At 44.5% G+C, this 72089-nt stretch overlaps 1 protein-coding gene across 1 annotated transcript; it reads right to left on the bottom strand.

The window, feature by feature from the left end:
- Positions 1–40916: 40916 nt before the first annotated feature.
- On the bottom strand, positions 40917–51606 carry LOC125463283 (C-type lectin Cal-like). Its single transcript, XM_059654788.1, has 6 exons — positions 51510–51606; positions 51348–51430; positions 49447–49598; positions 43067–43207; positions 42875–42983; positions 40917–41138 (listed from the first exon to the last, which is right to left on the bottom strand). Exons 2-6 carry the CDS (start codon positions 51400–51402, stop codon positions 41050–41052), a joined length of 546 nt encoding a protein of 181 aa, XP_059510771.1. The 5' UTR covers positions 51403–51430; positions 51510–51606; the 3' UTR covers positions 40917–41049.
- Positions 51607–72089: the final 20483 nt, after the last annotated feature.

Below are 72089 nucleotides of genomic sequence, written 5' to 3'. Positions count from 1 at the left end.
GGCTGAGACGATGGGTCGACCAGGGCAGGCAGGTTTGTGGATTTTGGGAAGGAGATAGAAACGGGCTGTGCGGGGTTGGGGAACAATGAGGTTGGAGGCTGTGGGTGGGAGGTCCCCTGAGGTGATGAGGTCATGAATGGTGTTGGAGATGATGGTTTGGTGCTCGGGTGTGGGGTCATGATCGAGGAAGCGGTAGGAGGTGGTGTCGGAGAGTTGGCGTCTGGCCTCGGCGATGTAGAGGTCAGTACGCCATACTACCACTGCGCCACCCTTGTCTGCGGGTTTGATGGTGAGGTTGGGGTTGGAGCGGAGGGAGCGGAGGGCTGCCCGTTCTGCGGGGGAGAGGTTGGAGTGGGTGAGAGGGGTGGAGAGGTTGAGGCGGTTAATGTCTCGACGGCAGTTGGAGATGAAGAGGTCGAGGGAGGGTAGGAGGCCTGGGGGTGGTGTCCAGGAGGAGGACTTGTGTTGGAAGCGGGTGAAGGGGTCAGTGGAAGGAGGGTTGGGTTCCCGGTTGAAGAAGTAGGCATGCAGGCGAAGACGGCGGAAAAACTGCTCTATGTCCGACCGTGACTGGTATTCGTTGATGTGTGGTTGTAGGGGGACAAAGGTGAGCCCCTTGCTCAGGACTGACCGTTCGTCCTCAGTCAGTGGGAGGTCTGGGGGGATGGTGAAGATGCGGCAGGGCTCAGTGTGGCTGTCTCCTCTGGGGTTGCAGGCTGTGGAGGTTGTGGGCGGAGCGATGATGTCGTCGGCCGTGGGCGGGGTTCCGTCGGCCGTGGGCGGGGTTCCGTCGGCGTCGGCCGTGGGCGGGGTTCCGTCGGCGTCGGCCGTGGGCGGGGTTCCGTCGGCGTCGGCCGTGGGCGGGGTTCCGTCGGCGTCGGCCGTGGGCGGGGTTCCGTCGGCGGTGGGAGGATCGGGGTGGGCGGCAGCAGCTGAGGTGAGGGTGGTGTGTGGGCTGTAGTACCTGGACGTGGAGGTGGTGACTGCAGCAGCGGTTCCGGAAGTTCTGTGGCCGGCGGAGGCCGATGTGACGTCATCGGTGGGGTCTCCGGCCGTGTCCTCATGGTCAATGGCGGCGGGTGCATGGTGGGGGAGGGGCAGGGACAGAGTCGGGATTTGGGAGGCGCAGGAATCCTCTTGTGGGTGGCAGGGGCCAGTGAGTTGGTTGTACTTACGATTTTTGGTGTCCAGTAAAGCTGAGTGGAACTGGGTGTTCAGTCTGTGGATCCTGCGGAGGATAAAAAACAGCACTGACTGAGGACGAACGGTCAGTCCTGAGCAAGGGGCTCACCTTTGTCCCCCTACAACCACACATCAACGAATACCAGTCACGGTCGGACATAGAGCAGTTTTTCCGCCGTCTTCGCCTGCATGCCTACTTCTTCAACCGGGAACCCAACCCTCCTTCCACTGACCCCTTCACCCGCTTCCAACACAAGTCCTCCTCCTGGACACCACCCCCAGGCCTCCTACCCTCCCTCGACCTCTTCATCTCCAACTGCCGTCGAGACATTAACCGCCTCAACCTCTCCACCCCTCTCACCCACTCCAACCTCTCCCCCGCAGAACGGGCAGCCCTCCGCTCCCTCCGCTCCAACCCCAACCTCACCATCAAACCCGCAGACAAGGGTGGCGCAGTGGTAGTATGGCGTACTGACCTCTACATCGCCGAGGCCAGACGCCAACTCTCCGACACCACCTCCTACCGCCTCCTCGATCATGACCCCACACCCGAGCACCAAACCATCATCTCCAACATCATTCATGACCTCATCACCTCAGGGGACCTCCCACCCACAGCCTCCAACCTCATTGTTCCCCAACCCCGCACGGCCCGTTTCTATCTCCTTCCCAAAATCCACAAACCTGCCTGCCCTGGTCGACCCATCGTCTCAGCCTGCTCCTGCCCCACCGAACTCATCTCCACCTATCTGGACTCCATTTTCTCCCCTTTGGTCCAGGAACTCCCCACCTATGTCCGTGACACCACCCACGCCCTCCACCTCCTCCAGGACTTCCAATTCCCTGGCCCCCAACACCTCATATTCACCATGGACGTCCAGTCCCTGTACACCTGCATTCCGCATGGAGATGGCCTCAAGGCCCTCCGCTTCTTCCTGTCCCGCAGGCCCGACCAGGCCCCCTCCACCGACACTCTCATCCGCCTAGCGGAACTCGTCCTCACACTCAACAACTTCTCTTTTGACTCCTCCCACTTCCTACAGACTAAGGGGGTGGCCATGGGCACCCGCATGGGCCCCAGCTATGCCTGCCTCTTTGTAGGTTACGTGGAACAGTCCATCTTCCGCACCTACACAGGCCCCAAACCCCACCTCTTCCTCCGGTACATTGATGACTGTATCGGCGCCGCCTCTTGCTCCCCAGAGGAGCTCGAACAGTTCATCCACTTCACCAACACCTTCCACCCCAACCTTCAGTTCACCTGGGCCATCTCCAGCACATCCCTCACCTTCCTGGACCTCTCAGTCTCCATCTCAGGCAACCAGCTTGTAACTGATGTCCATTTCAAGCCCACCGACTCCCACAGCTACCTAGAATACACCTCCTCCCACCCACCCTCCTGCAAAAACTCCATCCCCTATTCCCAATTCCTCCGCCTCCGCCGCATCTGCTCCCACGATAAGACATTCCACTCCCGCACATCCCAGATGTCCAAGTTCTTTAAGGACCGCAACTTCCCCCCCACGGTGATTGAGAACGCCCTTGACCGCGTCTCCCGCATTTCCCGCGACACATCCCTCACACCCCGCCCCCGCCACAACCGCCCCAAGAGGATCCCCCTCGTTCTCACACACCACCCTACCAACCTCCGGATACAACGCATTATCCTCCGACACTTCCGCCATTTACAATCCGACCCCACCACCCAAGACATTTTTCCATCCCCACCCCTGTCTGCTTTCCAGAGAGACCACTCTCTCCGTGACTCCCTTGTTCGCTCCACACTGCCCTCCAACCCCACCACACCCGGCACCTTCCCCTGCAACCGCAGGAAATGCTACACTTGTCCCCACACCTCCTCCCTCACCCCCATCCCAGGCCCCAAGATGACATTCCACATTAAGCAGAGGTTCACCTGCACATCTGCCAATGTGGTATACTGCATCCACTGTACCCGGTGCGGCTTTCTCTACATTGGGGAAACCAAGCAGAGGCTTGGGGACCGCTTTGCAGAACACCTCCGCTCAGTTCGCAACAAACAACTGCACCTCCCAGTCGCAAACCATTTCCACTCCCCCTCCCATTCTCTTGATGACATGTCCATCATGGGCCTCCTGCACTGCCACAATGATGCCACCCGAAGGTTGCAGGAACAGCAACTCATATTCCGCCTGGGAACCCTGCAGCCATATGGTATCAATGTGGACTTCACCAGTTTCAAAATCTCCCCTTCCCCCACTGCATCCCTAAACCAGCCCAGTTCATCCCCTCCCCCCACTGCACCACACAACCAGCCCAGCTCTTCCCCCCCACCCACTGCATCCCAAAACCAGTCCAACCTGTCTCTGCCTCCCTAACCGGTTCTTCCTCTCACCCATCCCTTCCTCCCACCCCCAGCCGCACCCCCAGCTACCTACTAACCTCATCCCACCTCCTTGACCTGTCCGTCTTCCCTGGACTGACCTATCCCCTCCCTACCTCCCCACCTACACCCTCTCCACCTATCTTCTTTGCTCTCCATCTTCGGTCCGCCTCCCCCTCTCTCCCTATTTATTCCAGTTCCCTCCCCCCATCCCCCTCTCTGATGAAGGGTCTAGGCCCGAAACGTCAGCTTTTGTGCTCCTGAGATGCTGCTTGGCCTGCTGTGTTCATCCAGCCTCACATTTTATTATCTTGGAATCTCCAGCATCTGCAGTTCCCATTATCTCTGATACTATTTGGATACAAAACTGGCTAGAAGGTAGAAGACAGAGGATGATGTTGGAAGGCTGCCTTTCAGCCTGGAGGCCTGTGACCAGCGGTGTGCCATAAGAATCAGCTGAGTCCACTGTGTTTTGTCACTTATATGGATGTGAGCGTAGGAGGTATGGTTATTAAGTTTGCAGATGGCACCAAAATAGGAGATGTCGTAGACAATGAAGACGGCTATCTCAGAGTACATTGGGATCTTGATCAGAACGGCCAATGGGCCGAGGAGTGGCAGATAGAGTTTAATTCAGATAAATGTGAGGTGCTGCATTTTGGAAAGGCAAATCATGGCAGGACTTATACACCTAATGGTAAGGTCCTGGGGAGTGCTGCTGAACAAAGAGGCCTTGCAGTGCAGATTTTTGGTTCCTTGAAAGTGGAATCATAGGTACATAGGACAGTGATAAAGGCGTTTGGTATGGTTCCCTTTATTGATCAATGCATTGAGTATAGCAGCTAGTAGGTTATGTTGTGGCTGTGCAGGATATTGGTTAGTCCACTTCTACAGTGTTGTGTGGAGTTCTGGACTCCCTACTGTAGGAAGAAATTTGTGAAACTTAAAAGGGTTCAGAAAAGATTTACAAAGATGTTGCCAGGTTTGGATGGCTTGAGCTATATAGAGAAGCTCTATCGGCTGGGGCTATTTTCCCTGCAGCATCGGAGGCTGAGGGCTGACTGTATAGAAGTTTATAAAATCATGAGGAGCATTGATAGGGTAAATAGATAAGATCTTTTCCCGAAGAAGGGGGACTTCAAAACTAGAGGGCATAGGTTCAATGTGAGAGGGGAAAATTTAAAAGGGACTAAGGGGCAACTTTTTCACGCAGAAGCTGGCGCATGTATGGAATAAGCTACCAGAGGAAGTGGTGGAGGCTGGTACAATTACAACATTTAAAATGCATCTAGATGGGTAAATGAATGGGAAGGGTTTAGAGGGAAATGGGCTGAATGCTTGCAGATGGGACTAGATTTATTTAGGATATCTGGTCAGCATGGCCAAGTTAGGCTGAAGAATTTGTTTCCATGCTGTACATCTCTATGATTTCATTTACAGATCTTCAGATATTGGATCAGTCTGTGTCTAAATACTCCAAGAGTTTAACAATGTCCAGCTTTGTCTGACAGCTAGCAAATAACTTTTATGACACCAAATATCAGTCAGTAACCATGTCCAAAAAGGCAGAGTCTAAACATCAGCCTTTGACATCCAATGGAATTCCCATTGCTGAATCTCGCACTGTCAGCATTCCTGGGAATCAGTATTCACCAGAGCCAAAACGGGACTTGCCATAAAAAACACTGTGACTACAATAACAGTTCAGAGGCAGAGAATCCTGCAGAGAGAAACTCACTTCTTTACTCCCAAAGCCTATCCATTATCTGTCAGGCATGAGCCTGGAGTGTGAGATAACAAAGTGTAGACCTGGATGAACGCAGCAGGCCAGACAGCATCAGAGGAGCAGGAAGGCTGATGTTTCGGGCCTAGACCCTTCTTCAGAAAAAGATCTTTCTGAAGAAAGGTCTAGGCCCAAAATGTCAGCCTTCCTGCTCCTCTGATGCTGCTTGGTCCATTGTGTTCATCCAGCTCTATACCTTGTTATCTCAGATTCTCCAGCATTTGCAGCTCCGACTATCTCTGAGCCCGGAGTGTGTTCAGATACTCCCCACGTGTTTACATGTGTATCTCCAACACCATTCAAAAAGCTGATACCATCCAGGACAAAGCAACCCATACGATTGGCACCATATCCACAGACCTTCACTCCATCCACCATTGATGGACAGAATCAGCAGGCCATCCCATCGACAACATGCAGTGCTGAGGTTCATCAAGAATCCTCAGGAGCTTCTTCCAAACACCCAACCAATAAATCTAGAAGGACAAGGCCAGCAGATACAAAGCAACACCACCACCTGCAAGTGGCACTGCAAGCCAGTCACCAATTTACTTTAGAAATGTATAACTGTTCCTTCAGTGTCATGGACACAGTATCTTGGAATGCCCTCCTTAAAAGAATTTTAGATGTAGCTTTTTCTTGGGATTTTTTTTCTACATATGCCTCTGATCACAGTCAAGTCTTACTTGGTCTGCCAAAAAACTCCTCAATGCTTAAAAAGAATAACGTGCTATCCTGGACTCTGCTAAGATAATGTTTGCATATTTTCTCTCTCCAATTGTAAAGCAGCCACAGGATAAACAAACTTCCATGAAGACTACTGGTTACACAAACTGGTTTAACATTATTATTCTAGAAAGACTGACTGAGTTTACCTTCTTCAGAAATACAAACTGACACCCATACGCCACCAGTTTCAAATCAAAACAGAAGAAACATGATATTGATACGCATAAAGCACACACTTCTTAACATACACTGAACTTGGATTGTCACTTGGTTTGATAATGTAAGATATCCCTAAATCCATTAGTGCTGCATCTGTCCTGTTGTATTTTACCATTTGAACAATATTTACCTCATGTATTCTTCCTGCAATATGCATGTCCTCTCATTTCCCACATTATACTCTATCTGCGAAGTTTTGACCCACACACATAACCTGTCTCTATCACTCTGTTGACTCTGTTTCATCCTCACATACTTGTCTCTTTGTGGGAACATTCCTTGCTCCAGTCTTACACGGCTGTCTCCCAAGAACCTTGTCTGGTCTTTCAATGACATCATTGGTGCTTTTTTCTCTTGTTCAGAATTGTAAAAATTGATAAATTTTACTTCCAATTTCCCCGCTCACCTCAACTTCAGTTAATCCAACTTGGACTCCTCTCTTCCTTTGTTCAGCATCGCCGCTTCCATTTGTGGGAAAACATTAGCTAGCCATCATATCCACTGTAAACCCACTGGCACCTTTTAGTTGCACTTTCCAGCCTCATACCCTGCATCCTGTAAGGACTCTATCCCATTCTACCAGTTTCTCCATCTCCGTTGAATCTGTCCTAACGGTGCCAATATTCCACGCAAAGCCTCAGAAAGGCCTGTCTTTTTCCTCAACTGAGGATTCCTTGCTGCCATGGTTAACAGGGCTTTTAGCCATGTCTGACTATCTCACACACCTAGGTTCTGCTTGTAACGATGACCCTGAGTTTCCAGTTGCCTCCCACTTAGCAACCTTTCATGTTCCCACACCAGCATTTCTGTCTCAGGCCTGCTGCAGGGCTCAAAACAAGCTCAAAGAACTGCATTTAATTTTTCACTCAGCGACCCTGAAACCTCTCTGTCATGACAATGAATTCAATAAATCGAGAGCCTAAGTCCGTCCTTCCATGTTTTTACTAGCCTACACTCATGTCGTGTTATGATATGAATTGCCTTGAGCACAGCAAACCCATTCTCACCCACTCTTAGTCAAATTACCACATGATATGGATTGCTTTCAGCACAGCCTACCCATTCTCTCCTACTCTCAGCTGTCATTATCACTTATTTAGCCATGATGTGGAGGTGCCGGTGTTGAGCTGGGGTGGACAAAATCAGACTCACGTGACACTAGGTTATAGTCTCTGATGAAGGTCTAGGCCTGAAACATCAGCTTTTGTGCTCCTGAGATGCTGCTTGGCCTGCTGTGTTCATCCAGCTACACACTTTGTTATCTCGGATTCTCCAGCATCTGCAGTTCCCATTATCTCTGATCACAGGTTATAGTCCAACAGGTTTATTTAAAATCACAAGCTTTTGGATTTCAGATGAAGTCACCAATTCCTCAACAGATCTTAGATTATGTTTAGAATTTTCCCAACAATGCTTGCTTTGGCTTCCGAGATCTCCTTTATTTTAACTCATCAATTTAATCTCACATTCTTTTACTTTCTTCCTCTCTTCCACACAACTTTCAGTTTTCTTCTTCCCATTTTTAATCTCCTCTCTTTAATGTTTTACTATTTTCTAATGCACTTTCTGTATCATTTTCTGCTCTTTCCTTGCCTTTCTTAGCCATCTTTGGCATCTTATTTTTCTGTTTCAAGCTGCTTTAGTTTTTCTTCAAACACAAATTGTTTTAACTTAACTCAAAGTGAATTGGTTCTGATGTCTCAATCCTCATACAGACTGGTCTCTCCTGTTTCTATCAAGTCTAAATGCTGTACTAGTTTTTCAATTATTTCTTCTTAACCCTGGCATGTTTAGCCCAAAACATCAGCTTTCTTGCTCCTATGATACTGCTTGGCCTGCTGTGTTCATCAGCTCTACATCTTGTTACCTCAGGCAATTCCACTCCTCGTGTACTTGCTGGTTCAATCAATTAGACTTTTGTAAGTTCATCACAGACATCTAGTCAAGCTGCAGGAAGGCTGTAGCCACTTCGACTGCCATTAGAATTTCAGTGAATATCCTGGCTTTTATCATAGAATATAGAACATAGAACAGTACAGCACAGTACAGGCCCTTCGGCCCAAGATGTTGTGCCAAACTTTTACCCTAAATCTCATTTACCATCTAACCTTCCACTTCACATCAGTTCCAACAAGAATTCATTCATATTGAATTCAAAACATTAATTCTGTTTCTCTCTCCAGGGAGCTGCCAGACCTGCTAAATTGCTCCAGCACTTTGTGGTTTTATTTCAGAGATCACCAGCAAATACAATACATTTTACCCTAAACCTAAGGTCTATCTTACCTCTACCCCTGCCTTATTCTATCATCCATATGCCTATCTAATAGCTGCTTAAATGCCCCTAATCAGGCCGACTCCACTGTCCTCGCTGGCAATGCATTCCACGCCCCTACCACTCTCTGAGTGAAGAACCTTCCTCTGACGTTTCCCCTATATCCGCCTCCTTCTCTCTTTTAGCATATACTCTAAACTCCACATTCAACCTTAGGGTTATATTTGTTTAAAAATCCCACCTGAAGAGCTCCCACATTTTGTCAATGCTCACTGGGATAGTTTGCAGGTGTCAAACCCCACAGTGCCAGGGTATATGCCAAATGTGAAAATTTGATCTGGCCACCAAATAGCACAATTTACCAAACTGTCTAGTGCAGGATAAAAGAATACATGCAGGTTCTTTCCCGTCAATAAGAAAAAAAGTATTTAATATAATCAAACCTTTTTTAACCAATGGCACGAAGTACACATGAATTGCTAACTTCAAATGTTTTAACTAAAAGAGTACCTTTTGTTTAAAGTTCTTATCCACCCACAAACAGACAGCAGACGAGCACACTGGGTGGGGAAAGAAAAAAAATTTGGTAAAGCACAGTTCCATCTCCCATCCAGATCACAGGCATCAATAAGTTGTTTTCATTCGGCTTTCTTTTGACACGTTCCGAAAATTTGCAAATAAGGCAAGGTTGTGGATCACCAATTCTCAGCCTTTTGCCACCTGCTGGAAGAAGTGTCATTGCACATATAACTCACACAAAGCCGTACAGACAAGGAGGATCACTGATTTATCATTGGATAACTGGAGGTTACAATTGACCCGAGTGTCTCTGGGTTAGAAAAGCATAAGATCAGCACCAATCCCTGATCCTGATGACCATCAGGGCACACTTCCAGCAAAAATGGATGGTGTGAGGCCTTAATGAGCACAGGACTGAAATCTAGAGCCTGCTGTTAAGGTCCAAACGGTCAAAGGATCTGCTGTCAGCAAGCGGAGAAACTGCTTGTGGACACTTAGGGATACATGAGTGTGCCTCATTTAAAAATACATTGCCAGATCCACAGACACAGCATATCCATGGAAGGGGCCTGATGAGGTCCTTTATTGTCCAAATGTCCTGTGCTGGCATCCGTCACCAGTGGTTCTGGGGGATTGTTGTCCAAATAGCAGCCACCTCCTCCCCTGTGGCACTGCCATTCAATAAAGCTGGGATCTACTGATTGGCTGACAGTTCTCAGCAGGCAGACTTTCCGCCCCATGATCTCTGATCCTGGGAAAGACCCCATGTTGACTACATAACTGCCTGAGTAACCCTTAGTGTTAGAAAAATAGGCAGAGTTTCCTGTCTCTCTAGCTATTTGATGTGACCCCGTCACTCTTATTAAATATTGTCTTCCATTACCCCTGTTCCAATCTGGTATGTTCCAATGAGATCACCTTGCTCCCAAGCTCCATAAATCATTGATCCATTTGACCTGATCTCTCATCTTGGAACGAATCACTAATTTAAGGAACTAGTCTAATGAACATTCATTGTTACAAAAAATGTATTGTATTTGCTGGTGATCTCTGAAATAAAACCACAAAGTGCTGGAGCAATTTAGCAGGTCTGGCAGCTCTCTGGAGAGAGAAACAGAATTAATGTTTTGAATTCAATATGAATCAATTCTTGTTGGAACTGATGCGAAGTGGAAGGTTAGATGGTAAATGAGATTAGAAATTAAATATGCCAAAGAACAAAGAGCAAAGAAGTGGCAAAGACTGTAAAGAAGTGAGATAAAGCCAGGGATAATGGGAACTGCAGATGCTGGAGAATCCAAGATAACAAAGTGTGGGGCTGAATTAACACAGCAGGCCAAGCAGCATCTTAGGAGCACAAAAGCTGACGTTTCGGGCCTAGACCCTTCATCAGAAAAGCATGCCCTTTTGATGAAGGGTCTAGGCCTGAAACATCAGTTTATGTGCTCCTAAGAGGCTGCTTGGCCTGCTGTGTTCATCCAGCCCCACGCTTTGTTATCTGAGATAAAGCTAGAGCAGGTTTTAATAGCAGAAGAAGGATAAGTGGGAAGGACCCTTCATTGTCGTGCTGAGTGGAAAGATACCTTGCAATTGATAAAAAATAACTGTCCATCACATTGCAAAGTTCAATTGAATCTGAACTGCCTTAAGTCCATGAACAAAGACTCCTCAATTGGAATTCTCTGAAGGTGAACTTGGAAATCCTCTCTTTGATCAGGCTGCTTTAGGGCTGAGACGTTGATCCTGTTCCTCTTGGACCTTTGATACTTGTGATGCCTTGATATTCACCTGAATTTACAGGCACAAAGGTTTGGATGAAAGTTTTAACCACCAACAAGCAGAGTTAGAGTAGGTTTGGATGAGAATACAGAGTTGGAAATGAGAGGGCTAATAAAGGAGTCATGTGAGGTTAGAAACTCAGCTGAAGATCATAGAGGATGAATTGAGAAATTGCCTCTTTTCCAAAGATTGAATGTTAGAGAATCAGTATGGTAAATCAGCGCAGTGAGTGGTGGTGGTTGGAGAGGTGGGATGAGGTATGGGAGGAACCTAATGTTTCTTCAGATTAATTGAGTGATTGAAGTTTCCATCACAATTACTCATTTGGTTTTGACATCCATATTTGATCTGAAGCAAAGTCCTTCTCAGAATCCTGCTGTAAACTTTCCAGAGTGAACCACGGCAGTTTATTGTGCCAATTTACGCATTTCACATCGTCAACTTGTTACATTTCTGTGTCCCTGACATTGAGCCGTGATTGTCAGGTAGCAATTCTATCAAAATGAAACTGAACTGGACATATGCATATATCAATATGAGTAGTGGTTTGTTGTTACAGCTAAAACTGTTGGTGTGAAAACAACCATTTACAGCAAGATGGAATGCAGGGAGTGTCCACATCTGTATTGGAATAACACTGAATAATGTAAGATTTCAAAAAAATGATTCACTAGTGGAATGTGACATTGCTGTGTGGCCAGCATTTATTGGAAATTGCCCTTGAGAAGATGGCGGTGAGCTGCCTTGACAAACTGCTGCAATCCATGTGCTGTAGCTAGACTCCCTATGCCGTTTGGGAGGGAATTCCAGCAACCAAATGACACTGAAGGAATGGCGATAGGTTTCCTATGTCAGGGTGGTAAATGGCTTGGATTGGCATTTGCATGTGGTGGTGTTCCCACGTATCTGCTGCTCATGTCTGATGAGGTGGAAGTGGTCGTAGGTTTGGAAGGTGCTGACTAAGGATCTTAGGCGTATTCCTGCAGTGCTTCTTGTAGATGGCGCAAATTGCTGTTACTGTGCATCAGTGGAGAAAGAGTGTGAGGCTTTATGGATGTGATGCCAATTAAGCAATTTGCTTTGACCGTGTTGATGTCAAGCTTTCTGAGTGTTATTGGAGCTGCACACATTCAGGCGAGTGGGGAATATTACATCACATTCCCGACTTGTGCCTTGTAAATGATCAACAGGCTTTGTGGAGTTAGGAGGTGACTTACTTGCTGCAGGATTCCTGGCTTCTGAACTGCTCTTGTTGCCACTGTATATATGTAGCTCGCTGAACATTTAACCACAAGCCCAGCCTAGCGTTAGTTGATACTTAAAACTGCTGGAACGTCAGTTTGGTGGATTGAAGCCACTGAAGGCACAATGGGGTTGGTTCCAAGTTCCAAGTGCCTGCGTTCCACTCTTCAGTTAGGTTCAGGTCAACCCTTATTGTATGCAATGACCATTTAATAGGACGCTGTACATTTTTCAAGAAACAGTGTTTCATTATTTGGAAGATCAAAGGAGAAAAGTGATAAACAACAATGGTCTATTTTATTTTTATTTAAAGTTCTACTACCAGAACATTGCACCAGGCTGCCATCTTGCCTCCATACACTCATTGAAACAGAACAACATCAGTGGATGGATGATACTTTGGTGATTGTGATATGGTCAGCCAGGTGGACCTCACAGAACATGGGTTCTCTGACTGGGGCTGTTAACCTGGTCTAATGAGGAAGTCTTGGCTAACAGATATAAGTAGCGGTGTCAGAGATTCTGTTGGCCCAGAGCTGGCTCTGAGAAAGCCAGATTAGTGTCAAGTACTGTGCTCGTGTAAATAAAGGTTAACTTGTTGACAGGATGCCAACCTTGGTGAAGGTAATTCAATGATAACGAGAGAATAAAATATGGAACTGAAGAAATTCACTTGCAACAGTCCTCTTTGAGTTGGGGCAAACTTTTCTGGCATCATACCTTTATTTGGGAAGCTTGACTCGTTTGATCCTGCTGTTAAAGACTTGGTGGAAAAAAGGCTTTATCTTTTTCCTGGCAAATGATATTGGGACAGACAGAAAGCAATGAGTAATTCTCCTGGCAGCATGTGGAGCTGCAGTTTTTTCAGTTATTGGGATCGTAACTTTCCCTGAATCACTAGGTTATAAAACCTTTCAAGAGATGGCTGATTTAGTTGAGGAATATTATGACCCCAAGCCGCCTTTAATTTTGAGATGTTATTGGTTTTACTTGGCAGTTAATGATCCAGGGGAATCTGTGTGGTGATTTTTGATGAGCTGAAGATGACTGGCAGAGGCATGTGATTTTGGTTTAACTTTTATCGAGATGTTGAGAGACCGTTCTATGTATGGGACAATGGTGTGACCATGCAAAAGTGTCCACTGGCTGAAGCCCAAACGGACTTCAAACAGACACTACACTGGCTTTGACATTAGAAAATGAGGCAAGTGGAGTACATGAGTTACAGGGTATGCCAATCAACACTGACACCCTTGCCAGACTGACTGAACTTGGTGGACACTACTTGAATGAAGGCAATTGTATAGCCTCACTCAGGACATACCCTGAACAAAGGGACTCGAGGTCGACCCACAGCAAAGCCCAAAAACGAAGCCAAGACTTGGCCAAACATTTAACATTTTCCATTGTAGTTAATGCCGGTATGCGGACTCGAACAGCAAAAGAGTCCCACTAGGTCTGAATTGAGTAAGAAAACTCATTGGCTGGTATCCAGGAGAGTGCACACAACAGAAAACCCACCTTCCTTTGGTTTGGAACAGTTAAATTGCTTAGCAACATCCAAATCAGAACCAATCAAAATAAATTGTTTCAGAGATAGTAGGAACTGCAGAATCAAAATAAATGTCTGGTTAAATGGTCAGCAGGTTCGAATGGAGGTTGATACCACAGCAGCTGTACTTGTGATTGAACAACCATCTGTTAACAAAATTCAGTCAGGAATCTAGCCCTTAAGTTTCTGTAAGACTTTGGCTAAACTAAGAATCTACACCAGGGAACCTCCACAGATTAAGGGTACAACTTCAGTTCCAGTCTCTGATGAGAAACAGCTGGCTCAGTTACTATTGATTATCGTAAAAGGTTCAGACCCAAGTTACAGTGGGGTAGGTAGGCTCAAGCTCCCTTAAATCTGACATCTGTATATAACGGAGCAGAGGTAATAGTCTCCAACAAAGTCTGCTAAAGCACATGACTCAACACTTGTAATTATCACAATGTCAGGCAATAAGATTACAGAATTGCCAACAACTACCAAGGCTGATCTGGCCCCACCTGACATACCAGGAGATGACGTTCTATAGGAATATATAGAAGAACAATTTGAACAACCTAAAACATCTTTGGAAATCTGTCAAAATTATAATGCTTCCACAGGACAATGGTCCCTTGATGATATTAAAAGGGTTTGGGGAAACACAATGAAAAATGAGTAAGATCTTCCCTTATACTAATGGGACAGATCTGACAACAGAATGAGATAATACAAAAGCCAAGTCATGACAGGGAGAAAACAACTGGAAAGCGAAGGCTGGCTGGGAGGAATTGAAATGCACCAAAAAGAGCCAGGAAGACTGGGAGGAAACCTCCCGATAGAAGAATCCGGATCCCCAAGCAACCCCTCTTAATTCTACTACCCTGGAGCCTAGTAAAAGACCACTCTAGCCCTCACTAAACCAATTGGAAAGTGAAATATGAAAGAAAGTGACAGCCAAATCCTCCACCAACTCCAGCAATGATGAGGGGTTCTGTTTAGCCCCCTTTATTTATCCATGTTTGACCCAGAGCTGTAAATGAGGCCAGAAGCCAAGCTGAAGATTCTGGCATTGGTAGAGCCCAAACTGAACATCTGGAAACAGGTTATTCCTTTGTAAGTGCCAGTTGGTGGCTAAATTCTTGACCAATTGCATCACTTGTCTGATGATCATTTGATGACTGATAGAGCACTAATTGACTGATTTGGATTTGTCCTGCTTCTTCTGTGCAGGACATACCTGGGCAATTTTCTACGTTGTTGATTAGATGCCAGGCTGTATTTGAACAACTTGGGTGGGGAAATAGCTAATCCTACAGCAGACATCTTCAGTGACTTTGCCAGTGCTCTATCAGGGCACATAGCCTTTGCAGTATTCAGTGTGTGTTGACATTTCTTTCTATCGTGTGGAGTGAATGGCATTAGTTGAAGGCAGGCATCTATGTTGTTAGGATGATCAGGAGCAGGCGAAGATGGATATTTCAAAGAAAGATCCTCTCTTTCTATTACACCAATATCATCCAATATTAGGAGGGCAGCTACCCAACTTCCCCTACCTTTTCATCTTAATTTAGAATACTTTAGATATTCAGTTCCCAAAGTCAGTCACCCTGTAGCTATGTTTCTGTAGTATCACATCCAATGGAGTTTTGTTCAAAATTTCACCACTGTTGTGACTCAATTGACAAATTCAATGAAAGAAAAGTGAAACGTTTCAATGGAATGCCCAATGTTGGAGTGCCGTTGACAACACGATGTCTGTGCTGACAACGTCAGCAGTTTTAGCAGCACCACTTTATGTGAATCAATGCAAATTGGCTTTTGATACCAGCCACTGCGGATGCTGTTTTAGCACAATAAGACAAGATGAGGATCAAGTGACCAGACAGGTAATTTTCTCAACAAACTAAATGTGTGTCCACAGAAAGATTCAATGGTAGAGAGACAGACACTGAATCTTGTGCTGATTATATAGAATTTCCATGCTTACATATCCAGGAACACTGCAGAAACTCTGATTTGTATGAGGTATCACCGATTGGTATGTTTTGAGAGATTTCATGACACTAATTTACCACTGTTTGATTGGATTTAAATGTTACAGACAAGCAATTTGAAAATCATTTATGTGGCCAGCAAAGACAAAGATATAGAGGTCCGTTTGTCAAGAGCAAAAATAAAGGAGATTAAATAGTGTGATCGAAATGGACTTTGTAGAATAAGGTCACAAACATCAATGTGTGTTTCATGTAAATATATTATTACTGATAATGAAATGCAGAAAAAAAGTTATCAAGAAATTAAGAGACAATAAAAATTTGGAAATGCATCAATTGAAAGAACGTATGCGACTGCATGAAGTGCCTGTCAGGAACTCTTGTCATGTTAATCAATACAATCTTTGTGCTATTGAATTATAGAGTGAACAAATCCAGATCATCTGCTTTATTTGACTTCAGAATAGAAGGTTTAAGGTCTGACTTTAGAAGAAACAGTGGTTGAATTCAGAAGTGTCTTTCAGTTGTCTCTGAGCTGGAGAATCAAACACTTGCGAAGTGGAACCAGTGACAACAGTCAAAGTGGCTTGTGAAGCTTCTGAACCAGAGGAATTTGAATCAAAATCTGTAAGTCATTAGAACTAAGAAAAGTACCAGAATTGTGAAAGTTTCATGCCGAAGGCCTCAGACTGGCATTGTGAAATAGTCTGCACTGTCCATGGAAAAGAAACGGGGAAGAATCAATTATGTAAAAACTTAAAGCTTTGCCTTAACAGTAAAATTTCTCTAGAATTGAGTATTACTGAAGAATAGTGCAGGAAACAGATTAAAACTTTGTCTGGCTGTTTATTTTACAGTAAATTTATTAGATAATGCAGATACAGCGTGTTTTGTTTGTTTTCTTTATTTTGTCGAATAAAATTCTGTTGTGTTGGTGAAGAGCATCAACAACCACTTGTGACTGTGTTTCGGTGTGCGTGCACCATGGCAGCCAACTATAAAATATAAAAATATAGTCTATGAAGTCAGGGTTCATTCTAAGAGTTGTTTTCTAATCAACTTGTTCAGAGATGTTACAGCATTGTTTTTACTATGTAACTACAGCATAGCCTCATGGTTCATAAGTAGAGACACCATCTCTATACTACAAGAAGCTCTTAGGATTCATTCTGGGATCGCCCTGAGCCCAGTGCAAATGTCAGCTGAGGCCACTACATACCCAAGTGCCTGTCAAGAGTCAGAACCAAAACCTGATTAGATTTCTGTTGCTAAAATAGTCACCCTCAACACAAAACAGCTGATAGAGCTGCAAAGGGAGAATCTATTGTGACAGCTTCAGGAACAAGGAAGAGAATGCTAGGGAGAGATTTTCAAGAGATAGTGAGGATAGAGGAGAAGTTACACAGAGAATAATGCTCAAGATTAAGCTGAAGCTCAAGATAAAGACAGGATGCTGAAATAGAGATTCGGATGTGATGGTTGGAATGGATCTTACAGGGAAATACCTTGCTCAGGTCCCAGGCACTGTGTCCTGAGAATCCAGAACAACCAAAGCAGACTGGAAAAATAGGAGTTATCCAGAAAGTTCTGTTCATTGACCCATTGCTGAAGAGCTCCTGACCCTCCTTAAAAAGGTACAAGATCCCATCAGTGAAAGAGAGGGAAAGTCATGGGAGTTTAGGAGGAGTACCATCTGATCCTGTTGGATCAAGAGGGATCAGGATAGAACCCACTAGAATGCAAGAGCATATTGAGTCAGAAGGTGTGAGAATGGACCTCAGGAGACAGTTCAGAAAGGCAGAACAAAATAAACCACTTGAGCCAAGCTAGCAGTGTGACACGAAGCTGGAAAATGGCCATATGCTCTGCAGGGGCTGACAGCACCCATCAGGAACAATGCAGCTCAGGGAACGTTCTGTTGGTTTGAAAAGGAACAACAAAGGCCAAAAAAAATTTAAAATAATTGTAGGTTTTAAAAGAGATGAATGGAATGAGCCAGAAGTTCAAAAAATAAACAACTTCCTTGTTGATATAAACACTGAACAGAACCGTTGCCATGCAGCAAAAGTGATGGTGAGTGAGTGGCTGCACATAGTCAAACAGCTTCAAAGATCAGGTGTGCAATTAAATCAGAGAATGAATTCAAAGAATGAGCACAGATTGGCCACATGGTCTCCTTACATACTAGATAAACAACATTTCCACTGCAATAACTCACAGTTTTACCTTGTGCATGTTATACAAGCCAATCCAAGGTTCAGGATCTGAATTAATTGCTTTATGTGTTACCTGTCCAATGAGGTTGCTCTGTTTCCCTGAGATGTAGAGCGCTAAGATGGCTGCCGGGTGCAATGTTCTGGAAGTATATCTTGAAATTAAAGTCAAACAGACGATTGTTGTTAACCACTTTCTTACTTTTGACAATATTAGAACATAGAACATAGAACAGTACAGCACAGAACAGGCCCTTCAGCCCACAATGTTGTGCCGACCATTGATCCTCATGTATGCACCCTCAAATTTCTGTGACCATATGCAGGTCCGGCAGTCTCTTAAATGACCCCAATGACCTTGCTTCCACAACTGCTGCTGGCAACGCATTCATGCTCTCACAACTCTCTGTGTAAAGAACCCGCCTCTGACATCCCCTCTATACTATCCACCAACCAGCTTAAAACTATGACCCCTCGTGCTAGCCATTTCTGCCCTGGGAAATAGTCTCTGGCTATCAACTCTATCTATGCCTCTCATTATCTTGTATACCTCAATTAGGTCCCCTCTCCTCCTCCTTTTCTCCAATGAAAAGAGACCGAGCTCAGTCAAACTCTCTTCATAAGATAAGCCCTCCAGTCCAGGCAGCATCCTGGTAAACCTCCTCTGAACCCTCTCCAAAGCATCCACATCTTTCCTATAATACGGCGACCAGAACTGGACGCAGTATTCCAACTGCGGTCTAACCAAAGCTTTATAGAGCTGCAACAAGATCTCACGACTCTTAAACTCAATCCCCCTGTTAATGAAAGCCAAAACACCATATGCTTTCTTAACAACCCTGTCCACTTGGGTGGCCATTTTAAGGGATCTATGTATCTGCACACCAAGATCCCTCTGTTCCTCCACGCTGCCAAGAATCCTATCCTTAATCCTGTACTCAGCTTTCAAATTCGACCTTCCAAAATGCATCACCTCGCATTTATCCAGGTTGAACTCCATCTGCCACCTCTCAGCCCATCTCTGCATCCTGTCAATGTCCCGCTGCAGCCTACAACAGCCCTCTATACTGTCGACACCTCCGACCTTTGTGTCGTCTGCAAACTTGCTGACCCATCCTTCAATCCCCTCATCCAAGTCATTAGTAAAAATTACAAACAGTAGAGGCCCAAGGACAGAGCCCTGTGGAACCCCACTCACCACTGACTTCCAGGCAGAATATTTTCCTTCTACTACCACTCGCTGTCTTCTGTTGGCCAGCCAATTCTGTATCCAAGCAGCTAAGTTCCCCTGTATCCCATTCCTCCTGACCTCCTGAATGAGCCCACCATGGGGAACCTTATCAAATGCCTTACTGAAGTCCATATACACCACATCCACAGCTCGGCCCTCATCAACTTTTCTAGTCACATCCTCAAAAAACTCGATAAGGTTTGTGAGGCATGACCTACCCCTCACAAAGCCGTGTTGACTGTATTTGATCAAGCCATGCTCCTCCAGATGGTCATAAATCCTATCCCTCAGAATCCTTTCTAACACCTTGCAGACGACAGATGTGAGACTTACTGGTCTGTAATTGCCGGGGATTTCCCTATTTCCTTTCTTGAAGAGAGGAATTACATTTGCCTCTCTCCAGTCCTCAGGTACGACTCCAGTGGAGAGAGAGGATGCAAAGATCTTCACAAGTGGCGAATCAATTTCATTTCTCGCTTCCCAAAGCAGCCGAGGACAAATCTGGTCCGGGCCTGGCGACTTGTCAATCTTAATGTTTGACAAAATTTTCAGCACGTCAGCTTCCTCTATCTCTATCCATTCCAGCATGCACACATATTCAGTTCTGAAGTTCAAAATAATGCAACACAGTTACTTTAAAATGGCAACCATAAAAAGTACAGCCTCCTTTATTGCCCAGAGGGCAGTTTAGAGTCAACCACATTGCTGTGGCTCTAGGGTCACTTGTAGGCTGGGTAAGGATGGCAGTTTCCTTCACTAAAGGACATTAGCAAGCCACATGGCTTTTCCTGACAATTGATTCCTAGTCATTAGATTGTTAATTCCAGATATTTATTGAATTCAAATTCCACTGCCTGCTATAGCAGGGATTTGAACCCAAGTCCCCAGAACATTATGGGGGTCTCTGGATTAACAGACCAGTGACAATACCACTAGGCCATTGCCTCCCCTTAAATGGGCAAGATGCTCTTTCTAGAGAACATACAAACCACACAGGAGCAGGCTAACAAAGTGTGAAGCTGGATGAATACAGCAGGTCAAGTAGCATCTCAGGAGCACAAAAGCTGACATTTCAGGCTGAGACTCTTCATCAGAGAGGGGGATGGGGAGAGAGTTCTGAAATAAATAGGGAAACAGGGGGAGGCGGACCGCAGATGGATAAAGGAGAAGATAGGTGGAGAGGAGAGTATACGTGGGGAGGTGGGGAGGGAATAGGTCAGTCCGGGGAGGACGAACAGGTCAAGGAGGCGGGATGAGGTTAGTAGGTGGGAAATGGAGGTGCGGCTTGAGGTGGGAGGAGGGGATAGGTGAGAGGAAGCACAGCTTAGGGAGGCGGGGACGAGCTGGGCTGGTTTTGGGATGTAGTGGGGGCAGGGGGAGATTTTGAAATTTGTGAAGTCCACATTGATACCATTGGGCTGCAGGGTTCCCAAGCGGAATATGACTTGCTGTTCCTGCAACCTTCGGGTGGCATCTTTGTGGCACTGCAGGAGGCCCATGATGGACATGTCATCTAAAGAATGGGAGGGGGAGTTAAAATGGTTTGTGACTGGGAGGTGCAGCTGTTTGCGAACCGACGGAGGTGTTCTGCAAAGCTGGTCCACGAGCCTCTGCTTAGTTTCCCCAATGTAGAGGAAGCCACACCGAGTACAGTGGTTACAGTATATACATTGGCAGATGTGCAGGTGAACATCTGCTTAATATGGAAAGTCATCTTGGGGCCTGGGATGGGGATGAGGGAGGAGGTGTGGGGGCAAGTGTAGCACTTCCAGCGGTTGCAGGGGAAGGTGCTGGGTGTGGTGGGGTTGGAGGGGAGTGTGGAGTGGGCAAGGGAGTCACGGAGAGAGTGGTGTCTCCAGAAGGCAGACAAGGGTGGGGATGGAAAAATGCCTTGGGTGGTGGGGTCGGATTGTTGATGGTGGAAGTGTCGGAGGATGATGTGTTGTATCTGGAGGTTGGTGGGGTGGTATGTGAGGACGAGGGGTATTCTCTTAGGGTGGTTATTGCAGGGGCAGGGTGTGAGGGATGTGTTGCGGGAAATGCAAGAGACACGGTCAAGGGCATGTTTGACCACTGTGGGGGGCAAGTTGCGGTAATTGAGGAACGTGGCCATCTGGGATGTGCAGGAGTGGAATGCCTCATCCTGGGAGCAGATGCAGCGCAGGCGAAGGAATTGGGAATAGGGGATGGAATATTTGCAGGGGGCGGGGTGGGAGGATGTGTATTCCAGGTAGCTGTGGGAGTCAGTGGGCTTGAAGTGGACATCAGTTTGTAGGTGGTTGCCTGAGATGGAGACAGAGAGGTCCAGGAAGGTGAGGGATGTGTTGGAGATGGCCCAGATGAACTTGAGGTTGGGGTAGAAGGTGTTGGTGAAGTGGATGAACTGTTTGAGCTCCTCTTGGGAACAAGAGGCGGTGCTGATGCAGTCATCAATGTAACGGAGGAAGAGGTGGGGTTTGGAGCCAGTGCAGGTGTGGAAGAGGGACTGTTCCATGTAACCTACAAAGATGCAGGCATAGCTTGGGCCCATGCGGGTACCCATGGCCACCCCCTTTGTCTGTAGGAAGTGGGAGGAATTGAAAGAGAAGCTGTTGAGGGTGAGGACGAGTTCGGCTAGGCGGATGAAGGTGGCAGTGGAGGGGGACTGGTCGGGCGTGTGGTACAGGAAGAAGCAGAGGGCCTTAAGGCCATCTGCATGAGGAATGCAGGTGTATAGCGACTGGACCTCCATGATAAAAATGGGGTGTTGGGGGCCAGGGATTTGGAATTTCTGGAGGAGGTGGAGGGCATGGGTGGTGTCACGGATGTAGGTGGGGATTCCTGGACCAAGGGGGAGAAAATGGAGTCCAGATAGGTGGAGATGAGTTCGGTAGGGCAGAAGCAGGCAGAGACAATCGGTCAGCCAGGGCAGGCAGGTTTGTGGATTTTGGGAAGGAAATAGAAATGGGCTGTGCGAGGTTGGGGAACAATGAGGTTGGAGGCTGTGGGTGGGAGATCACCTGATGTGATGAGGTCATGGATGGTATTGGAGATGATGGTTTGGTGCTCGGGGGTGGGGTCATGATCAAGGGGGCGGTAGGAGGAGGTGTCAGAGAGGTGGCATTTGGCCTCGGCGATGTAGAGGTCAGTGCGCCATACTACCACTGTGCCACCCTTGTCTGCGGTTTGATGGTGAGGTTGGGGTTGGAGCAGAGGGAGCGGAGGGCTGCCTGTTCTGCGGGGGAGAGGTTGGAGTGGGTGAGACGGGTGGAGAGGTTGAGGTGGTTTATGTCTCGACGGCAGTTGGAGATGAAGAGGTCGAGGTGAGGGTAGGAGGCCTGGGGGTGGTGTCCAGGAGGAGGGCTTGTTTTGGAGGTGGGAGAAGGGGTCAGTGGAGAGAGTGTTAGGCTCCTGGTTAAAGAAGTAAGCGTGGAGGCGAAGGCGGCGGAAAAACTGCTCAATGTCCAGACGTGACTGGTATTCGTTGATGTGTGGGTGGAGGGGCCAAAGGTGAGCCCCTTGCTGAGAACTGACCGTTCGTCTTCCGTCAGTGGGAAGTCTGAGGGGATGGTGAAGATTCGGCAGGGCCTAGTGTCTGAACAGGCCATGTCTGTGCCAAGCATGATGCTATTCTAAACTATTCCTGATCCTAAATCAGATCCGACTGGATGGAGAATCATTGCTGTCCAATTTCCAGCTGACCAATCAGAGACTGACCACTCAGCACAGAAAGGATTGGAAACTATGAGAATGTTCCTAGAGTTACACATTAAATTGTACAACGTGGCACTAGAAGAACTGTGAGAAATCAAACTCTACTCATGGTTCCATACACCAGTAATCAGGCTGGGAGTAAATGCATTTCCAAGATTGGGAATTAATGATTGTTATCAATGAGAATATTTACAATGTAGTCACCATTGCATTACTATAAATACCTCGAAAATAGTGGAGGAACAGTCAAACAGATACTTTTTTTATGGCCAGAATGTCTTGCCCACAGGGCATTTCAGAGTTAACACATTACTGAGTGACTGGAGTCAGACCTAGGCCAGAACAGGAGGGAACAACAGTTTCCTTCCCACAACGTGATTTAGATGGATTTTTCCAACAATGGGCAACAGTTTCATGGTCGTCATTTTACTCTCAATTCCAGATTTTTTACTGACTTCGAACTTCACATTTGCCCACTGGGATTATGAAGCTGGGTCCCCAGAACATGACCTGCATCTCCGGATTAAAAGTCTCGCAATAATACTGTGAGGCTATCGAACTGTTGCACAAGACCTGAATTGTATCTCGCCCCCCGCCCCATGCCTCTCCCTGTTGGAAGATTTCCTTCATGCAATAGCAGCAATGAGATTGACCCTGTTTGTAAAGGACATGGTCTATTCAGAATCACCGACAGCTTTCAAAAAGGAATGCGATCGCTATTGGTTCAGAAGTGAGAATGAGGGACAGGGAAATGATGAAACTGATGAATGTGCGATCTTATTCCTCTCCCAGTGTCATTGGAACTTTTTGGAAGATCGTTTCCCTTGCAGTTTGATCCGTACAGACATTCCCTCAAGACCCTGATCGAGTGTGTTCTCCTTTCCAGTCCTCTCTCTATGATCATGCGACACTGATATCATCGTTACATCATGACACAACTCTGATATACTCGCTGCGCCTAGTAATTAAGACTGACCAAATGTAGTCGCTCTTACCATGCAGTAACTTTCTTGTCATATCAGAACAGTGCCTCAGGGGGCGCGAGCCTCGGGACAGCTGGGAAGCTAAGGCTTCCTTTAAAAAAATTACTTGTCTCGTGAGGCAACGGCCTTCTCCCTTTCAGCGGCGCGAGCGGTGACAGTGCGAGAGAGCGCGAGCCGCGGGGCAGTCCGGAAATGAGCTAATACATTCGATTTTCTGAAGAAGGGTCCTGACCTGAAACATCAGCTTTCCTGCTCCTCTGATGCTGCCTGGCCAGCTGTGTTCATCCAGATCCACACTGTGTTATCTCAGACTCCAGCATCGGCAGACCTTTCTATCTCTGAGATGTGTGAGGACTGTTTGTCAATAAGCCACACGGTCATGCTGTATAAATGCCATTCGGTTCATTAAACAACACAAACACAAGGAAATGGCTTCCATGAACACAACTGGCCTGAGATCAAGGCGCATTAAAGCCGGGAGATAAACCTGTTTGCAGTAAAAACAAGCATTTATGTTAGTGAGTGGAAGATGTGTTGGATGACTACTATCTTTGTCAATGGTCAAGCTGATCAAGCACTGAGGACAGGACATTGCCAAGGTTTGATCACACTGGCTGCTTACAAGAACACCGCCTATAAGGGGATGTGCCCCAGGGTGACAGCGACCTAGCTCAGGAAGAGGGGGTTGTCTGATCACCAGCTGGGGCAGGCTGCGGACCAGCAGCTGATCACATGCTACAGTCTGATGTTGGACAGTCCATGTTATCTGGGTCACTTGTGGTTGTAAGTACAAGGTCAAGCTGTGAAATCATCCTACTTTTGCTGCAATTTGGAGTGTACCTTGCTTCAACAAAGGGCGATTGGGTATATCCTGTTTTTGGGACTGCCTGGGAATATTGATAACCAGAGTAAGCCAGACAGACCAGGAAAAGGAGGAATAAAAGCCAACAAGGTAAATAACGTGGAAGGCTTCCTACTGTAATCCTGTTTGCAGTGATTGTGCAAGTTTCTTACATCCAAAACATTTATAATATTCAGTGAGAGTTTGGACAGTTGTGGAGTGAAGGTGCTGAGTTTACACTGGACCATATTCTCCTGTGCACATGGAGAGCAAAGGCTCATACAGGGTTAAGCAGTCTCTGTCCCAGTGGTGCAGACTTTAGAGAATTGAAATAATCAGTGAGATTTCGGTTTGGATTACTCTATCTTGATTATGTAGTTTTAAATCAAGTTGATACTGTTCCTCAGAATGTTGTGTCCTGCTCACCAGGAGCACAGCTGCAGCTTGGTATGTGTCAGGATCAGCTCAGTAAATGTGCACTAGTTCTACAGTCATATCATTGTTGAACCCATGGAGACAAACAATTGAGCAGAAGGAGAAAACTTTAATGTTACTCCCGGAGGATGCTCTATTCTCTACATCTCAGGACCAATTACTTATAATAGCTTTATCTCCAAGGTGACTGCCAAAGAGGCTGGAAGCAAAGCCCTGTCCACATCTATTCCAATCAATTATTTGCCAGGAAACATTTTCCTAAAGGCCACCCGTCCTATCACAAAGAAATGCATTGATTTACTTGTGCACAATCATTGGGTTCACTTTTAGCCCAAAACATAAAATCTCTTGCAGATCCATCACTCCATAGGAAAGTCCCCTGCTGTTGAAGTAAAATCCTATCATTTAAAAATATGCAATTTTCTCACCCTACATAATGTGATGCAATAACTCAGGCAACATTACTTTATGGATGTCACTCAAACTGATCCAAGTTGGAGGATAACTGTTTTGGGATTTATGTATCATTTCTGCAATAACAGTATTCTGCTCCATCCAGTGCAGAAGCAAGATGGCCACCTACAGCCAGGTGTTGGCAATGCAGCTTGAGATTAAATTACAAACGCAATTTTTCACTTGTTACAACAAGAACTATTGGACAAGATAGTTGACTAGGTTCCAATAGGAACTTAGTATTCTGATGAACATAGACAATGAAACTACAGCCTCCTGTTGCACATCTGCGTGGACCTGATATGGAGTAAATCCAAACTTCACTAAATGGCGCCACACTGAGGCTGATTATCATAGAAGAGCATCATATCATAGGAGCCCTACAGCGTGGAAACAGGCCCTTCAGCCCAACAAGTCCACACTGAATCTCAGAGATCCCACCCAGACCCACCCCCCCAACCTATACCTCCCTGAACATGATGGGCAATTTAGCATGACCAATCCACCTAACCTGCACATCTTTGGACTGTGGGAGGAAACCCACACAGACTTGGGAATAATGTGCAATCTCCTCACAAATAGTCACTCGAGGTTGGAAGTGAACCTGGGTCCCAGGCACTGTGAGGCAGCAGTGCTAACCACTGTGCCACTGTGCTGCCCATGATTATTTCAGACCAGTTTCATTGTGGCTTCCAACCATCAATTGAAAAGTCAGTATCTTCTGTGCAACTGCTGATATTGGTCTGGGCTTATGGTCAAACACACTGTGCGTTATATTGTGTTTCCTCTTCTCCCCGAGTTTTATGAGAGCACAGCTGTCAATACAGATGTGGGTAGTCACTCCAGTCCATGTCACTGTGCAGTGGCCACATCGACAGCAACAAATTTCTCATAATGACAGACTACAGCACATAGATGCTTGTCAACTTTAGAACACATTCTCAGGAAATCATGTGACTCACCATAGGTTCTTAGGTATTTAACAGGTTGTTGCTGCTGGGATTGAAAAGTCACACAATGAGTGGGTCATGTTCAAGCTTGAATGTACAAACAATGGATGATGGAGATGGGCAGAATCTTGTCAGAGCCAGAACAACATGGGATATGGTGAGAGATGTGGCAGAATGATGTGAGAGATCCAGCAAGGCCTATCTCAACATCAGGAACAACTCTCTACAACTTTGAGCAACTTCCTTGGCGATGAGGTGGGATTCTCACTAGGTAGTGGTAAGTTGCCTATTAAGGAGGAATAATCTTTGTGAACTGCAAATCTTGCCTCATTAATATGCAGCTTCCCTCCTACTACCTGCCAGGAACAAAGGAGATGCTGAAAATTCAGAGAATGGAGAGTGAGTTCCAGATGACTTGAAATCACTGCTTGCTCCATTCGTACCTTCATGTTGAATGGGTGGCTGCATCCAGTCAGATTTGCTTATTTCTATACAACCTTTCACATCATTAGAGATTTGTGCATCTCTCCGGATTGCAAAATGTCCAGTGTGACAGCTGGTATAGTTGGCCGGCATGGCTCACCCTCCTCAAAATCTGAATAAGTTTCTCCCTCAACTACAGTCTCATTACATAAAGGACAATTGGGTATGTCCTGTTGTTGGGACTACCTTGGAATATTGATGTTCAGAGTAAACCATATAGACCAGGAAAAGTAGGAATAAAAGCCAACAAGCAGTATAGTTTGTAAATACCTTGAGAGACTTCCTGACTTTACTCTGGACTGAATTTCACATCTTTTTGTACTTAAACGGCACAGATTCTCCACAGGATTAAACAGTCTCTGTCCCTATTGAACAAGTTTCAGACAATTGGAATAGTCAGTGGGATTTCAGTTTAGAATAATCTATCTGTATGATATAGTTTTAAATAAAGGATACAAATTCTGTAGAAAGGGGAAGGGGTGTTTGGCGCATTAGGAAAATGAGGGCTGGGTCTGTGATGGTTGATACTGTTCCTCAGAATGTTGTGTCCCTGGTCACTGGGAGCACAGCTGCAGCCTGTGTTGTGTCAAGATCAGCTCAGTAAATATGCAACAGCTCAAGAATCATATCATTGTGGATCCCACTGAGAGAGACAATTGAGCAGAAGAAGAAAACTTCAGTGAAAACAGAGGATGCTCTGTTCTTGACATCTGAGGACCCATTACTTTTAACAGTTTTAATTGCAAGGCAACTGCTAAAGGAGCTGGCATTAAAGCCCTGACCATATCTATTCCAATCAATTATTTAACTGGAAACACTCACATGAAGGCCATCCTTCCAATCACGAAGAAATACATTGACTTTCTTCAGAAAGTTGGTATACAGTCCTCAAGTGCACTGTGATCATTGGGTTCGTCTTTAGCCCAAAGCATAAAATCCGATGCAGATCCATCACTCTTTAGGAAAGTCCCCTGCTGTTGAAGTAAAATCAGATCATTTCAAAATGTCTAATTATCTCACCCTAAATAATGTGACACAATAACTGAAAAAACATTACCTTTCAAACCGATCCAACTTGGGTGATACTTGTTTTGGGATTTATGCATCATTCTGCAAGAATGTTAATCTACTCCATTCAGTGCAGGAAAGCAAGATGGTCACCTATAGCCAGGTCTTGGCAATGCAGCTTGATATTAAATTACAAAGGCAATGTGTTACTTGCGACATTTTTACATGAACTATTGGAACAAGACAGTTGACTAGATTCAATGTAGAAACTCTTATTTTGCAGAATAAGGACAATAAGACTACAAACTCTTGTTAAAACTGAACAAACTGTGGATGCTGTAAATGAGGAACAAAAGCAAAGTTGCTGGAAAAGCTCCACAGGTCCAGCAGCATCTGTGAAGGACAAAACAAAGTTAATGCTTTGGGTTGGGTGTCCCATGTTTGCAAGGACCTGATATGGGCTGACTCCAAGTTTCAGCGAATAGTGCCACAGTGAGGCTGATCATTTTAGACCAATCTCATTGTGGCTTCAAATGATCGGTTGAAATGTCAGTAGTTTTTGTGCAACAGCTGATATTGGGGTGGAATTGTGTTTGAACATTACATTGTGTTTCCTGTTCTCTCCAAGTTTATCTGTACGCAGCTGTCAATACAGATATGGATAGTCGCTTCGGGCCATGTCCCTCTGCAGCGAGTGAATCGACAGCAACAAATTTCTCACAATGACAGACAACAGCATATAAATAGCTTGATCATCTTGGGTAGTTTTCTCAGAATATCATGCAACTTGACAGGAACTTAACAGTTAACTTAACTTTAACAATTTGTTGCCATCGGGATTGAGGAGTTACACAATGAGTGGGTCTGGTTCAAGCTCAAATGTACAGACAATGGGTGATGGAGATGGGCAGAATCTTGTCAGGGCCTGGACAACATGGGATATGGTGAGAGATGTGGCAGAATGATGTGAGAGGTCCAGCAAGGCGTATCTTAACATCAGGATAAACTCTCTGCAATTTTGAACAATTTTCTCAGCAATGAGGTGGGATTCTCACCAGGTGGTGATAACTGGCTTATCAGGGCAGAATAATTTCTGTTAACTGCACGTCTTGACTAATTAATATATAGTTTCCCTCCTACTACCTGCCAGAAACAAGTTGCTGAAAATTCAGAGAATGGGGAGTGAGCTCCAGAGACTTGAACTCACTGCTTGCTCCATTACAACCTTCACTTTGGACATCAGGCTTAAATATCTCCTGGTATACTCCATGGGCACTGGCCACAAGCTCCCCATGTCAACAGGCACTGGCATCTGACATGTGCCAGCCTCTAAAATCCTTCATGGCACTTCTCCAATCCAGTTGCATTGTGTTTCTGCCTTTCATGCACATTGTCATTGAGCGACAGTTATGCACAGCATTCATGCCTTGTCCCTTAGCCAGAGATCCCAGTCTCACAGTACTGCAGTATGGCTGCGCTGTTTCACACAGACTCAAAGCTGGGAACTTTTGTCATGGTGTGATCAGTTCTCAGGCAGGCCCAAGGATGCTGCCTTCACTCAGGGGGTCCCAGCACAGTAAGGGAAGCACAGCCTCTAGTACCAGACCAGGGGATTGGACATGGCCAATTAGCTGCTTGTGGTGGTCAAAGTCACGATGTTCAGGAGTAGGCTATTGGGCATTCCATAACCTGTCCTGACTCTCTCTGCCCTATTGTGAGCTGTTGCGGTCCGTAATAAGAGAGCATCAGGAATTAAGGGAGATGGAAGTGAGTGGCGCAGCTGCTGTTTTTGGTGCAGGTACGAAGAGTTCCCCGAGCAAGTGAGTTGGTAGCACCTGAGGATTTACAGGACCAGTGGTGTCAGGGGATGGAGTAACTGACAGTGGTTGAGGGAAGATGTTACGTGACTGAGAGTGAGAGCATGAGCCTTGGTAGGAGATGGGTACAGGGTGGAGAATGAGTGTGAGGAATTGGAGAGAAGACAGTGGCACTTACCTTGGCAGGGTATAGAAGACCATTGTCCTCTCTCCGACATTATTGGGCATTCCTGCAAATGGCAGGGAGATCCTGACCTTATTGCCAACATTGGAGTACGCTGAGAAGGTCTGGTTTCATAGCTTCCACTGCCAGTGCTGGGGGTAGTTGACTTACCAACACTGCACCATCCCACCACCAGGATCTCCAGTCCCTGTCTGCAAAGGGGTGGTGCCAAATTTCCCTTTTCTGCTGTGCCCCAGGACAACAGATCTCACTCAGCTTCAATGAGAGAAACCTTCTGTGAAACTCATTGAAATAGACTCTTAGTCAACAAACGTAAGATTCAGCCTGAGAGGGGAGAGTGCAAATTAAAACGAATGTGGGAATTAGAAGGAAATTTATCCCCTAGAATGAAGTGTTTGTATTGGAATCCATTGCTAATTATTGTGTTTAATTTGAGCTAGTACCCTGCATTGTGGAGAATGTAACCTTCAGCTACACACAGCATTACGTGTTCTGCAATTGACAGCTTCAGAATGTTAACATTCAATTCTGTCCGATAACTGTAGAAGGCCATGTTGCCAGATTTTCAGTCAGTCACTCAGAATAATGTGAGGGTCACTGAAAGAGTTTCAAGGTGAGTTAGAAAAGATGGGGAAAATGGGGGACAGACAGTAATAGAAGCCAACTCTACTTTTGCAGTGCTGCAACCATGTGCACTGCCTGAAGGCAGCTCAAGTAGACAGGATCTGTGTTGGGTACTCCATAAGGGACAGGTCACTCTGTGCTGTTAAACCAAACTGAGGGAAAAGTTCAGGAGCTAGCAGTCAACCAAGAGTCTGATTCAGGGGAAATCTGGGGAATGAGAAACTGCTGACTGTGTGTGTTGGGGCTCAGAAGAAGCATAAATACTTCAATTCAGCTGAGAGCATTGAAATGGAAAAGCTCACAAGCAGTGTTTGCTGGATACAATTCAGCAAAATTGATTCTTGGGGTGGGGTGTGGTCAATCCCAAAGTAAGTCAAGCATGGTGATCTTAGGTATCACTGAGAGCTGGGGTTATGCTGAAACTGAGGGCTGGAGTGCAGGTTTAGAGTGTCAGGGAGCTCATACCACAGAGAGTGCAGGGTATCAACCCAAACAGGTACATTTGATGACTGAGGCTAAGGAGGAAAATAAGGTAACACCCCCTGCCCATTAATCCAATGCACAATGATTTATGAGAGTTTAACACTGAGTCCGAAGATATCCTATATCATTGCTAGGGATTGCTTAATTTTTAAATTATCCTGGGAAAAATAAGTACAGGCATTAATTTTTCTTTTTTCTAACTGGAGTATTTTACCATTATAAAATTGGACTCAAGTGTGGACAGGAAATGCAATGCATGTACAGAGATTTACTATTTCAGATCATGATTTCATGCAACAGATTTACAACATTTCCAAAAATAATGCCAAACATAAAACATCACAGAAATCCTAACCACTAAGGCTCTTCCTAAATCATCCCACTTCACTTACATTCTCAAGTTCCAAGTGGATATACAGCACTTGAATGCAAATCCAAACATAGAACAGAACCGTATAGCACAGCAAATGGTCCTTCAGCCCACCATTCCTGTGATGAACATGGTACCTGCATATGTACAGTTTCACTCAATTCCCTGGCTGTTCACATGTCTGTCGAAATAGCTTCAACATGTATCTTCAACCATTACTTTCCCTGACATTGTGATCCAACTGCCAATTGCCCTCTGTTTAAAAAATAACCTGCCTCATACATGTCCTTTGAACTTTTCCCCATCACCTTCAACCTCTGCGACCTAATGTTTGACATTTTCACCCTGACAGAAAGATTCCGACTATCCATCATATCCATGCCTCTCTTGTATATGTCTGAGGTTGCCTCTGAGCCTCCGATGTTCTAGTGAAATCAATCCAAATTTGTCTCATCTCTTCTTAAAGCTCATACAACCCAATGCAGCAACATCCTGGTAAACGTCTTTTGAACTCTATCCAGAGCCTCCCCAACCATCCTATGGTATGGCAACCAGAACCAAACACAACATGTCAAATGTGGCCAAACTAATGTTTTATTCAGCTGCACTGTGACTTCCCAACTTTTCTCTTCAGTGCCCCCACTGATGAGGGTACCCATAGTGTACACCTTCTTTACTGCCTTTTCCAATTGTCACGGTCTCATGAAGCACGGGGACAGACCCTTCAGTCCAACTTGTCCAGTGCGACCAGACATCCCAATCTGACTGAATCCCATTTGTCAGCATATTCCACTCAACCCTTCCTGTTCAGATGCCTTTTAGAAGTTGTAATTGTACACACATCCACCGCTTCCTGTGGCAGCTTGATCCACACATGCACCATCCTCTTCTGTGAAAACCTTACCCCTCAGGCCCTTTTAAAATCTTTCCCCTCTCACCTTAAACCTTTGCCCTCTAGTTTTGGAGCAAGAGAACAGACCAGAGGAAGCCACTCAACTTAAATTCCCAGCCAACAAGCCAGACCAAATGTTAGGGACGTGTTGAGGGCTTTTGAAAAGACCTGAATGCATAGCTGATTGGCTATTGATTTTTAATCATGTCAGTTCTTTTAAAACTTGGTTCATATTAAGCATTTTTTATTTATGGCAAAATTATTTTGATAAGGGGATCATATATGCCTAGCAGATTCAATGTCACAACTTATTTTCCTCACCATTTAATTTAGAATGTTGTTCGGTTAATATTAACCCAGGTAATGTAACACATGGCTTCAGAAATGTACAAGAAACCTCTTTTATTCTGTGTTCAGTCATTTCAGAAACACTGAGGAACAAACCCAATAACTCACAATGGAGATTCCAAGCACTTACCTCAGCCTCTCTCCAAGTTTTTTTCTCAGAAACAAACTTGTAGCAATAACCACAATAAACGATGCCACCAGGACAATCCCCTTTGTCCGAGAGACTGCGTGTCAAATTCTGCATTGTCAGATGACCAGCTGCAGATTAAAACAAGGTGCAATAGTCTCATTATTCACAGTTCATTTCCCCTTCATGGGATTACTAACAGATTAGCACATGGTTAATGGGACCTCGGTGTGGGTCTTTGCACCTGACTGTAAGAACCTTCTTTGCACACTCTATGTTTGTTTACATGGAAATATAGAGAATGTACCACACATAAACACATTGTTTAGCCCAATTAGTCAGTGACAATGTTTACTTCCGATCGGAGTCTCCGACCTTTCTGGTCATTTCCTCCAACACTACCATCAAATCACTTCATTCCCTTCTGCTTGTCTACTTTCCCCTCAATAGGACAATATAATCTGCATCTAGCAGACCATATAATGGCAAGTTTCACAGTCCCAATGCTTTGGAGGATGTCGTTCCTCATGCATTCCTCGATGAACTTGTTGATGATGAGCTTATATTTTATAAATTCATCTGAAACGTCATCGACTTTACTCCAAATTTTTACCATTCTTTTCCCTTTAATGGTTAACCACAAGCTTTCCCCATCCTCAACATTTCTATTCCTGCCATCATGCTGTCAATGGCAGAACTGGAGAAATGAACCAATTCCCACACATGCCTTCATTACACTTATTCCCATGCCACAGTCAGTGAGGAGGCTGTTCCATGTAGTTTCTCAGTCTGTCCTATTCTGATGATGCCACTGATGATACCAGTGTTTCTGATATCTCTCCTGTTTCTTCCCAGAATGATGCCTGTCAATCCCTTCAGCTATCCCACTTCCCACACTTCCCGAATTCCTTCTGTTCCTTCTAAGTGTCACGTTAGAGTTCCCCTTTACCTTAACTTCCACCTTCCAGACCTCTGCACTGTTCACATTATCACCTAATATTTCTGATGCCTCATTCATTCCACCCCCATTCAGCATTTGAAGGGATTGCAAGACCCTGGTTAATTCTTCAAACACTTGACACTTGGCCACAATCGGCATTTATGAGGATTCATTCTCTATCTCCTCACAAACAGAGCTCTTCCTACAACACACCACCATCAGATTGAGAGAAAGCTGTGCGGTGTTTCCCATCCCCCTCTCTTTTGTTGGAGTGTGCCTGACCCACAGTGTAGTGCAGCGAGTGTGAGCTGCAGTGTTTCCGGCAACAGACACTTCCTACAGGTTGACTCATCCTGTTCAGTCTGACTGCACCAAATTCCCAGCCTGTCTGGTCCTGATACACCTGCTGCACTACAAGTTACATCTTGATATTTTGTCTGCGATGATGGATTTTTAGAGATAAGAGTATGCACTTACCTGCCACATTACTGATAAGCAATGCACTCAGCAGCTAAACTCCAATCAACTTCATTCCCGAGGTGAAGATCCTCTCCTCAAAACTGAAGTACAAAAAGAATACAATATTAACATGAATACATCAGAATAAAGGTGGGAAATTCCCACTCCAATTGTTACCTCTCTCTTTTCCAGATATTAAATATGATGGGGTTTCCATTGCTACTGCCAGTATATATTGTCAACTGTGAAGAGCATGGAACCATTAGATCAAATCTGATTGGCTTGACCATTAATGATATCAATGTTATTGTTGAATAATTGGTGGCTGACTGCCAACAGGAGATCTCAAACATATTCACAAACAGGATATTCAAATATGTTTGAAATATTTGCTGTGCTACACCTAAGAATTTATGATGTGGCATTGAATGCTGAGTGAGATCTGGATTTGGCAGTCACTTTTCCCAAAACCGACTTCAGAAAGTACGATTTAATAAGTATCATCAATGCCAACAATTAGGATCTGCATATTATTGTAATGAGACGAAGGTCCGAGAAAAAGGGGAGAATATTGACAAAACTTGAGAATTTGAGTTCAATTTAGTTTTCAAGCTACTAGAAAGAAATTTGGGATGTTTTATCAATTTAAAAGTGTGTGCCAATGTCCGTTGTTGTTGTTTCATTCTCTTTCCTACAAACTCTTTGCCTTGCTGGTTTTAAGTTTCTTGGCTTGTTCTATTTCCCCTTGTATAAATGAACCACATTAACTGCACCCCTGTCCTGTGGCAGTATGATGTTTTCTAAAGAGGTACATGTAAGCATGCCTCTGCCCTCTTTCCCCAAACTCCATTCAATAGGCACCAGTGCCACAGAGCCTGATCACTTTATTCTCCTTAAGTTTTATTCGTTAATGTTTTAATTTTTTTAAAATCTTGGATCTTGGTGTGAGCCTGTCGAAAGCTAGAGCAAAGATTGTGCAGAGACAAATGGACAAATTTGCGGCCGCTTTGTGTTACTCTATAGTTATGAGTGTTTGTCAAAGATCTTCCGTGTCACTGACAGGGAGACAAACCAAGATGGATCTTTACCCGTCATTATTAACATCAACCGATTTGGACATGACCTCTAAATCTCACCTCCCTCAGCTCCTTGAGCCTGTACCACTGGTCAGTTGGATCCAAGCTGATTTGTGTCTTAACTCCATTTTTGTTCCATGTTCCCAGTCGTTCAGATTTTCCGTTGGAATTTTCCATTCAGTCCAGCCTCAACATTTGGGGACCGAGTTCCAGATTTCCATTATCCTTGATATGAGACAGAACCATATGATATCACCTTGAATGGTATGACCTAATTTAAAGATTTTCCCCTCTGTCCCGTCAGCTTCAAGAAGCAAAATCATTTCTTCACATCAGCTCATTGCCTGAATTCGGTGAAGCCTGAACCATTTCATACTCAGAAACAATCTACATTAACATCTGGACTAACTCCTTTTAGATAAAGTCAGAAGTCTCACAACACCAGGTTATTGTCCAAAAGGTTGATTTAAAATCTCACGTCGTAGGAGAATTGCTCACTCATCAGGCTCCTTCACCTGATGAAGGAGCAGTGCTCTAAAAGCTTGTGATTAAATAAGCCTGTTAAATTATAACCTGCCATCGTGTGACTTCTGACTTTGTCCACCCTAATCCAACTGTGGCATCTCCACATCATGGCTCCTTTGTTCAGAGATATTTTGACACATCTCTGGGCTAAGTGGTGCTTAAATGCCAAGCATTAGGGGCATTACCACTGTACTTTATGCTCAGTTTGTCTGATTTAATCATTTTAACCATAAGAACCATCTGTTGAATCTATGCTGTACCCATTTCATGGTCAATATAATAGTCCTGCAGTGCACTGACCAGAACTGACTGCAGCATTTTTATTGTGTTGGAAAATCTTAAAATCACGCAATAGTGTTCAGAAGGAGGCCTTTTGGCTCTTTAATCTGTGCTAATGCTGAGAAAACTCTCAATTTGGTCCTCTGCTCGGCCTCTTCACCACACTTTCACTTGAACTATTTGTTCAATATCTTTGGAAAGTTGTGAGTAACTATACTTTGATGACCCTGTTAAACTTTGTGTTGTAGATAAAGTAAAGAACTGCACTAAAACGTTGTTTCTCTGGTCCTTTTGTTAATTAATATAAATGTGCCTCTTCTTTTTTGCTGATGAATTTGAATACCTCAACTCAATCTGATCTTCACTTACTCTGACCTGAGAAGAACAATCCCAGCTTCTCTATAACCATTACATAACTGAAGTCCTGCATCCCTGGTAAGTTTGTAGCACAGGGGAATCAATAGCATTGGATTCTCACGGTTTCCTTGAAAGAGTATGGGGGACACTCCTGTTCCTTCTGGTCAGTAGCTTTAAACATTACTCAATTCTCAATCATTTTCTGAGTCATCTGTGTCCAGGATCATCACTGATCTGAGCTTCAGCTGCAGTATTTATGTTTGTGCGGACCCATGACCCACAGTGAGCAGGTTCTAATTACATTACATAACTGTGGATCAATGACTCTATTTAAACTTGGTTCCTTGTTACTTTGGGATGGGTGGCCATCCGGTGCCCAATTTCAGTGAGATTCAATACTGGGGAGAGTGTTGAGATGGTGTGTATACACCAATCTGAATGTGAAATGAAATACTGCCACCGTGTCAAATCTCTGTCCCCATGTAGACCATTGGAAACTAGTGATGCCAAAAGTTGAACATGCTACCAATAATTCAAACACAGGCAGCCCTATGAGGTGGCCTTATCACGCAGTGAAAGCAAAAGACATGCATCCTGTGTGTTTATGAAACATGATTTAGCAAAGTGCCCTCGATCTTTCATCGAGAAGTTATTCCAAGTTACATGGGAAATTGTTTTACTCCATCACCAAGGAAGTTGGAACATATTTCTGTTCAGCAGAAAACATTGTGCAGTAAATAAAAAATTGTTGACCTGAGACCACTGGTGCTGGTAACACAGTGGAATTTTTTGGATATTATCTGCTCCACTGTCACACTGACACGTTCCAGGAATATGAACTGTTATTTATACTTATACTGTAAATACTGCTTTATTCACACAACAGCAGCTGCCAACTTCAAATAAAAATCTGTTTTTTTTTCAAATTTTCTCATGTTTCTGCTCCACAATCACACAGAACTGTTGTAGGAAAAGGAACTGTTATGTTATACTCTGAATAGCTTGAAGCTGTTTGAGAAATTCCTTTGAGCCAAGTGTCCAGTGATGAATGCTAGGGTCTGATTGGGAAATCCAATCTCATGATGAGAATACTTACCTTCTCCATCATTTGGGAAGGTAGTAGTGTTCTCAGGACCATTTCTGTGAAGAATACTTGTGGGCTATTTTTGTGGAGAGGGCTCAGTTGATACATCGGAGTTCCCTAGAAGGAATCCATTTAGTAAGTCCCAATTTTCTCAAGAGTTGTAACCATCAAGACTGAAGGGAAATTGTTCAAGTCTCCAAGTTCGTCAATGGACCGCTCAATGAGAGTTCAAATAAGTGTTTAGCTGTCATGGCGATGCCTCTGTGGCTCTACTTGTGTTGCAGTCAAATGCGTGAGAAGCCATCTTGCTTGAAAGGAAAGCCCTTTTCTCGAAATAATTCAAGCTCTTATGGAGTGGAAAGGTACTAAAGCTTGACTCATAGAGAATGCAAGATTCACGGCAACCAGTAGGGCACAATCCAAATGCACTCTCAGGGTCCCCACTGTATTATGTTTTCCTACATAATCACTATATGGCTCAATGGCAGCATGTATAGAGTGTACAATGCTCTGTACAATGTGCAGCTAGGGATTTGCTGAGGATGCAGCGAAGGAAGCATTTTGTTCTTTCTGAACTTTAGCAGCCACTCATAGAGCAGGAGAATAAAATGCTACATGGTTCGGGAGGGGTGTGTGGGAGGAATCAGAGAGTCCACAAGTGTTTGGTTTTGTGAAAATCTCCAAATTGATACAGATGAAAATGAATTGCAACATCACAAGGAAATGGATATTGGTTTGTTTGATCATTTTGTCGACTTTTAAAATGCAGGAAATCTGAGTTATGGAAAGACTTTATGCAACATCTTGAGGTTTATTAATGGTAATATATCTTATTGGGAATGGAAATGTTCATTCACCACAAATTGTTATGATTCTCTGGGTTAGCATTTTGGAAATCAAGCCTCATTGTTCCCAAAGTCATTACAGAAGTTAAAGAAATATTCATTCTTACAAAGAAATAAGATTCTCACTACAGATAAGAAATTATGAAATGTCAGCACACAGCTCTTCTAGTTAAAACACTAACCCCTTGTAAGCTCCCTTTCTGATCACCAAGCCAGACAGATACAACAAAAAACATGGGTGTTGTGGACAGAGGGAAAGGCTGGGAAGGTAGTTCTGGTGAACTATCCACATGGTTTACTGAGATGATTAAGTGGTTGATCTTGTTCACCATCATTACTGAATTCAAAAAGACAAACCCCAGCAGATTTGTTTGAAAAGTGTTGTACAGTTGGGAGGGAGTTGCTCTGGGAATCCTCAATATTGACTCCAGCCTTCATGAAGTCTCATAGCTTCAGGTTAAACATGGGCAAGGAAACTACCTGCTGACACCATGTACCATCCACCCTCAGCTGATGAATTGGTTCTCGTCCATGTTAAACAACACTAGGAGGAAGGACTGAGGATGTCAAGCCTTTAGATAATGAAAAACCTATCAAATTTAAATCTGATAGTATTGACAACATCAAACCAATCCGACATAAGAAATATTGTTATATCATCATTATATATAAAGAAGGCGACAGTTAAACAGAGCCTCCAGCGCTAACCACCATTCACCCAGGTTAAGAATCTTCAGCTCTCTCTCTCTCTCTCGCAAGAAATTGGCTCCAATAGTCATCTCTGTATTAAAAAAAGCATCATCTATCCTAAAAAGGCACCATAGCATTTCCAGCTAAAAGTCCTCACAGAAGCAATTACAGGGAAATGCATCCCTGACAGCTGAATCAGCGGAAAGAAGAAGTTTGTGGCGTAACAGAGAAGGCAGAGCATTCCAGAAGACATGTTCCATGCAAACTTGGAGAGATTAAGTTTTAATTTATTGTTTTCTTACTAATTGGGTTTATATGAATGGGACTTGTGTTTATTTGAACAACATTTCAATCGTATTTAATTCAGTGAGGGAATAGTTTGTACTTATTCGGAAATTGTTCGGTTTGTTACTGTGTCGTTTAATTTGTTCATTGTTAGGGTTAAATAAATAAATGGTTACGTATTACCTATAAAGTAGAGATCAGGGATTTCCTTTTCTTTAATCAATCTTTTGACAGATTACGAGGGGAAAGGCAAGTTTCGGGCATAATTATTAGAATGGAGCCTCGACTCCTGTCATAACAGATTGGAACTTCTGTTTTGGGTTAATTATGAGAGGAGATCGATCTTCCCCTCTGTAACATCAGTGTCCTGGTTAATGCCAGGCCTGGAGAGATGATGGTGCATATTCTACTCATTATTAAAATTGCATTTTGACAATTGAAAGCTCATTGGTTAGTACATTAGATAAGCAACATGCATCACAACCTTGATGTAAAATTGTTAATCTTTTAAATTTTAACAAATAATGCCTGTTGTATTTCTACCAGATGATGGCAGAAGTAGCAGAGCCTCATTGCAACTTTGTTCCAAACATAGACAAAAAGGCTGAATTCCAGGAATGAGGAGACAGTAACTGCCCATGACCACAAGGCAGCACCTTAATAGAACCATGGAGCCCTAGCTAAATTGGAGCCAATGGGAATGTTCTCCACTGGTTGGAGCCATCCCTGACACAAAGAGAAATGGTTGTGTTCAGTGAAGGCCAAGAAGCACAATGCCATGCTGCTTGTTTGGCACTTTCCCCATGAGCAGAACACCCTGATAAAAGTGTGTCCCTCTACAAGATGTCTTTCAGGCACTTGCCACGGCTCCATGGATAAACACTTTCTTAATCTGTGACCTGTATGAACATCATGGTTGTGGCATGGTGGCTCAGTGGTTAGTATTGCTGCCTCACAGCACCAGGGACCCAGGTTCAATTCCGTTCTTGAGTGACTCCCTGTGTGGAGTTTGCACATTCTCCCCGTGTCTGCGTGGGTTTCCTCTGGGAGCTCCAGATTCCTCCCACAGTCCAAAGATCTGCATGCTTGGTGGATTGACCATGCTAAACTTCCCATCGTGTTCAGGGGTGTGTAGGTTACGTGGATTATAGGGGATGGGTCTGGGTCAGAAGCCCTGAGGGGCGGTATGGACCTATTGGGCTGAATGACCTGTATCCACACTGTAAGGATTCTATGATCTCTGAAGACCTGCCAGTGCATTAGAGCTTCACCACAAACTGCAGTGCCCCCTCCAAGGCATACTCCATCCTGACTTGGGACTAATGTTGTTCCTTCACTGTCACTGCACCTAAATCCTAGAACACCCTCCCTATCACAACAGGGTGTACCTATGGCAGTCACAGTGCACAGATTCAAGAAGGAATTTCACCACCATCACCTTCCCAAAGAGGAATAGAATTGGACCTTGCAGTAATGCTCACATTGCAGAATTGGATGATAAAAACATCCATATTCCTGTTGTGCAATCTCCTCCTCAGGATAGCATTGAAAGCGCACATGGGTAGAGCGCATCACTGGGACAGAAAGGCTGCTAAAAACAAGACTCACAGTAACAAACACAACTCATGATGCAATTTTTATTCACGGCCGAGAAACGAGGGCAGTACAGTCATCATTGGCTGTGACTACAACTACAAGCAAATTGAAGCACGAGATCGACCCCCAGACATGATCCATGGAGCAGCAATAGATTCTTTCAGGGTGAGCAGGGACATGGCAGTTTGTAGGAGCAAAGGAAAGATATTTGTAAATTGCAAGCCGCATCATTCCAAAAAAGTGAATTCACTGCAAGAAAGATAGAAGAGTTCAGTAAATTGGACAACTATTTGTTTGATTGGTTTATTCTCTGTGTTTGCAGACATCAAGGACTTTGTCTATTTCCCCATTGCTTTATTCAGGATATTGGTTGTAATCTTAAATTTACTGGATCAGGCACAATGAAAAAAAACATATGATGTTTCTCTATTGAAGGATCAATTGGATGGATAATGTTTCCACTGTTCTCTGAAGGGATGAATGTTTGGCTTAAATATTGTAAGGGTGATCTTGTATCTGGCTGATGTTCTGATTTCATACAGACACAGTTTGTACTGATGGTAACGAGGTCAGCCAATGGGCCCTCATAGAATAAGAGTTCACTGACTGGGGCTGTTTTTTTTAATTCAATCAGGGAGCCCTGGCACACAGGTAAGAACAGGAGTGTCAGCCATCCTGTTCACTCAGAGCTGGCCCTGAGGGAGCTGGATCAGTGTCAAGAACTATACACCTGTAAAGAATGTGTGACTTGATTATGGGATTTGACCTGTGTGCAGTTATTTCACAGTGAACAAGATGTGTGAGGACTGTTTGTCAATAAGCCATGGAGTCATGCTTTGTAAATGTCATACAGTTCATTAAACCACAGAAACACAGCAAGGAAATAGCTTCAAAGGACAGCCTGAACAGACTGGCTTGAGGTCAAGGTTCATTAAAACTGAAAGCTAAACCTTTTTGCTGAGAAAACAAGCATTTATGTCAGTGAGTGGAAGATGAACTACTGTGTTTGATGGCATAGTTTTGATGTTTGCCGATGGTCAAACTGATCAATCACTGAAGACAGGACATCGCCAAGGTTTGATCACATGGGCTGGTTACAAGAACACCGCGTATATAAGGAGATGTGCCCCAGGGTGACAGCGACCTAGCTCAGGAATAGGGGGTTGTCTGATCACCAGCTGGGGCAGGCTGAGGCCCAGCAGCTGATCACATGCTACAGCCTGATGTTGGACAGTCCATGTTATCTGGGTCACTTGTGATTGTAAGTACAAGGTCAAGCTGTGAAATCATCCTACTTTTGCTGCAATTTGTAGAGTACCTTGCTTCAACAAAGGGCAATTGGGTGTATCCTGTAGTTGATCACCAAAGTAAAGCAGACATACCAGGATAGGTAAGAACGAAAGATGACAAGCAGTATAGTTTGTAAATAACCTGTGAGACTTCCTGAGTTTACTCTGGACTGAATTCCGTGTCTGTTTTGCATGTGGACAGCACAGATTCTCCACAGGGATAAACAGTCTCCGTCCCTATGGAACAGGCATCAGACAACTGGAATAGTCAGTGGGATTTCAGTTTAGAACAATCTATTTGGATTATGTAGTTCTAAATAAAGGAGACAAATTCTGTAGAAAGGGGCAGGGATGTTTGGTGCATTTGGAAAATGAGGGCTGGATCTCAGATGGTTGATCCTGTCCTGAGCTGCAGCCTGTGTGGTGTCATGATCAGCTCAGTGAGTGTGCACCAGTTCAATGATCATGTCATTGTGGGTCCCACAGAGACGGACAATTGAGCAGAAGCAGAAAACTTTTTTAAAAATTGCTCATTTCTTGACATCTCAGGACCCATCACTTTTAACTTTTACCCGCAAGGTGGCTGCCAAAGGAGCTGGAGGTAAAGCCCTGTCGATATCTATTCCAATCAATTATTTACCGGGAAACATTTCCTGAGGGGCACCCTTCCTATCACAAAGAAATACATGGACTTACTTTTGAAAGTGTGCACACAGTCTTCCTGTGCGTTGTAATCATTGGGTTCACCTTTAGCCCAAAGCAAAAAATCTCCTGTCGATCCATCACTCCAGAGGAAAGTCCCCTCCTGGTGAAGTACAATCGGATCATTTAAAAATATGTAATTTTCTCACCCGAAATAATGTGCTGCAATAACTCAGGCAACATTACCTTATGGACGTCATTCGAACCGATCCAAGTTGGAGGATAACCGTTTTGGGATTGATGTATCATTTCTGCAAGAAGGATATACTGATCCACCCAGTGCACGGAAGCAAGATGGCCCCCTGGAGCCAAGTCTCGGCAATGCATCTTGAGATTAAATTATAAAGGCAATTTGTCACTTGTCACATGTTTACATGAAATATTCGAACAAGACAATTGACTAGGTTCAATGTAGAAACTCTTATTTTGCAGAATATAGCCAATAAAACGACAAACTCTTGTTGCATGTTTGCAAGGACCTGTTATGGGCTGACTCCAAGTTTCAGCGTACAGTGCCGCACTGAGGCTCATTATTTCACAGCAGTCTCATTGCGGCTTCAAACCATCGATTGAAATGTCACGAGCTTCTGTGCGACAGCTGACATTGAACTGTGACTGTATTCAAACGTTACAGAGTGTTTCCTGTTCTCTCCAAGGTTTGTCTGTACACAGCTTTCAATACAGATGTGGATAGTTACTGTGTCCATGTGACTGTGCAGCGAAAACATCGACGGCAACAAATTTCTCATAGTGAGAGCCCGCAGCAAACAGATAGCTTGTTCATCACAGATAGTCTTCGGAGAACATCATGCGACTTGATAGGAACTGAAGAATTTCACAACTTGTCGCTATAGGGATTGAGGAGTTACACAATGAATGGGTCCAGTTCAAATGTACAAACAATGGGTGATGGAGATGGGCGGAATCTTGTCAGGGTCTGAACAACGTGGGGTATGGTGAGAGATGTGGCAGAATGATGTGAGTCCTATCTCAACATCAGGAACAAATCTCTGCAAATTTGAACAACTTCCTTGGCAACGAGGTGAGGTTGTCACTAGGTGGTGGTAAGTTGCCTGTTAAGACGGAATAATCTTTGTGAACTGCACATCTTGCCTCACTTATATGCACCTTTCCTCCTACTACCTGCCAGGAGCGAACGAGATGCTGAAAATTCAGAGAATGGAGAGCAACTACCAGACAACTTCAACTCACTGCTGGCTCCACTAAGACCTTCACGATGGACACCCGGCTCAAATATCTCCTGGCATACTCCATGGGCACCCTGCCACATGCTCCCCATGTGCACAGATACTGGCATCTGACATGTGCCAGCCTCTAAAATCCTTCATGGTACATCTCCAATCCACATGCATTGTGTTTCTGCCTTTCACCTCTGCACCTTGGCAGCACATTAGTAAATTTCACTGCGATGCTGCACCAAAGACATTGTGTGCTCAGGGACACACACCAGCTGCTGGACTGCACCAGGCTGCATCTTCAGTCTGTTGGCTCTCAGTCTGAGTGATCATCCTCTAAGGGCAACTCAGATGGAAACATGGAAACAGAGACAAGAGGCAGGAATAGGCCATTCACAGTAAGGCAAGGGCAGCCTCCAGCACCAGGCCAGGAGCTTGGACATGGCCAATTAGCTGCATGGGGCAGTAAGAGTCAGGAAGCTCAGAAGTGGGATATTGGGCATGCCATCAGCCGCCCTGATTCTCTCTGATTTACTGTGAGCTGTTGCGTTCTGTGATGAGAGAACATCAGGAATTAAGGGAGATGGAAGTGAGTGGCACAGCTGCTACTTTTGGTGCAAGTACGTAGGTTCCCTGAGCGAGTGAGTTTGTAGCACCTGGGGATTGCAGGGCCAATGGTGTCGGGGATGGGGTAGGTAACAGTGATTGCGGGAAAATATTACGTGACTGAGAGTGAGAGTATGAGCCTTGGTGGGACCTGGGTACAGGGTGGAGAATGAGTGTGAGGTATTGGAGAGAAGACAGTGGCACTTACCTTGGCAGTGTGTAGAAGACCATTGTCCTCTGTCGGAGACATTGCTGGGCATTCCTGCAGATGACAGGGAGTTCCTGACCTTATTGCCAACATTGGAGTATGCTGAGAAGGTCTGGTATCATAGCTTCCACTGCCAGTGCTGGGGGTAGTTGACTTACCAACGCTACACCATCCCACCACCAGGATCTCCAGGTCCCTGTCTGCAAAGGGGTGGTGCCAAATTTCCCTTTTCTGCCCCAGGACAACAGATCTCACTCAGCTTTAATGAGAGAAACCCTCTGTGAAACTCATTGAAACAGACTCTTAGTCAACAAACGTAAGATTCAGCTTGAGAAGGGAGAGTGCAGATTGAAACGAATGTGCAAATTAGAAGGAAATTTATCCCTGAGAATAACGTCTTTGCATTGGAATCCATGATTAATTATTGTGTTTAATTTGTACTCGTACCCTGCATTGTGGAGAATGTAACCTTCAGCTACACACAGTTTTAAAAATGCTGCAATTGACAAGTTCAAAATGTTAACATTCAATTCTGTCCAATAACAGGAGAAGGGCATGTTGCTAGTCTATCAATCAGTCACTCAGAATCATGTGAGGGTCACTGAAGTAGTTTGAAGGCTAATGAGAAAAGATGCGGAACATGGGAGACAGACAGTAATGGAAGTGGAGTGTGCTCAATCCCAAAGTAAGACGAGCATGGTGATCTTAGGTATCACTGATAGCTGTGGTTGTGCTGAAACCAAGTGCTGGAGTGCAGGTTTGGTGTATCAGTGAGCTTTCACCACAGAAAGGACAGGGATATCAACCAGAACGGGTGCATTCAATGACTGAGACTAAGGAGGAAAATAAGGTCACACCCCCTCCCCATTGATGCAATGCACAATGATTTATGAGAGTTCAAAACTGAGCCCTAAGATATCTCTTGCGGTGAATTGTATATTTTTTTAATTATCCAGGGAAAAGTAACTACAGGCATTTTTTAAAAAATCTGCACTGGAGTATTTACTATGATAAAATTAGACTCAATTGTGGACAGGAAATGCAATGCATGTATGCAGATTTACTATTTCAGATCATGATTATAGATCATAGAACATAGAACAGTACAGCACAGAACAGGCCCTTCAGTCCACGATGTTGTGCCAACCATTGATCCTCATGTATGCACCCTCAAATTTCCGTGACCATATGCATGTCCAGCAGTCTCTTAAATATCCCCAATGACCTTGCTTCCACAACTGCTGCTGGCAACGCATTCCAAGCTCTCACAACTCCGTGTAAAGAACCCGCCTCTGACATCCCCTCTATATTTTCCTCCAACCAGCTTAAAACTATGACCCCTCGTGTTAGCCATTTCTGCCCTGGGAAATAGTCCCTGGCTATCAACTCTATCTATGCCTCTCATTATCTTGTATACCTCAATTAGGTCCCCTCTCCTCCTCCTTTTCTCCAATGAAAAAAGTCCGAGCTCAGTCAACCTCTCTTCATAAGATAAGCCCTCCAGTCCAGGCAGCATTCTGGTAAACCTCCACTGAACCCTCTCCAAAGCATCCACCTCTTTCCTATAATAGGGTGACCAGAACTGGACGCAGTATTCCAAGTGCGGTCTAACCAAAGTTTTATAGAGCTGCAACAAGATCTCACGACTCTTAAACTCAATCCCCCTGCTAATGAAAGCCAAAACACCATATGCTTTCTTAACAACCCTGTCCACTTGGGTGGCCATTTTAAGGGATCTATGTATCTGCACACCAAGATCCCTCTGTTCCTCCACACTGTCAAGAATCCTATCCTTAATCCTGTACTCAGCTTTCAAATTCGACCTTTCAAAATGCATCACCTCGCATTTATCCGGGCTGAACTCCATCTGCCACCTCTCAGCCCATCTCTGCATCCTGTCAATGTCCCGCTGCAGCCTACAACAGCCATCTATACTGTCAATGACACCTCCAACCTTCGTGTCGTCTGCAAACGTGCCGACCCATCCTTCAATTCCCTCGTCCAAGTCATTAATAAAAATTACAAACAGTAGAGGCCCAAGGACAGAGCCATGTGGAACATCACTCACCACTGACTTCCAGGCAGAATATTTTCCTTCTACTACCACTCGCTGTCTTCTGTTGGCCAGCCAATTCTGTATCCAGACAGCTAAGTTCCCCTGTATCCCATTCCTCCTGACCTTCTGAATGAGCCTACCATGGGGAACCTTATCAAATGCCTTGCTTATATCCAACATCTTAGCAACATTTCCAAAAATAATGCACAAGGTGAAATATCATGGAAATCCTAACCACTAAGGCTTTTCCTAAATCATCCCCACTTATATTCTCGAGTTCCAAGTGGAGGTACAGCAGTTGAATGCAAATCCAAACATAGAACAGAACAGTATAGCACAGCAAACAGTCCTTCAGCCCGCCATTCCTGTGATGAAAGTAATACCTGCATTTGGACAGTTTCACTCAATTCCTTGACAGTTTACGTGTCTGTCTAAATAGCTTGAACATGTATCTTCAACCATTACTTTCCCTGACATTGTGATCCAGCTGTCATTTGGCTTCTGTTTAAAAAAAACCTGCCTCATAGATGTCCTTTAAACTTTTCCCCATCACCTTCAACCTCTGCCACCTAGCGTTTGACATTTTCACTCAGAGAAAGATTCCGACTAACCATCATATCCATGCCTCTCTTGTATGTGTCTGAGGTTGCCTCTGAGCTCCCGATGTTCTCGTGAAAACAATCCAAGTTTGTCTAGTCTCTCCTTATAGCTGATACACTCCACTGCAGCAACATCCTGATAAACTTCTTTTACAGTCTTTCCAGAGCCTCGCCAAGCTTCCTGTGGTATGGCAACCAGAACCAGCCGCACTATGTCAAAAATGGCCAAATTAATGTTTGTCATCGAGTCATAAGGCACGGGAACAGACGCTTCAGTCCAACTTGTCCATGGTGATCAGACATCCCAATCAGACCCAGTCCCATTTGTCAGCATATTCCTCTGGACCCTCCCAATTCATATATCCATCCAGATGCCTTTAAGAAGTTGTAATTGTACCCACATCCACCGCTTCCTATGGCAGCTCATTCCACACACGCACCATCCTCTTCTGTGAAAAGAAAATTACCCCTCAGGTCCTTTTTTCATCTTTCACCTCTCGCCTTAAACCTTTGCAAGCTAGTTTTGGACACCCCACCCTGAGGATAAAGAGCTTGGCTATTCACCCTATCCATGCCCCTCGTGATTTGATAAACCACTATGCAGTCATGCCTCAGCCGATGATGTTCCAAGAATGAAAGCGCCAGTCTATTAAACCTTTGCTGTAACTCAAACCCTCCAGTCATCCTAGTAAATCCTTCCTGCACCCAGTTAAGTTTACCAATGCCCTTCCCACAGAATTGTGACCGGAAACGTGTTGCCATGTTCAGTGAACCCTGGACATGCACCCCAAGATTCTTCTGTATGTCAATATTTATAATGGACATGCCATGTACTGTATACTTACCTCTTACATTTGGCCTCCAAAAATGCATCACCTCACTTGTCCAGATTACACACCTTACGTCATTTCTCTGCCCATATTTCCAACTGATCTTTATTGTGCTGTACTCTTGGACAGCCTTTCTCACTATCCACAATGCCAACAAGTTTTGTGTCATCTGCAAGTTTCCCAATCAGATCACCAACATGTTCATCCCAAATAATACATGGAATTTGTCTATATAACAACACAACAGAGGGCTCAGTACTAATCCTTGCAAAACGCCCCTCCACCACTACACCTTACCTTCTGCGGCCAAGCCAATTCTATATCCAACTTACCAGCACATTGTGAATTCCAAGTGATTTAATATTCTGGAACCCAACCTCCCGTGAAGGGATTTTGTCAAATGCTTCAGAAATATCCAAGGAGACAATGTCCACTGCTCCACCCTGATCAATCGTCTCGGTCAATTGCTCAATAAACACAATCACCATTGAGAGACATGACCTCTCCTGCACAAACCCATGTTGATTGTTTCTAATAAGTCCAGTCTGTTCCGAGTGTGAGTAAAAACCAAAGATGGTGAATGTATTATGTGTAGGATATGTGAAAACTAGAGGCCAACTGGAAATTAGAATATTAATTGAGAACGCAGATATGATGGAACAAGTGAACGAGACCTGAGGAAGCCACTTGATATAAATTCCCAGTTAACAAGCCAAACCAAGTACGAGGAATGTGTTGACGGATTTTGAAAAGACCTGAATGCACAACTGATTGGCTGTTGATTTTTAATCATATCTGGGCTTTTAAAATTTGATTCATATTAAATATTTTTTAGTTATTGCAAAATGATTTTGTTAAGGGATCCCATATGTCTAGCAGATTCAATGTTACAACTCATTTCCGCCACTATTTAATTTAGAATATTATGGGCTTCACCCCCAGGTGGCGTCACACATGGCTTCAGAAATGTCCGGCTATGGACAGGAAGCTTCTTTCATTCTGTGTTCAGTCATTTCAGAAACACTGAGCAACAGATCCTAATAACTTACAAGAGAGATTCCAAACACTTACCTCAGCCTCAATCCAAGTCTTTTTCTCAGAAACAAACTTGTAGCAATAACCAAAATAAGCAATGCCACCAGAACAATCCCCATTGCCCAGTGGATTATGTTTCTCATCGCTCCAATCCAAATGTGTTGAATTCTGCATAGGCAGATGATAAACTGCAGATTAAAACAAGCTACAATAATCACATCATTCACAGTTTATTTCCGTTTCAAAAGGCTATAAACAGATGGAGTTTGCCTCAATGTGGGACTTTTCACCTGACTGCAATAACCTTTTTCACTCACTCTATGTTTCCTTACGTGGAAATATAGAGAATGTACAGCTCAGAGATATGCTGTTTTGCCCAAATAATCAATGACAATGTTTACTTCCCACAGGAGTGTCCGCTTTTTCTGGTCAGTTCCTCCATTTATTACCATCAGATCACTTCATTCCCTTCTACTGGCCTACTTTCCCCTCAAAGGGTCTCTATAATCTGCCTCCAGCACACGATATAAGGGCAACTCGCACAGTCTCAGTACTCTGGAGGAGGTCATTTCTCATGAATTCCTCAATGGACTTGTGAATGATGAGCTTATATTTTAGAAATTCACCTAAAATGTGATCAAGTTCACTCCAAATTTTCACCCTTCTTTTGATTTCATAGTTAATTTCAGGCTCTCCCTGACTCAATATTTCTATTTCTGAGCCTGTGCTGTCAATGGCTGAACTGGAGAAATGCCCCAGCTCCCACACATGCCTTCATTACACTTATTGCCATGTCATATTATGTAAGGCGGCTGTTCCATGCAGTTTCTCAGTCTGTGCTGTTCTGATGATGTCACTGATGATACCAGATTTTTGATATCTCTCCTGTTTCTTCCCATGAATGAGAGCGCACTCCACCGTGATTGGCAATCCTTTCAACTGTCCCATTTCACACACTTCCTGAGTTTCTTCTGTTCCTTCCAAGTATCATGTCAGACTTCCCCGTTACCTCATCTTCCACCTCTCAGACCTCCACACTGTTCACATTATTATCTTGTATTTCTACTACCACATTCATTCCCATCACCGTTCCAAATTTGAAGGGTTTGCAAGACCGTGGTCTGTTCTTCAAACACTTGACACTTTGCCACAAAGAGATATTTATGAGCCCTCATTCTCTATATCCTCAGACAGTGCTCTCCCTACAATATAGGAGTCGGGGGAAGTCCTGAACCATAAAACTGAGTGCCGACAATTTCACTTAGACTATAAGGGAATGGGAGATTGTCTTAAAAATCGGAGTGAATTGGGAATGATGGGGAGAATAGGATGGACTGGGTGAATATTAATGAGCACGGGGAGTGAGCAGGATACCGAGATTAGATTGATTTGGATATTAAATGACACAGGGAGTAGTACAGGAGTAGCTAACTGGGTGGGATACATTTCAGGAGTAAATGTGAGAATGGGATAAGATTAAGTGGGTCAGTATGAGTGAGAATAGAAAGCGATTAATCAGTGAGAGGCGATTAAAGCATTTAAGCAGTGAGCAGGAGAGAGGTTTGTACTTAGTGGGAAATTATTTCCAGGAGAACGAGCAGGAGGCCGTGATGAGCGTTGGAATGTGGATTCAGACTAAGAGACACAGCTGGTCTGGGCATTTCCATCTGCCCTGGGCACAGACAGGCAGGAGGGAGAGGGGCAGTAAGTCAGATGGGATGGTGCAGGAAGCTGTGCCCATATGAGGAGGTGGCAGAGAGTGAATGGGGAATGTCCAGAATATCAAACGTGTCAATGGTTAGGTCATCGCTCATTTGAGGAGATTTTTCGGGTGCCACCTCTGTCCGTTTCCTCTAATTCACACAACAGGAGATCCATTATTCGCTCAGCTCACAGCACGAACCTGTTCCTCATGCACTATGTTAGGTTGACCCTACCTGCAATGTCACTGACGATCAATGTACTCAGCACCAGTCCCAGCAGCAGCATCATGTCCGCAGTGAAGTTCCTTTCCCCTCACCTGAAACACAACAGAAACAATTCACCGTCAGTGTCAATTTTTCACAGTTAAGGTGGGCCTCTCCTGCTCCTATAATTACCCCAATCGCTCCGTTTGCTTGTCTGTCTGTCTCCCTGTTATCTGATGTGATGAGGTGTTAAGTCTTACTGTAAATATATATACAGCAGACGACGAGGAAGGAAGGAACAGATCCAATAGTTTTGAGAATTAATGTCGTCCAAATTCCTGCTGACCAATCAGAGACTGACCACTCAGCGCAGAAAGGATTGGAAACCATGAGAATGTTCCTGAAGTAACACATTAAATCGTACAACGTGGCATTGGAAGGGCTCAGTGAGAGATGAAACTGTACTCACGGTCCCTGACACGTGTAATCAGGCTGGGAGTGAATGTATTTCTCAGATCAGAGGTTAATGAGTGATATCAATGAGAATATTTACAATGTTCATTCCATTATATTACATTAAATACATCAAAATAAATGAATGAAATTCTCAGATATGTGAAGCATTTTCCCATTTGATCTGCTTGAAAAGATTGATTTACCAGATCTGCACTGCAGCTGTCCCCCATGCCTCTCCCCGTTGGAAGGTTTCCTTCATGCAATGGCAGCAGTGAGATTGAGCCTGTTCACAAAGAACAGGGTCTATTCAGAATCACTGGTAGCTTTCAAAAAGCAACACGATTGCTGCTTGTTCAGGAGTGAGAATGAGGGGCAGGGAGATAATGAAACTTGTGAATGTGGGATCTTGTTCATCTCCCTGTCTCAATGGAACTTTCTAGTAGAGCACTTCCCTTACTGTTTGATCTGTACAGACATCCCCACAAGACCCGCACCGACTCCCACAGCTACCTAGAATACACCTCCTCCCACCCACCCTCCTGCAAAAATTCCATCCCCTATTCCCAATTCCTCCGCCTCCGCCGCATCTGCTCCCATGATAAGACATTCCACTCCCGCACATCTCAGATGTCCAAGTTCTTTAAGGACCGCAACTTTCCCCCCACGGTGATCGAGAACGCCCTTGACCGCGTCTCCCGCATTTCCCGCGACACATCCCTCACACCCCGCCCCCACCACAACCGCCCCAAGAGGATCCCCCTCGTTCTCACACACCACCCTACCAACCTCCGGATACAACGCATTATCCTCCGACACTTCCGCCATTTACAATCCGACCCCACCACCCAAGACATTTTTCCATCCCCTCCCCTGTCTGCTTTCCGGAGAGACCACTCTCTCCGTGACTCCCTTGTTCGCTCCACACTGCCCTCCAACCCCACCACTCCCGGCACCTTTCCCTGCAACCGCAGGAAATGCTACACTTGTCCCCACACCTCCTCCCTCAACCCCATCCCAGGCCCCAAGATGACATTCCACATCAAGCAGAGGTTCACCTGCACATCTGCCAATGTGGTATACTGCATCCACTGTACCCGGTGCGGCTTCCTCTACATTGGGGAAACCAAGCGGAGGCTTGGGGACCGCTTTGCAGAACACCTCCGCTCAGTTCGCAACAAACAACTGCCCCTCCCAGTCGCAAACCATTTCCACTCCCCCTCCCATTCTCTTGATGACATGTCCATCATGGGCCTCCTGCACTGCCACAATGAAGGTTGCAGGAACAGCAACTCATATTCCGCCTGGGAACCCTGCAGCCATATGGTATCAATGTGGACTTCACCAGTTTCAAAATCTCCCCTTCCCCTACTGCATCCCTAAACCAGCCCAGTTCATCCCCTCCCCCCACTGCACCACACAACCAGCCCAGCTCTTCCCCCCCACCCACTGCATCCCAAAACCAGTCCAACCTGTCTCTGCCTCCCTAACCGGTTCTTCCTCTCACCCATCCCTTCCTCCCACCCCAAGCCGCACCCCCATCTACCTACTAACCTCATCCCACCTCCTTGACCTGTCCGTCTTCCCTGGACTGACCTATCCCCTCCCTACCTCCCCACCTACACTCTCTCCACCTATCTTCTTTACTCTCCATCTTCGGTCCGCCTCCCCCTCTCTCCCTATTTATTCTAGTTCCCTCCCCCCATCCCCCTCTCTGATGAAGGGTCTAGGCCCGAAACGTCAGCTTTTGTGCTCCTGAGATGCTGCTTGGCCTGCTGTGTTCATCCAGCCTCACATTTTATTACCCTGTCTGGTGATGTGCTTTGTCTGACCAATTTCAGGACAGATCCTGATAAAGGAGGATTTGCGGAAGTGAACACAGTCGATTAGATTGAGTGAAGTTCAGGTAAATTGCTGCTTCACTTGGAAGGTGTGTCTGGGGCCTTGCATAGTGATGGGATAGGAGGGAAAGAGCAAGAATGGCACCTTCTCCAATTGTAAGGAAAGGTTTCATTGAGGGGTGTGTGAGAAATGATGGGAATGGAGGAGGAATGGACCAGGCTGTTGCAGAGGGAATGGTCACTGCGAAGTGTTGATAAGGCAAGGGAGGGCAATATGTGTCTGGTGGTGCCATTCTGCTGGAGGAGACAGAAATGGCAGCCTGTGGTTCTTTGTATGTGGAGGCTGCTGGTGAGTGAGGACGAGAGGGTCTCTATTGTTGCTGTGAGTATGAATAGAAGGAGCAAGGGCAAAACGTCTGCGGTGGTTCGGGCATGGATAACGGAAAATCCTGGGCCGAGGACAATGGTGAACATTTCCGAGGCCCTCCATGGAAGGAGGCAGCATCAGAATGAAAAATTGGTAGAATTGGATGAAATCTGTAAAGTGCAGCTAACAGGTGCCAGTGCATTTGCAGTGGATATTGGCGGATTGTGTTCCCCCAGAAATGGAAGAATAGACGTCGAGGAATGGAAAGGAGGAGTCGAAGCGAGACCAGATGAAGGTGAGAGCAGCATGTAAAACGGAAGAGAAATGTATCAATATTTCAAACTGAGAATGAGAGAAGGAAGGAGCACAAATCATGTCATTGATAAACTGGAGAAAGAGTTGTGGGGAGACCCAGTAGTTCTGAGCAAGGAATGTCCCATTTGGCACACAAAGAAACAGGTATGTGCAGATGACACAGGGAATCACACTGAGTCAACAGAGGGATATAGAGAGGTTACGTGGGTGGGGTCAAACTTGGCAGATGAAGTATAATGTTGGAAATGAGACAGCATGGACTTTGCAGGAAGAATCCAGGAGCTAAATACTATTTAAATTGTAAAAGACTGCAGGAAGCTGCGGTGTTAATGGTTTTGGGGACATCTTGCATTATCACATTAAGTGACAATCCAAGTCCAGCATATGTTGAGAGGTATGTGATTTATGGATATAAGTATCATTTTTCTTCTGTTTTGATTTTGAATTGGTGGTGTGTGGGTTTCAGCCTGATTTTCTGAAGGTGGTTAGCAATTTCAGCCTTTCCAGAAGTATGATTTTAAACCAGTCTGTGTCATTTGGTTATGCTATGGCTGTTTTATAATTGGAGAGAGAAAAAAATCCAAATCCATCTCCTCTTTGCCCCTCTTTCAGTGAAAGGCCATGGTATTGATTTAAGAAAGAAAAGATGTAATATCAGGCCAGATTCAGTTCTGTGATCTGACTTGTTCAGGAAACCATCAGCTGGAATGTTAACAAATGGAAATGTCGAACAGCCATTTAACAATGGAGGTTTTATAACAGGTCTTACTTGCCCAATCCTCTCAGTACAATGCCCCAGTCACAGGGTCAGGGGTGAATCTGCCGTTTATTACTCTTTGACCTTGCAATGATTGACTCTGTCGTGGTGATTGGCTTGGTTTCAAAACCACCACCATTGCTGAGCTCCAGCTTCTACAACTCATTTGAAAACGTCATCATAACCCTGATCTCTTCTCTCGGTCAGTTTAATTTCTCTGAGTTGACTTCCTAAGGATGATATTTCCTCTACATCGCCTACATTTTAAAAAATCTATTCTTGACCGTGGGCATCATGAGCTGTGCCAGCTGTTATTGCCCATTCATAGTTGACATTGAGGAGGTGTTTGGAGCTGTCTTCTTGAACTGCTTCTGTCCATTTGCTGCAGTTACAGTGAGAATTCTGTTCCCATGACGCTGAAGGAACAGTTATACATTTCTAAAATAAATTGGTGTCTGGCTTGTAGAGCCACTTGCAGGTGATGGTGTTGCTTTGTATCTACTGGTCTTGTCCTTCTAGATTTATTGGTTGGATGTTAGGAAGAAGCTCCCTGAGAATCCTTGGCGAGCCTCAGAAATGCATGTTGTTGATGGTATGCCCTGCTGATGCTCTGCATCAGTGATGGATGGAGTGATGTTCTGTGGATATGGTGTCAATCATACGGTTTGCTTTGGCCCTGGTGGTGTCAGCTTCTTGAATGGTATTGGAGACATGCATCCAAACACCGGGGGGGGGGGTGGTGGGGGGTGGGGGTGGGGGGGGTGGTGGGGGGTGGGGGTGGTGGGGGGGTGGGGGTGGGGGTGGGGGGTGGGGTGGGGGGGGGTGGGGGGGTGGGGGTTGGGTGGGGGTGGGGGGGGTTGGGGGGGTGGGGGGGGTGGGGGTGGGGGGGTATCCCAACACACTCTTCGCTCATGCCTGATGGATCATGGATAGGCTTTGGGAGCAAGGAGGTGAGTTTCTCACTGCAGGAAACTTAGCCTCAGACCTGTCTTGTAGCCAGAGATTTTTGTAGCAAAACTCGATCTGGCTCTGATGAATACTAATTCTGAGGAATGCAAACAGCGGGAGATGTTTAGACCCTGTCTTTTTGGAAATGGTTCCTGATTGACATTTGTGTATTACAAAAGTTGCTTGTGACAAAGCTCGACATTGTAAAGGTCATTGAGCATTTGGACATAGTTGGATCCGATATCTAAAGAGTCATAAATGTATGGTGAATTGTTGGAATTCTTTCCCCCAGTCATTCAGTAAGTTTAACATAGAGATTGTTAGATTTCTGTGGAATGCCGCAGCAGAAAGTATACAGGTATACTGTGGGTTAAAGTCATTGTAGGTTTCAATAATCCATGATCATATTAGGAGATGGAAGAGGCTCAATAGCTGAATGTTTTACTCCTGTTTTTCTGTTCCTATATTCGGTAACCAAGGAATAATGAATGGTGATGAACATATTGGCAAACATTGGCACTTCAGACCTTATGATGGAGGGGAGGTTTTTGATGAAGCACCTGAACATGGTTGGACTGAGGAAGTCTCATCGCAATGTACTAAGGTTAAGATGATTGAACACTATTCACAGGTCACTGATACAATATTCCCCATTTTCCTGGATGGCGACAGCTCCGGCAACAGTGAAGAGGCTTGACACCACCTGGGACAATGTATTCTGTATGACTGGCACCTCATTCACTGCCTCCACAATTCAATCCCTTGAACCATTGATACAGTGAATCAGCTGCTGTTTGTTTGCTGATGTCATCCTTTCTCTTTAGATAGAGGGATTGCTGATACATCAATCTGTCTGAGCCAGTGGGTGGGACATTGTACTCATGGAGGTGGTGACCATGCCATCAGGAATGACACTTTATGAGATGGGATGGTGTTATACCTAAAAACCACTGGCTTCTCTCCTCCTGGAAATAATCCCTGATCAGGATGGCCCATGGCTAGCATTCCTGTTCCGCTGCCAATGGAGGTTCCTAAATGGTAAATGAAGGAGCAGTGAAGGAGCTGAGGCTATCGTCACTGAGGTGAACCCGGCTGCAGGGACCCTGTTACCAAATGGAGTTCCCAAGATCTGCCACTCTGTGGGGAGCTTGTCATCCCAGGGTGGGGAGCTGTCCCTCCTTCAAAGGCTCAAAGTGCCTGGGTAAGGGAATGCAGATGTCTTCATTAGCAATATTAACCTGGACAGATCTCTGACTGTGGTGTGATGCTGCAGGCTAGTCTCTCCAAGTGTAGCATTTTGAACTCTGTCCTGGTTTCATTGTTACCCTGCCATATATAGAGGCTTCTCTACATTCCTGTCTCCCCTACGACACACATGCTGGACAGTTTTCCCATTGCAATGTCAGAAACTGTGCACGATTGCCTGATTGAATACAACACATTGTAAAATCCTCTAACTGCAGCATTAATCCCACTGTACATTGACATTGTGTACTGCTCAGCTTGATGGATAGTCCTCTATTTGAATCATTGCAATCAGTTTTATATTCCTTTCTTCACTGATAGACCCTGTGTAACACCCTCATTCCACACTGTGACTTCCACTGTACACCTCTCAGAGGGCACAGTTCTACATCATGTGCATTTCTCTCTTTGTAGTTTCACAACCTGTGCACATTCCCCTGTCTGTAATGTGAAACCTAATGCATGATCCTCTTTCTGTGGTATTATCTGCAGTGCACATTGCTCTCACTGCACTGTTATAACCAGTGTATATTCTCCCATGTCCAATGTTACACTCAGTACATGTTCCTCTGTCTGCAGTATTATTCCCAGTGTACATTCCTTTATCTGTAATGTTACTGCCCGTGTACATTCCTCTGCCTATAACATTCACCCAAGTCTACTTTCCTCTCCCTACATACTGTTACTAATAGTGAAAATTCCTTTATTCACAATGTTACCTCCAGTGTAGATTTCGCTGTCTACAGTGTCATTCCCAGTGTACATAACTCTGTGTGAAGTCTCATTCCCAGTAAACATTCCTCTGTCCACAGTGTTACCCCCAGTGTACGTTTCATTATATGCAGTGTTACACAAGTGTAGACTTGTCCATCTGCTCTGTGACACACAGTGCGCACTCCACTCACAGTGAATAGTTCCTCAAATTGGAGCACATCAACATATGTATTAGCCACTACAGTACACTGTAGATTCAGTGGAACTTGAGCACAAGCTTCACGGTTCAGAAGTAGACACACCATCCCTGTACCACAAGAAGCCTTGGGATTCATTCTGGGATCTCCCTGTGCACCAGTGCAAGTATCAGCTGGTGCCATTACAATTTCCTGTCAAAAGTTCAAATTAAAATCTGATTAGTTTGCTGTTGCTAAAATAGAAACTCTCGACTCAAAACAGCTGATAGAGCAGCAAAGAGATAAACAACTGTGAAAGTTTCAGGAAAGAGAGAGCGAGAGTTCCGAGGCATGGTGAGAATAAGGGAGAATTTACACTGGGAATGATGCTCAAGATTAAACTGATAGCTCAAGGTAAAAAGAGCATTCCCCAATTGGGAACTGCCAGTGATGGTGAGAATGAACTGTGAGAAAATATCTTGCTCAGGTCCCAATTACAGTGCCCTGAGAATCCAGAACAGCCCAAGCAGATTGTGGCTGTAATCTGCTTCTAACAAAACAGGACACAAATCTCTGTCTAACTTTAAAATTCAACTTCATTGTCCACAGTCAATATCTGTTTCATCTGTTGATTTGTTCCTTTCTCCAGATTTCATGTCTTGTTAAATATTGTTCAGTCACACATGAGTCAACTAACCAAAGTTAAACTGCACACATCTTGTTAGGACTCGTGCAGTCTGTCCAGGTTCCATAACATGCCAGTTTGTGTCGGCTGTCCAAGAACCATCCGTCCAAAGCCAAGCGTCAATCTGTCGGAGAGAAGGAAAATCATTCTTTTAAATTCCGAATGCTGTCGCATTAAACAATTAGCAAGGTAACAATATGATCTGAATCATTAAAAATTGTTCCCTAAAGTCAATTATAAATCACCACTAGCTGCATTGTACAGAGAGCAGGGGCCTGTCACATGTCCACTCTGTAGAGGGCTGGAACTCTTGAAGGTTTATAATCTCCTGGAAAACTACTCATGCAGGAGGAGCTCCCAATTACGAGAGCCTGATGTATCAGAGTTTGGCTTAGCTAACGTCACTACTGTGTACACAGGAAAATGGCGATTCTGTGGCTTGCCCATTTCAGAAGTTGGTAACCCCACAGCAACAGAGAGTTGACAGGTAGAGGGAATGAATGATCACGAGGTAGACCAGAAGGAACTGCCTCCTGGAGCCAAGTGTCCAGGAAACCTTCCCATTCTGTGAAATAACACGTACATAGAACATAGAACAATACAGCGCAGAACAGGCCCTTCGGCCCTCAATGTTGCACCGGCCTGTAAACTAATCTAAGCCCCTCCCCCTACACTATCCCATCATTATCCATATGCTTATCCAAGGACTGTTTAAATGCCCCTAATGTGGCTGAGTTAACTACATTGGCAGGCAGGGCGATCCACGCCCTTGCCACTCTCTGAGTAAAGAACCTGCCTCCAACATCTGTCTTAAAACTATCACCCCATAATTTGTAGCTATGCCCCCTTGTAAAAGCTGAAGTTGTCATCCTCGGAAAAAGACTCTCACTGTCCACTCTATCTAATCCTCTGAGCATCCTGTATGTCTGTACTAAATACCCTCTTAGCCTCCTTCTCTTCAAAGAGAACAGATCCAAGTCCCTCAGCCTTTCTTCATAGGGCCTACGCTCCAGACCAGGCAACATCCTGGTAAATCTCCTCTGCACCTTTTCCAATGCTTCCACATCCTTCCTGTAATGGGGTGACCAGAACTGCACACAATATTCCAAATGAGGCTGCACTAGCGTTTTGTACAGTTGCAACATGACATCATGGCTCCGGAACTCAATCCCTCTACCAATAAAGCCTAACCCACTGTAAGCCTTCTTAACAGCGCTATCAACCTGGGTGGCAACTTTCAGGGATCTATGTACATGGACACCAAGATCCCTCTGCACATCCACACTACCAACAATCTTTCTATTGACCCGGTATTTTGCCTTCCAATTATTCCTCCCAAAGTGAATCACCTCACATTTATCCGCATTAAACTCCATTTGCCACCTTTCAGCCCAATTCTGCAGTTTAGCCAAGTCTCCCTGCAACCTGCAACATTCTTCCACACTGTCCACCACTCCACCGACTTTAGCGTCATCCTTACTAACCTTAATCTTTTCAGTTCTCGTAGCCCGTAACTCAGTCATCTCCTCTACAATATTCTCCTGTTCCTCAGTGAAAACAGATGAGAAATAATCATTTACTAACCCATCCACCTATGCCTGCATCCAAGTCATTTATAAAAATGACAAACAGCAGTGGTCCCAAAACAGACCCTTGAGACCCTTGAATTGCCCTTCCCTCGTCCACATGCTTGGTCACCTTCTCAAAAATCTCAATGAGGTTTGTGAGACATGACCTGCCCTTGACGAGTCCATGCTGACTATCTCCAATCAAATTGTTGCTTGCTAGATGATTATAAATCCTATCTTTTATAATCCTTTCCAAAAAAGGCGCACAGGTCTATAATTAGCTAGGTCATCTCTACTGCCCTTTTTGAGCAAGGGCACAACATTAGCAATCCTCCAGTCCTCTGGTACTAAACCTGTAGACAATGAGGACTCAAAGATCAAGGCCAAAGGCTCTGCCACCTCTCCCTAGCTTCCCAGACAATCCTCGGGAAAATTCCATCTGGCCCGGGGGATTTATCTACCTTCACACCTTCTAAAATTGATAACACCTCCTCCTTACTAACCTTAATCTTTTCAGCTCTAGTAGCCCATAACTCAGTCATCTCCTCTACAATATTCTCCTGTTTCTCAGTGAAAACAGATGAGAAATAATCATTTAGCACCTCTCCAATCTCCACAGGGTCCACACACAACTTCCCACCTCTGTCTTTGACTGGCCTTATTCCTACCCTAATCATCCTCTTATTCCTCACATACCTATAGAAGGCTTTAGGGTTCTCCTTTATTCTATCTGCCAACGTCTGCTCATGTCCCCTCCTTGCTCTTCTTAACTTTCTCTTTAAATCCTTCCTAGCTAATCTGTAACTCTCCATCGCCTCATCTGAACCATCTCGTCTCATCGTCACATAAGCCTCCCTCTTCCGCTTAACAAGAGATACAATTTCTTTAGAAAACCATGGTTCCCTTACCTTATCGCTTCCTCCCTGCCTGACAGGGACATACCTACCAAGGACACGCAATATCTGTTCCTTAAACCAGCTCCACAATTCGATTGTCCCCATCCCCTGCATTTTGCTAACCCATTCTATGCCTCCTAAGTCTTCCCTAATCGCATTGTAATTGCCCTTCCCCCATCTATAACTCTAGTTATAGCAGTATCAAGCCCAGATGCCAAATCACCAACTGATATCCCAATGTTTCCCCACCTGAAACCTAAACTGCAGATGTGTTCACTGTCAATTTCCCAAGAGTCACCAATTCCCATTGTTTCTTACTTTGTTGGAATTCCTTCATGTCACTCTTAAGTTGAAAGGTTCCTTGAAGTCATGGTTCATAATTCTCAGCTCACCTCCGCGGTTCAGCTTTATTTATCTATGTTTGACGCACAGCTGCATTTGGGCCAGGTGCAAAGCTGAACATCTGGCATTGGCAGAACGCAAACTGAACAACAGGAAGCAGGTTACATGTTTGCAAGTGCAAGTTGTTGGAGGTGTTCATAACCAATTACATCACTTCCCTGATGATGGAGTGAAGACTGACATGAGAGTAATTAAGGGATTGGATTTGTCCTGCTTCTTCTGGGTAGGACATACCTGGGAAGTTTTCCACATTGTTGGGTAGATGCCAGTGTTTAGGCTGTGTTAGAACATTATGGGTGAAGAAATGGCTAATTCTAGAGCAGAAGTCTTGAGTACCATTGCCAGACAATTATTTGGGTCAGTTATTAGCTCTGAAGAAGGGTCACTGGACTTGAAACGTTAACTCTGTTTACTCCTCCACAGATGCTGCCAGACCTGCTGAGCTTTTAAAGCAACTTTGTTTTTGTTCCTGATTTACAGCATCTGCAGTTCTTTTGGTTTTTATTAGGGGCCACAGCCTTTGTAGCATCCAATCTGTTTCAGAATTTCTTTCCATCACATGGAATGAATCACATCAGTTGAAGTCTGGCATCTATGGTACTTGAGAGATCAGGAGCAGGCCAAGATGGAGATTTCAATCAAAGATCCTCTCTTTCTGTTGCACCAATATTAACCAATACAGGCAGGGATTCTACCCAACTTCCCGTGGCTTTCCATCTGAAAAATAGGGTATTTTGGATATTCAGTTCCCCAGGTCAGACAACTTGTATGCATGTCTCTGTAATATCACATCCATTGAAGTTTTGTTCCAAATCTCTTCACTTTTGTGACTCAATGACAAATTTATTGAAAGAAAAGTGAAACATTTCAATAAAATGCCCAATGTTGGAGTGCCTTTGACAACATGATATTTGTGCTGACAATGACAGCAGTTTTAGTAGCACTACTTTATGTGAATTGATGCAAATTGGCTGTGGATGTGGATGTAAGTTTGCTCGCTGAGCTGGAAGATTTGTTTTCAGATGTTTGGTCACCATTCTAGGTAACATCATCAGTGAGCCTCCGGTGAAATGCTGGTGTTATGTCCCGCTTTCTATTTATCTGTTTAGGTTTCCTTGGGTTGGTGATGTCATTTTCTGTGTTGTTGATGTAATTTCCTGTTCTTTTCCTCAGAGGGTGGTAGATGGGCTCCAAATCAATGTGTTTGTTGATGGAGCTCAGGTTGGAATGCCATGCTTCCAGGAATTCTCATGCATTTCTCTGTTTGGCTTGTCCTAGGATGGATGTGTTGTCCCAATCAAAGTGGTGTCCTTCTTCATCTGTATGTAAGGATACTAGTGATAGTGGGTCATGTCGTTTTGTGGCTAGTTGATGTTCATGTATCCTGGTGGCTAGCTTTCAGCCTGTTTGTCCAACGTAGTGTTTGTCACAGTTTTTGCAAGGTATTTTGTAAATGACATTCGTTTTGCTTGTTGTCTGTATAGGGTCTTTTAAGTTCATTAGCTGCTGTTTTAGTGTGTTGGTGGGTTTGTGGGCTACCATGATGCCAAGAGGTTTGAGCAGTCTGGCAGTCATTTCCGAAATGTCTTTGATGTAGGGGAGAGCGGTTATGGTTTCTGGGCATGTTTTGTCTGTTTGTTTGGGTTTGTTGCTGAGAAATTGGCAGACTGTGTTCATTGGATACCCGTTCTTTTTGAATACGCTGTATAGGTGTTGGTGCCAGCCACTGTGGATGCTGTTTTCATACAAGAAGACAAGATGAGGATCAAATGACCCGTCAGTTAACTTTCTCAAAAAATTAAATCAAAAAAATTAAAACTGAAAGTTTCAATGTTGGAGAGACAGACATTGAGTCTTGTGCTGATTGTCTCGAAATTCCATACTTACATATTTGGGAACACTGCTGAAACTCTCATTTCTATGAGGTATCACTGGTTGGTATATTTTGAGAGATTTTATGACACTAATTTAACACTGTTTGATTGGATCTTAATGTTACAGACAAGCAATTTGAATATCATTCATGTGGCCAGCAAAGGCAAAGTTATAGCAGTCAGTTTGTGAGGAGCAAACACAAAGGAGACTGAATGGTGTGACCTAAATGGACTTGTGTAGAATATGGTCACAAACATCAATGTGTGTTCCATGTAAATTATTAACGAATACTTGATACAGAAACAACGTTGTTTATGTACATTTTGATAGATAATGAAAATGCCTCTAAGGGGAGAAATGCAATAAAATGTGGGTGTTATATATTATGTGTTGAGATATGGATTTGAAGACAGAGGGAGATGGAAGTCAGTCAGTACAATGAAGTGAGAAAGACATTTGGAAATGCAGCATTGGAAAGAAAGGATGTAATTGCAGTTCAGTGCCTGTAGGAGCTCCTGTCATGCTAATAGACATAATCTTTACAAGACTGAGTTATAGAATGGGTCAACACATCCAGATCATTTGCTGTATTTGACTTCAGACCACAATATTTGAGATCTAATTTTAGAAGAATCAAAGTTCAATTCAGAAGCATGCTTCAGTTTTCTCTGAGATTCAGAATCAAGTGTTTGTGCACAGGAAACAGTGACAATAGTCCAAGTGTTTTGGCTTATGAAACTTCTGAACCATTGGAGTATAGATAAAAATGTGTCAGGCATTAGGACTCAGAAAAATACCAGAATTGTGAAAGCTTCATGCCAGAGGACTCAGACCAGCATTGTGAAATAGCCTACACTCTCCAAGCAAAAGAAACTGGGGAGAGTCAATTATGTAAAAGCAGTGAGAAAGGAGTGAATTTTCTCTTGAATTGAGTATCTCTTAAGGACAGTGCGGGGAAACAGATTGAAACTTTGTTTTCCTGTTCATTTTAGAGTATTTTTAATTGTATGATCTAGATACTGCTGGCTTTGTTTGTATTCCTTATTTTGTCCAATAAAATTCTGTTCTATTGTTGACAAACATAAACAGCCACATGCACTTATGTTTCAGTGAGCATTCACCAATGTAGCCAACAATAAAATGTAAAAATATAATCTGTCATGCCAGGGTTCATTCCAAGAGTGTATTTCTAATCAATCTGTTCAGACATGGTACGGCACAATTGTAGAGAAGGTGAGCCTTGGTTCAAACATGGAGAAAAGAGTTGCTTTCCAGAGGTGAGGTGAGAGTGGCTGCCTTTGACATCGAGGCCATATTTGAGCAATTGTGGCATCAAAGAGCCCGAACAAAAGTGGAATCAGTGGGGATAGGGGAGGAGACTGTCTGCTGGTTGGAGTCATACCAGATCCCTCAGAAAGTTGTTGAGGCTGTTGGAGATCAGTCACCTCAGCTCCAGCACATCCCTTCAGGAGTTCCTCAAGTTAGTGTCTCAGGTTTCACCATTTTGAGCTGTTTCATCAATGACTTTCCTTCCATCATTAGGTCACAGATGGGGATGGATGTTGATGATTATACAATGTTCAGCTCCATTTCCAACTCCTCAGGTACAGATGTAGTCCATGTCCATATGGAGCAAGACGTGGACAATTTCCAGGCTTGGGCTGACAAGTGTCATGTGACATTTGCATCACACAATATGAGGCAATGACCACTGAAAGAAATCCCGTGAGTCCTGTTCACCCAATTTACTTTGTCAACCGTGCCCAGGAGTCTATGCTCTGCAAACAGGCTCTCCAACCAGGGAACTGTTCTTCTACTCATTGTTGCAGCAAGTAAACACTTCAGAGGTTTTCAGTGCAACTTAAAGTGAGAGCGTTTTCAGATAGAAAGCATTTAATATTGCTGGTAGCTTCAAAGAGGCAACTATTTACTGCAAAGAACATTAGCTGTTGTCCTTGCAGCTGTTTAAGGACCTAATGTAGCACCTGATGGAATTCATTTCCTGGGACAGCCATCCGTTCATTAATAAAGCAAAAATTGATCATTTATCTTTTCTAAGGTATCCATTTATCAGAGCTGTCTCAGATGGGAATTGGAAGAATTCTTTTACTGAACGTCTGGCAGTTCTGTCCAAAGGTACCATTGTATTTCACTGTGAGTGGGCTGTTTAATTTTGCAAAGCTTCTGTCTGCCAGCTTATAAATAGGCATGGGCTAGTTAATGTGATCAAGTACAGGCCACCTTACAGCGCCAAGTACAGGTCACCTGACAAAGCCAAGTACAGGTCACCTTACATAGCCAAGTGCAGGTCACCTCTACACTGTTGCGGTCTCTGCTGCCCAGTATAGCATTGGAAGAGCAGAAGGGTGGAAAGTATCAGTGGGACAGCAGGGCTGCTATAAACTAGACACACTGTAACAAACATATAACTCATAATGCAATTTTTATTCACAGCTGAGAAACTAAGGCAATACAACCATCATTGGCTTTAACCACAACTACAAGCAGATTGAAGCATGAGATTGTCTCCCAGAAATGGAGCAGCGATTGATTCTTTCAGGATGAGCAGGGACACAGCAGTTTGCTGGAGCAAAGGAAAGAGAATTTCAAATTGCAAGATGCATTGTTCCAACAAAATGTATTCACTGCAAGAAAGAAAGAAGAGTTCAGTAAATTGGACATTTATTTGTATGATTGTTTCTTTCTCTGTGTTTGGGAGCATCAAGGACATTGTCTATTTCCTCATTGCTTTATTCACAATATTGGTTGTAATCTTAAATTTACTGGGTCAGACACAATTAGAACAACAAAACCAAATGAAGCCTTTCTATTGAAGGCTCAATTAGATGTGTAGTGTTTCACTGTTCTCTGAAAGGATGAATGATTGGCTTACATATTGTAAGTGTTGACCCCGTATCTGGCTGATGTTCTGATTTCATACAGACACAGTGTATCATAATTGTAATGAGGTCAACGAAGGGGACCACATAGAATAAGTGTTCACTGACTGGGGCTGTTCTTCTGGATCAGTCAGGGAGCCCTGGCTGACAGGTAAGAACAGGAGTGTCAACATTCCTGTCCACTCTGAGAGCTGGCCCTGAGGGAGCTGGATCAGTGTCAAGAACTATCCACCTGTAAAGAATGTGTGAATTGATGATGGGATATGACCTGTGTGCAGTTATTTCACAGTGAACGAGATGTGTGAGGACCGTTTGTCAATAAGCCATGGAGTCATGGTGTGTCATTGTCATACAGTTCATTAAAAATGAACACAACACAAACACTGCAAGGAAATAGCTTCAAAGGACAGCCTGAACAGACTGGTCTGAGGTCAAGGTTCATTAAATCTGAGAACTAAACCTTTTTGTTGAGAAAACAAGCATTTATGTCAGTGAGTGGAAGATGAACTACTGTGTTTGATGGTATAGTTTTGATGTTTGCCGATGGTCAAACTTATCAATCACTGAAGACAGGACATCGCCAAGGTTTGATCACATGGGCTGGTTACAAGAACACCGCGTATATAAGGAGATGTGCCCCAGGGTGACAGTGACCTAGCGCAGGAACATGTGTTTGTCTGATCACCAGCTGGAGCAGGCTGAGGCCCAGCAGCTGATCACATGCTACAGTCTGATGTTGGACAGTCCATGTTATCTGGGTCACTTGTGATTGTAAGTACAAGGTCAAGCTGTGAAATCATCCTACTTTTGCTGCAATTTGTAGAGTACCTTGCTTCAACAAAGAGCAATTGGGTGTATGCTGTAGTTGATCACCAAAGTAAAGCAGACATACCAGGATAGGTAAGAACGAAAGATGACAAGCAGTATAGTTTGTAAATAACCTGTGAGACTTCCTGAGTTTACTCTGGACTGAATTCCGTGTCTGTTTTGTATGTGGACAGCACAGATTCTCCACAGGGATAAACAGTCTCCGTCCCTATGGAACAGGCATCAGACAACTGGAATAGTCAGTGGGATTTCAGTTTAGAACAATCTATTTGGATTATGTAGTTCTAAATAAAGGAGACAAATTCTGTAGAAAGGGGCAGGGATGTTTGGTGCATTTGGAAAATGAGGGCTGGATCTCAGATGGTTGATCCTGTCCTGAGCTGCAGCCTGTGTTGTGTCATGATCAGCTCAGTGAGTGTGCACCAGTTCAATGATCATGTCATTGTGGGTCCCACAGAGACGGACAATTGAGCAGAAGCAGAAAACTTTAATGAAAACGGAGGATGCTCTGTTCTCGACACCTCAGGATCCATCACTTTTAACAGGTTTAACTGCAAGGTGACTGCCAAAGGAGCTAGAAGTAAAGCCCTGACCAAATCTCTTCCAAACAGTTATTTACCAGGAAGTATATCTCTGAATGTCACCCTTCATATCATAAAGAAATACTTTAACTTACATAAAAAGGCATGCACACATTCTTCCCGTGAGCTGTGATCATTGGGTTCACCTTTAGCCCAAAGTATAAAATCTAATGCGGATCCATCACTCCATAGAAAAGTGCCCTCCTGTTGAAATAACAATCAGATCTTTTAAAAATATGTAATTTTCTCACTAGACATAATGTGATGCAATAACTCAGGCAACATTACCTTGTGGATGTCGCTCAAACCGATCCATGTTTCAGGATAACGGTGTTGGGATTTATGTACCATTTCTGCAAGAATGTTCATCTGCTCCATCCAGTGCAGGGAAGCAAGATGGCCCCCTACAGCCAAGTCTCGGCAATGCAGCTGGAGATTAAATTATAAAGGCAATTTGTCACTTGTTACATTTTTACATGAAATATTCGAACAAGACAATTGACTAGATTCACTGTAGAAACTCTTATTTTGCAGAATATAGCCAATAAAACTACAGACTCTTGCTGCATGTTTGCAAGGACCTGATATGGGCTGACTCCAAGCTTCAGTGAACAGTGCCACATGAAAGCTGATTATTTCAGAGCAGTCTCACTGTGGCTTCAAACCATCGATTGAAATGTCAGTAGCTTCTGTGTGAAACCTCATGTTGGGCTTGGATTGTGTTTGAACGTTACATTGTGTTTCCTGTTCTCTGTAAGTTTTGTCTGTACACAGCTGTCAATACAGATGTGGTTAATCACTACAGTCCATGACACTGTGCAGCGAACTCAGAGGCATCAACAAATTTTTCATAATGACAGACCACAGCACACAGATAGCTTGTTCATCGTGGATAGTTTTCTTCGAACATCATGCGACTTGATAGGAACTTAAGAATTTAACAACTTGTTGCCATAGGGATTGAGGAGTTACACAATGAATGGGTCTAGTTCAAGCTCAAATGTACAGACAGTGGGTGAAAGAAATGGATGGAATCTTGTCAGGGCCTGAACAACGTGGAGTATGGTGAGAGATGTGACAGAATGATGTGAGGCCTATCTCAGCATCAGGAACAAATCTCTGCAAATTTGAACAACTTCCTTGGCAACAAGGTGAGGTTCTCACTGGATGGTGACAGGTGGCCTTTTAAGGAGGAATAATCTTTGCGAACTGCACATCTTGCCTCATTAATATGCACCTTTCCTCCTACTACCTGCTAGGAGAAAACGAGATGCTGTAAATTCAGAGAATGAAGAGAATCTGCCCGACAACTTCAACTCACTGCTGGCTCCATTAGGACCTTCACGATGGACACCAGGCTCAAATATCTCCTGGCATACTCCATGGCACCCCGCCACATGCTCCCCACATCCACAGATACTGGCATCTGACATCTGCCAGCGTCTAAAATCCTTCATGGCACATCTCCAATCCACTTGCATTGTGTTACTGCCTTTCACCACTGCACCTTGGCAGCACCCTGGTAAATAGCACTGCAATGCTGCAGCAAAGACATTGTGTGCTCAGAGACACACACCAGCTGCTGGACTGCACCAGGCTGCACCTTCAGTCTGTTGGCTCTCAGTCTGAGTGATCACCTACTCAGCCTAACCAGGTGGAAACATGGAACCATAGACAAGAGGCAGGAATAGGCAATTCAGTCCATTGAATATACTCTACCATTGAATTAAATCATGGATGATCATCCAACTCAATCATCATTCCTAATTTCTCACTGTTCCCTTTGATTCCTTCAGCCTTAAGAACAGTGCTAACAGATATGCACAGCATTCCTGCCTTGTCCCTCAGCTACAGGTCTAGGGCTTACAGTTACGCAGTATTGCCATGATGTTACGTACAGACTCAAAGCTGGGAAGTTTGTCATGGTGTCATCATTTCTCAGTCAGGGCCAACGATGTTAAATTCACTCAGGGGGCCCAGCACAGTAAGGCAAGCACAGCCTCTTGCACCAGGCCAGGGGCTTGGACATGGCCAATTAGCTGCTTGGTGCGGTGAGAGTCAGGATGATCAGAGCAGGATATTGGGCATCCCCTCACCCGCCCTGACTCTCTGCCCTATCCTGAGCTGTTGCTGTCTGTAATGAGAGAACACCAGGAATTAAGGGAGATGGAAGTGAGTGGCACAGCTGCTAGTTTTGGTGCAAGAAGGTAGGTTCCTGAGCGAGTGAGTTGGTAACACATGAGGGTTTGCAGTGCCAATGGTGTCAGGGTGAGATGTTACTGGGATAACATCCCATTGATTTCTATACTTCTATAAATTAATGTCTTTTATCTGCCTACACATAGGCATGCAGGCACTGCCCTGAAGCTTCCTGCCCAGCTCGGAATTCAGTGTAAGACTTTGTAACTCCTTATTTCCCACACATCGGTATGCAGACGCTGTCTTAAGCTTCCTGACTGAATAAAATTAGAATTAAACTGTCTCAAATAAGGTTAAGTGAGGAACATTTGTAAAGGTGTGAGACTTCTGTAACTTCTGTCGCTGACAAAGGGGCCAGGGCACTGACTTTGTTCTAGCCAGACGCACTGGCAACTTGAAATCACAATCTGTCCCGATAACAACTTGAAATCGCCTCCTGCCATTAGCAGCCGTTTCACTCGCAATCGATACTATATCCTGGCCTTTTATGTTCTTGATGTAATAATTGTTTGGTATCCCGTTTTTGTCTGTTGCAATAATTGTTTCATGTATCATGTCATTGTGAAATGTGAAATTGTTTTATGTATCATGTACTTAGTAAAGTATAAAAAGCGGGGACTGTCCGCTGCTCAGCGAGAATTACTTGTGAGACTCTGCACTCTGTGCCAGGTTAAGTACAGTGATTCTCCACAGCTTGTACTTGCTTCGTTATAAAAGGATTTGTGTTTTTTCTAAACAGGTCGGTGTCTTGTTATTGCGTCAAGTCCGTGAGAGTGTCCGAAAATGAATCTGACATTTGGCGCTGCGAGCAGGGTACCAACATGTACAGCAGTCTCACGTGGAGGGCTGAATAAGAAATCGTTCGAGTGTCGGTGGAGTGAGACGGACGGGCCCACAAGGTACGATTCACCTTGGTCTCGCTCACTAACCTGCCACCCGTGCGACCCCTCGTCCTTGCGTGGCTCTGTACCGACGGAACCCGAGACAGCTCACGGTCTTGAACACTGCTAAATCCTAACGCCTGGAGGTTCCAGTCCCCAGGTTAGTAAAGAAATCCGGGAGGTTGGAGTCCCCCGGTGGAACTGAGAAAAGAAATCCGGGAGGTTGGAGTCCCCTGATGGAACTGAGTAAAGAAATCCGGGAGGTTGGAGTCCCCTGGCGGAACTGAGAAAAGAAATCCAGGAGGTTGGAGTCCCCCGGTGGCCGGGGTTAGAGTCCCTAGGTCAGGTAACTGGGAAAAATCCGGGAGGTTAGAGTCCCCCGGTGGCCGGGGCTAAAGTCCCTGGGACTTGTAAATATTTTTTTTAAAATCCGGGAGGATAGAGTTCCCCTGATGACCGGGGGTGAAACCCTGTGTCAGGCAATAGGGAGAAGAGAGGCGGGTTAGTATAAGACCTAGGTATAGAGTAGTTACAGTGTCTGTCTGTTTCAACCACCCTGCCCTTGGACTGGTTGTTAAGAGGGGAAATCCCCACGCAAAGGTCATGACCCTGAAGTGGGTGTTGAGACTAGGGACACTGCTGTAGTATATAGAAACAAGTAAAAAGTGAGAGCGCTGGATAAGTTGGGTGTCGGAGCCCCTTCACATCGGTTATGCCGGGATGACCCTGAAAATGAAGTACAATACAGACGTCTGTTGGCATGCTTAAACAAAAAAATGGGAAATGAGAATTGGCCACTGGGGGGAATGTGGGATATAGATCTATGTACTAAAGCAGAAGAGGCACTATGGACTCCGCCATGCGGGGAGCAAATGGAAAGGGTTAATGTCATTCTGGAGGAAGAGAGCTGAGGAGCTGACTGAAAAATCAAAACTGGCCAGTTGGGTGGATAATGCATGTAGGATAGGGATCAGTGCCTGTGATAATGAGGGGAAACCAAAAACTTGAGAAGTTTTAAAACTGCAGTGTGAGGATCATGAGATGAATGAAAGGGAAAGAGTTTAACAAGAAAGGCAGGAGAGAGAACAACAAGACAAAGAACGGAGGCTAGAGCGACAGGCCACGTTGACAGAAAACAAAA

Source organism: Stegostoma tigrinum, chromosome 25 (assembly GCF_030684315.1).
Source record: "Stegostoma tigrinum isolate sSteTig4 chromosome 25, sSteTig4.hap1, whole genome shotgun sequence".
NCBI classification, from domain to species: Eukaryota; Metazoa; Chordata; class Chondrichthyes; order Orectolobiformes; family Stegostomatidae; genus Stegostoma; species Stegostoma tigrinum.
The sequence above is the reverse complement of the archived record's forward strand: the minus strand, read 5'-3'. Positions and strand labels throughout refer to the sequence as shown.

Coding starts and splice junctions, on each gene's coding strand:
- LOC125463283 (XM_059654788.1), bottom strand. CDS start 51,402: ATGATGCTGCTGCTGGGACTGGTGCTGAGTACATTGATCGTCAGTGAC. Junction 42,984..43,066: donor GTTCGAATGACGTCCATAAG/GTAATGTTGCCT, acceptor GTACTTCACCAG/GAGGGGACTTTCCTCTGGAG. Junction 41,139..42,874: donor CTGTGTGCACACTTTCAAAA/GTAAGTCCATGT, acceptor TCTTTCTTGCAG/TGAATTCACTTTTTTGGAAT.